The 71,458-nt window shown below is 41.1% G+C and overlaps 3 protein-coding genes across 7 annotated transcripts; 1 reads left to right on the top strand and 2 right to left on the bottom strand.

Annotated features, from left to right (window-relative positions):
• The first annotated feature begins 4,243 nt into the window (after positions 1-4,243).
• On the top strand, positions 4,244-13,090 carry GNPDA1 (glucosamine-6-phosphate deaminase 1). Of its 3 annotated transcripts, none has more exons than XM_054038364.1 (7): positions 4,244-4,350; positions 5,425-5,576; positions 6,500-6,601; positions 7,951-8,133; positions 9,248-9,432; positions 10,343-10,517; positions 11,763-13,090. In XM_054038364.1, the coding sequence occupies exons 1-7, from the start codon at positions 4,259-4,261 to the stop codon at positions 11,858-11,860; spliced, it is 987 nt and encodes a 328-aa protein (XP_053894339.1). In that variant the 5' UTR covers positions 4,244-4,258; the 3' UTR covers positions 11,861-13,090. The 3 variants fall into 3 exon arrangements, with proteins under 3 accessions (XP_053894339.1, XP_053894340.1, XP_053894341.1); XM_054038365.1 differs by having other exon boundaries at positions 4,261-4,350; positions 5,439-5,576; XM_054038366.1 differs by lacking the exon at positions 4,244-4,350 and adding an exon at positions 4,657-4,738 and having other exon boundaries at positions 5,439-5,576.
• Positions 13,091-13,441: 351 nt separating this feature from the next.
• Positions 13,442-32,568, bottom strand: RNF14 (ring finger protein 14). Of its 3 annotated transcripts, XM_054038362.1 has the most exons (10): positions 32,383-32,568; positions 29,284-29,494; positions 28,828-28,970; positions 28,535-28,697; positions 26,930-27,081; positions 22,520-23,047; positions 21,757-21,985; positions 20,138-20,310; positions 18,528-18,658; positions 13,442-15,806 (listed from the first exon to the last, which is right to left on the bottom strand). In XM_054038362.1, the coding sequence occupies exons 4-10, from the start codon at positions 28,686-28,688 to the stop codon at positions 15,749-15,751; spliced, it is 1,425 nt and encodes a 474-aa protein (XP_053894337.1). In that variant the 5' UTR covers positions 28,689-28,697; positions 28,828-28,970; positions 29,284-29,494; positions 32,383-32,568; the 3' UTR covers positions 13,442-15,748. The 3 variants fall into 3 exon arrangements, with proteins under 3 accessions (XP_053894337.1, XP_053894336.1, XP_053894338.1); XM_054038361.1 differs by lacking the exon at positions 28,828-28,970 and having other exon boundaries at positions 32,383-32,567; XM_054038363.1 differs by lacking the exons at positions 28,828-28,970; positions 29,284-29,494; positions 32,383-32,568 and having other exon boundaries at positions 28,542-28,630.
• Positions 32,569-35,990: 3,422 nt separating this feature from the next.
• On the bottom strand, positions 35,991-71,258 carry HSPA4 (heat shock protein family A (Hsp70) member 4). The gene is made up of 19 exons (XM_054037027.1): positions 70,914-71,258; positions 63,674-63,731; positions 61,210-61,350; positions 59,770-59,892; positions 59,114-59,213; positions 58,534-58,667; positions 54,688-54,932; positions 53,068-53,144; positions 52,531-52,682; positions 51,180-51,286; positions 50,645-50,778; positions 49,883-50,064; positions 45,206-45,295; positions 43,798-43,950; positions 41,507-41,632; positions 39,803-39,910; positions 38,413-38,532; positions 37,677-37,838; positions 35,991-37,376 (listed from the first exon to the last, which is right to left on the bottom strand). The coding sequence occupies exons 1-19, from the start codon at positions 71,018-71,020 to the stop codon at positions 37,170-37,172; spliced, it is 2,526 nt and encodes an 841-aa protein (XP_053893002.1). The 5' UTR covers positions 71,021-71,258; the 3' UTR covers positions 35,991-37,169.
• Between the last annotated feature and the right edge of the window lie 200 nt (positions 71,259-71,458).

Raw genomic sequence — 71,458 nt, 5'->3', positions numbered from 1 at the left:
CTAACAGTATCATAGCATCATAGCACAAGGCAGCATAGCTTTGGCATACCGCTAGCAACTATTCTTACGATGTGTCATGTCAACCTTGGCATAGTCATTTATATCACTGGTATAATCTTCTCCTGAATACAAAATAGAGAAGACTATTAAACGTGAAACAGAGATCAGAATTAAGGTGCTTTTTCACACATAGTCAAGACAACACACCTTCTTACCCAGCAGCTCACTGTCTCACATATACACCTACAAACTAATTGAACTATTTATCATACAAACTAGGAAGGAAGAACTAAAAGGAAAAAGTTACTGTTATATCTATTTTTAAATACATCGGAGGTATTCAGATACTACCATGGCCTCTGCAGTCCACCTTGCAAGATTGGGGTCCATACTAGGGTGACCAGACGTCCTGATATCTGCCGACAGCACTGTGGGTTTTTTTTTTTTTTTTTTGCTCTTTCCCTTATCTGGTCATCCTAGTCCATAAACATACCTACTTAGATTAGCTATTTTATAAAATAGTGTCATTGTGGTTTTAGTTTACACAGTATTCTCAACCCTAACCCATTCAAATCATGAGTCAGGACCCCCAAAATCATGAGACTGGCTTTAAAAATAATGTGGTTAAAAATAAAAATAAAGGTTGGGTTCTATTTATTTGTTGTCTAGTTTCTGAGCTTTAGAATGCACTTGGGTCACATTTTCAAGCTTTTATCTGCAACCATGAGGGCTAGAACATTATTATTTTTTAAACAAAAGGTGTGGTTTACACAAATCATATGAATCTAGGAGCTGGGGCTTTAAGAAATAACCAAATATGGCAGGATTTAAGATATAATCCAGATTATTGACAATGTTTTACTTTATCAGCTCTTTTCTAAGAGATCCTTACATTTCTGACAACATAGGAACAGCCATATTGGGTCAGACCAATGGTCCAGCTAGGCCAATGTCCTGTCTTCAATGCCAGATGCTTCAAAGGGAAAGAACAGAATAGGGCAATCATCAAGTGATCTATCCCCTGATATCAAGTCCCAGCATCTGGCAGTCAGGGATTTAGGGACACCCAGAGCATGGGGCTGCATCCCTGACCATCTTGGCTAATAATCATTGATGAACTATCCTCCATGAATGTATCTAATTCTTTTTTGAATCCAGTTATATTTTTTGTCTTCACATTTCCTGGCAAAGAGATCCACAGGTTGACTGTGCATTGTGTGAAGAAGTACTTACTTTTGTTTGCTTTAAACCTGCACCCTATTAATTTCATTGGGTAACTCCTAGTTCTTGTGTTATGTGAAGGAGTAAATAACACGTCCTTATTCACTATCTCCACACCATTCATGATTTTATAGACCTCTATCATAACTCCCCTTCGTTGTCTCTTTTCCAAGATGAATAATCCCAGTCTTTTTAATCTCTCTTCATATAGAAGCTGTTCCATTCCCTTAATCATTTTTGTTGCCCTTCTCTGTACTTATTCAGTTTCTAACATATATTTTTTGAGATGATGTGACCAGAACTGCACACAGTATTCAAGGTGTGAGTGTACATGGATTTATATAGTGACATTTACTGTCTGTGACAATCTGTATCCCTATGCTCGCCCTTTTTACAAGACTATGATAAATTTTGTACAAAGTATGCCTTGTAAGGTAGTATTTGAAAACTCACAATTTACTGATCATTCTTGTCCTGATAAAATATGTGTGGCAACATTGTATGTAAAGTTATAAAATTCTACTGTATAAGACATGTTCTAAGGCTTGGTCTACACTAAACCCCCAAATCCAACTAAGGTACACAACTTCAGCTACGTGAATAATGTAGCTGAAGTTCGAAGTACCTTAGTTCGAACTTACCTCGGTCCACACGCGGCAGGCAGGCTCCCCCGTCGACTCCGCGGTACTCCTCTCGTCTAGCTGGAGTACCGCAGTCGACGGTGAGCACTTCCTGGTTCGACTTATCGCGTCCAGACAAGACGCGATAAGTCGAACCCAGAACTTCGATTGCCAGCCGCCGAATTAGCGGCTGGGTGTAGACATACCCTAAGTCTAGGGAAACAGCTTCAAACCAGTTCCCCAGAGACAAAAGGCTAGCTAACACCTCATCCCAGTGTCAACATAATCAAATGGACTATCACCTGGTTAAGTGGCCATTCTTTGGCAGGAAAAAGGGTGTGAGTGAGAAATTTACATATTGGCAATGGAACAGCTGGAAGTTCCTGACCAAACAAACTTTCCGTCTCCTGAATCTCAGCTGATGATTTTCAAAAAGGAAAATAAGAAGTGAGAACAGAGGACACAAATTATCTCTCCCTTCATATGTAATCACGCACAGCACTGACAATACTTGAAAGACAAAGCAAGCATCAGTCAACTGGGGAGGGATCCTGGCTGAAAGATCCAGTCAATAAGACTGCTAGAACATGTGGTGAGAAAGATCCTTTTGCTTTAAGTTCACTTAGCTTGTTAAATTAGGTATTAGTTTGCATTTCACCTTTTATTTCTTTGTAACCAATTCTGACTTTTATGCCTTATTCCTTGTAATCATTTAAAATCTATTTTTTTTGTAGTTAATAAACTTGTTTTATTGTTTTATCTAAATCTGTGAGTGTTTGGAGTGATGTGTTTGGGAACTTCGATTGGGATAACAAGATTTGTGCATATCATTTTCTATTAATGGATTTTATATGAACTTGAATTGTCCAGGAAGATGCACATTACTGGGGGAAAATTTGGGACTGGGAGTTTGCTGCTGTTGTCCTGCTGGTGTAATTCATGGGTGGATAGCTAAGCACACATACAGTATAGCTGGGAGTGATTTATATGCTGGAGGCTGTGGGTAGGCAGACCAGGCATAGTTGCTCTCACAGCAAAGCAGTGAAAAAGGCACCTCAGGGTGGAAAATTGAGGGGACATAGCTATCCATCAGTCCAGACGGTACCCTGGGAAATATCACACTGTCTCATTATCTATCATTGTCCTAATGGTTCCTAACCTTGTTAGCTTTTTTGATTGCTGCTGCACATTGAGCAGATGTTTTCAGAGAACTATCCACAGTGACCCCAAGATCTCTTTCTTGAATGGTAACAGCTAATTTAGACCCCATTATTTTGTATGTATCTTTAAGATTGTTTTTCAAAATGCATTACTTTGCATTCCTTCAACATTGAATTTCATCTGCCATTTTGTTGTCCAGTATAGGAGCAGAAGTGCCCTAAAAGTGGGGGGACCACAGGTGCCGGAATCATGCCTCCCTGCCCCTTTTCCCCAAGCCCCAGCACTGCCCATTCCTACAAGGCCCCGCCCTCGCACTGCTCCTTCCCCCCGAAGTCCCCACCCTCGCACCACACCTTGCCCAAGACCCCACTCCTGCACTGCCTCTCCCCCCCCAAGACCTATCCTCGCACCACTTCTTCCCCCGAGATCCCACTCCTGTGCCACCTCAAACCCCAAGAGTCTGCCCCCACTTGTTCCTCTCTGCCCCCTCCCCTGCTCACCCTTATGGCCAGTAAAAAGTGGGAGGGGCTATGTTCCTCTGGTCCCCCATTCCGGAGCCCTTGACCCAGTCACCCAGTTTTGTAAATCCCTTTGTAACTTCACAGTCTGCTTTGTACTTCAATATTTTAAGTAATTTTGTATCATCTGCAAACTTTGCCACCTCACTGTTTATCCCTTTTCCCAGCTTATTTATGAGTATGTCGAACAGCACTGGTCCCGCTACAGCTCGCTGGGGGACATGCCTATTTACCTCTCTCCATTCTGAAACCTTTTCTTTCCTACCCTGGGTTCCCTATTTTTTAAGCAGTTACTGATCCATGAGAGGACCTTCCCCTCTTGTCTCATCCCATGACAGCTTGCTTTGCATAAGAGCCTTTGGTCAGGGAACACTATAGCCCCTGGCTCACGCTGGTCCACATGTTGGTTGACCCCTCTCAAAGAATTCTAATAAATTCTGTCCGGAGATTGTTGTTTTGCTACTTTAAAAATGAAGCGTTAAGAACACAGCTGCTGGTTGGTTAATAAATACGGTATTTCAGACTCTGCATGGAAGCAACCCAGGATTGTGTTGCCCAAGCACAAAGCAGCCCAAACCGGGGTAGGAGCGTTCAGGGCGAACCGGCTTCGGAAGCGAAGCGTGAGCGGCGCTCAGGCGGTTGCAGGAGCCCTACACGCCTCTGGCCGGCCGGAGCAGGGGAAGTGCTCGGTAGGGGGAGGATGCCTGGAGTCCGCGCTGCTGAGTCAGCTCCTCCAACATGACCCGCCCCCAGTCATATGACGAGGGGCCGCGGCTTGGGGCGAAGCTGAGTGGGGGGCGGGCGCAGCAGGGTGCGGCGCGCCTGGACAGGTAAGTGAGCCGCGGCGGCGCGGCTCCGCCCGTGCGCTCCTTGCGGAGGGGCTGCGCCGGAGAGGCGGCGGCGGCGGCAGGAGGCGCTAGAGCGCGCGGTGCGGGTGTGGCTGCTGCGGGGCGCTGCACCGGGGCCCCGCGGGGAGAGTTGGGGCAAGAGTTCGAGTCCCAGCCTCTCACTCGGGGTTAAAATGGCGCCTGCGGGACGCGGCTGGCTTCCCTTTGTTGGAAGGGCTTTAAATTCCCGCTCCCGCCTGCCGTGCGAGCCCCGCTGCCCGCGACCTGTAACGGCACCTGGGTAGGGGCGTTTTGCCTGCCGTACAGCGCCGGGGGCTCCGGAGTGCTGGGTCCACGATCAGCCGCAGCCTCCCGGAGTGACCGTGGGCAGGTGCTCGCTGATTGGCTGATCTATGTTCATAGGATTTGGGGTGGGGAAGAGACCGGGTCCTGCGGAGGAAGCTGTATACCCCTCAAACCCCAAACTACTAGGGTAGGGTAAGCTAATGCTGATCTGGTCAACGTTAACTTGCCCCTTTCTTTCCCTTTGTAAGTGGTAACCCTATTTGGGCAGGTTCTGGGTCACTGGCTTGCAGAGAACCCCTTGTAGTATGGCTTCTGCCAAGCTATACCGCCAAGAGCCAGAGACCGCTGGGAAGGAGAGTCCGCGTGAAGGCATGGGTTCTGTCAGATTACCCTGTGCCTCCTCTGATTTGAGGAGGGATATCCTTAGGAATCTACGTCCAGTTTCTTCCAGATCCAAAATGCCACACCATTTCAAGAAACTGGATGCTCAGTAAACCCAAGCTCTTTTCCTGGCCCTATATGGGAATAACTTGTCTAGGGAGCAATCTAATCCTTAGTGGCTAATTCTTCTTGGTAGTATCTGCTATTGGCTAACAGTGTTCCTTTCACAGGGCCAAAGTAACTTGGTTATTGCTTCATGAATGCACTCAGATATTGTATGTACCTCTTGCAGTGAGAGGTGGAGGGAGAATGTAACTGTACAGAAAAATTGGTAGCGATATGAGTTCCCAATATTTATTTCAATGTAGAAAATGAACTCCTTTGTTGAAGCTTCTTTATTTTAGATGTGCAGGAGACAATGAAACTCATCATTCTTGAGAACTATGTGCAAGCCAGTGAGTGGGCTGCAAAATACATTAGGAATCGAATTATCCAGTTTAACCCTGGCCCAGACAAATACTTCACTCTTGGACTTCCCACAGGTAGGTTTTGAAAGAGGATTCATTAAGATGCTGATGGTACCTTCTGTTTAAGCAACTGTAAAGCATCCTGACTATTTCACCAGTTGGAGCATTTAAGTGGCAGAGTATTCCCCTAATGTGAAGGGAGTGTCTCCTTATGCAACATATAGATGGATGGTTCTGTTATTTGGGGAGCAACAGTCTATATAATTTACTTAGCTTAAGAAACCTTTCTCTGTTTTTAAAGTAAATAAATTATATAATGATGCCTCCCAAATAACAATAATATAGAAGCTGATGCATTGCATGACAAAATACCCCTTCACATAAGTGGAATAGTCAGTGATGCTTTGGAGAACTGTGCGCTTCCCCAATGTGTAAAATAGAGACAGCATTCATCTACTTACAAGATTAGACCCTTATTACTTGAATTAAAAGAGAATCTCCAATATTAGCTACACAGGGCTGACACACAGTTGAGCAGTTCTGATTCTGTCCAGTTGAGGGTAGCGTAGCACACACTCAGCTGGATTATTACAACTGGGCAGAATTGGAACTGCTCAATTGTGTGTCATAGCCCCTTTATGGCTAATCATGGAGATTCTCCTTTAGTTCAAGTAGTAAGGGTCTGTAATCTTGGAGCAACAGGAGCTGGACTCTATACTATTGAAGCTGAAAGTTGATGTAGATTTGTTTCCATATTATTTTTTTAATATTAGGGTTGTGATCCAACCACATTCTTGTTTTTGGGGAGGCAGCATCAGAAGTGCAACCCACTGGGCTGCCCTTCCCACCACACCATGGTGTTTGCTAGTTTGCTATATTATAATCACTAATATAATTAATGATGTATATAGCTCTTACGCAGCTCAGTGTTTCACAGTGCTGCGCATACACTAATTCCACTAACTGTTTTTTTTAATTTTTCCCTGTATCTCTCTTAGGAAGCACTCCTTTAGGATGTTACAAAAAGTTGATTGAGTATTACAAGAATGGAGACTTGTCCTTCAAATATGTGAAAACCTTTAATATGGATGAATATGTAGGTGAGTCATCTTATTTCATGAAATGTTGTGGTAAGGACACAATCAAGCTTTTTTTTTTCTTTTTTTGGTCCCAAACTTTATTCTGGTGAGTAAAATCAAATATTTATGTTAATTCAAAATCACTTTGTATAGAACCCAATGTAAAATGATCCCAGAACCAGATGGGGAGGAGAAAGAGAGGAGTTTGGAATGCTGTGTAATACAAATTAACAAGCTGCAACTTTTCCCTCCAATTAGAGAGATCACATTAGCTATAACTCTCTTAAAAGCTGAGTGATATACTACCTGAGTATATAATTAAAGAAGTCCCACTGAAGATGCTGTTAGTAGATTGTGTGTAACATCTTTGAAGTTCCCATTTTAGCTCAGCTTTCTTCTAATCAGGGAAACTGCTACTTGGCTGGTTTGGATGGAATGCTGCAGCCCTGTCTTTAATTAATAACCGAGACAGGCAGTGCTCCAGCAAGACTGCACTTTAGACTTACTGATATGTGGTCCTATTATGTTAGATTAGGATTGCCTTGTTTGTAAAGTTGTGATGTAATATTCCCTTCTCAGAGCTGGTTCAGAGAGAAAAGTGAACAAATCCTCTGGTTATCAAGGTACCAAACATACATGCTTAATATGTGTATAAGTTTGCTCTTTGGCCCTAGTGCTATTGCATTCTCTTCCTAATTTGAGTGGACAGATTTTTTTTCTGTGAATAATCATAGTCTGAGAGCTTCGGGTTAGGGTTAGACAGTTCTATAAAGGATGACTCTATAACAATCAGGGAGTTCTTGGAAGAATTCCCTGATTGTTAATCAGACTAAAATTGCTTTTCTGGTTTTGGCATAGTGTTAACAAGCTTGGACTAACAATAATTCTGCAGAATGTTGTAAAGATAAGAAAAATTAGACCTGCTGTGTATCTGCTCTTTTGGAGAACCTGCTCCATAATATTAATGCACCTTATCCATGTAACTAGGATGATCTGCCTCTCCGTAACACTGTGATCTTACTGGAGCTATTGTGACTATTTTTTAAACTCACGGAAGTTAAGGAAGCCCAGCTTGAAGGGCAGATGGGGATACTGGTATTGATTTGTAATCAAAACCCCTGATGTCTATGCAAATATATGTAAAAGTTTTTATATAGGGTACTGTATCCCTCTCAAATCTCTCATTTGAGGCCTCAGTCCTGAAAGCTGTAGCAATCAGAGTGTGAAAGTCAATGGGGCCTTGGATTGTAAGCATTTGAAGCAGGGATTGTGTTTGTACAATGTCCAGCACCATGGGTCCTGTGTCCTGAAGGGGTCTGCAGGTGTGACTGGAATATAAACATGAAATAATAAATGTTCCTGGTCAACAGGTCTCCCAAGGGATCACCTGGAAAGTTATCACTCCTTCATGTGGAATAACTTTTTCAAGCACATTGACATCTCTCCAGAAAACACCCATATTCTGGATGGAAATGCAGCTGACCTACAGGCGGAGTGTGATGCTTTTGAGGGGAAAATCAAAGCAGCTGGTGGAATCGAACTCTTTGTTGGAGGTGAAAATCTGAAGGAATAACAGACTCTGAGAGAACACAGCCTTGTTTTTGCCATAATTCTAGCTAACTTTGGGGAATTCCTTTTTTCATTTTGTTTTGTTTCTTGAGCCACTTATTAGATTTGCAGTCAGTAAAGCCACATGTGCATCCCATTTCCAATTAGTGTATGCGCACCTATCAAGTGTCGCCTCTATCCATTCCCTTCTATGGCATCGATGGGGACAAATGCTATGCATAGGTGACTCACTTGTGGTGTATGTGTGTTTGGGGTTTTTTTTTCTGTCTCAATGAGATGTTCAGATTGTCCTAGTAGCTATTCCATCCCTGGTCAAGCCTTACGGCCATACTAGGTCAGTGGAATGTGCCTCCTGGTCAAGTAGATGGGTCTCAAAATGTGAAGAATAGACTGGCTCCAAAGTCTCAGGCTACAGGGGTAGGGGATGATGGCAGAGTGGTTTTGATCCACTTGGCAGTGGATGACATCCTTAGTGAGTGCTCTTTACATGCTTAATTTTAAAGTTCAGCTATTTTTGAGGTATATTTGGCCAGAAGGGGGCAGGAGTGTAACTTTTTTTCACGGAAGTCAAATAGCTAAAGATGTTGTTCAAATTTGATTTGTTTTAAATTGACATTTCATCTAAGATCTAGATTTGAAAATTTCAGTCCAATAGGTGAATTCTTTAGAAAAGTAGTAAAAATTTGGGGGTGGGGGAGAAAGGTGTGCTAACCAAAACTGTGTTGCAACCTTTCCAATAGCAAGTTCTACCAGGTAACTGCTGTAATCAGCTATAACCCCTCTGAGACAGTGGTATCTTCTAACCTGAGGCTTTTGGGTGCTAACATTCAAGTTACTTGAGTTATTACGTCCCAAAATGCAAAGGAACAGTGTCTCTGCTCTTATTGACTTCAGTGGGAAATTTGCCATTCACTTCAAGGGAAGCAGGATCTTGGAGCTTGAGCAAAGCTGCAAGTTCTTGTATGAAAGTAATGTGCTTCACCTGTTCTGTAGCTATTCTTAGGAGCCTATAGCATCCTTACAGTAAGAATGATGTTGGCTTTGCTTCCTATGATGTGTTAAGGTAGTGACATAGTTCTTAAACTGTCTCCAACACAGGTATTGGCCCAGATGGTCATATTGCCTTCAACGAGCCCGGCTCAAGTCTGGTGTCCAGAACTAGAGTGAAGACATTGGCTATGGACACCATATTGGCTAATGCTAGATTCTTTGATGGCGACCTCTCCAAAGTTCCCACAATGGCTCTCACAGTTGGAGTAGGCACAGTCATGGATGCTAGAGAGGTTAGAATTAAAATACAGTGACTTAATAGCATGCTCCATGGAGCATCAAACAGTTGTCTAGTCTTCAAGCAGTGGTACTTTCTGCAGCCCAGCCCCAGGCATTATAACTGGGCTTCCAGAGCGTAGTTTGCTCAGCTAAACAAACAACCCAGCTACCTTCTTGAACCCTGCACAACTACCTCATAGCTTTTTTTCCCTGGGGCTTTGATTGCAAAGATCAAATTAGCCATGATCAAATTAGCCACAAATTGAAGGGCTTATAAATGCAGCATGATGGCTGAGATTTGGTCCTAATAAAAGTAAAGCCATACCTGCAGGGAGAAGAAAAGAAGGGTTGGCTCACCAAACAGTCATATGCATTACATCAAAATGAGCTTATTCATGTGGCTTCCATTATCCTACTTTAACATTTTTCATGTAACTATGCAATACAGTTGTATTTAGCCTGGGGGGGCTGGGTAAGGGAGGTTTCCAGGGGACAATCTCACAAGGTAAATGTGAGAACCACTGACTTACTCAGAGGTATACCAGCAAATTGAGAGTCACAAGGTGGTGTGTGGTTGAATTTATTTTTACACCTGTAGTTCATAACCGTTAATCACCTCCTCTAGCTGTCTAAAGTGCTCTAGTCTACTCTTGCATAAACACTAAAGGGAGAGCTCACAGTAACAAGTGGATAAACTTTAAAATGGCCAGGCAAGCCATAATTTTACTACCTAAAACAATACAGCCAAAGTGAACAGTACCCAGTCAATGAAGTGAAATACTGCTGGGGAGGACTAAAATAGTTTTCTTCTTTGGATGACTTACTCATCTACTGCTTCAAATCACACTTGGGTGTGTTCCCTTTAAATGTACATCACAAAACCTAACAATGTTATTCCTGTGTTTTGTTTTTTGTTTAATTCAGGTTATGATTCTAATCACAGGAGCCCATAAAGCGTTTGCTTTGTACAAAGCCATTGAGGAAGGGGTGAACCACATGTGGACAGTGTCTGCCTTTCAGCAGCATCCCAGCACTGTCTTTGTGTGTGATGAGGATGCCACCCTAGAACTCAAAGTTAAAACAGTGAAATACTTTAAAGGTAAGTATTTGGCCAGATCAGGCCACTTTTTCAGTTAGCTGGGGGGGGATAGCTCAGTGGTTTGAGCATTGGCCTGCTAAACCCAGGGTTGAGTTCAATCCTTCAGGGGGCCACTTAGGGATCTGGGGCAAAATCAGTACTTGGTCCTGCTAGTGAAGGCAGGGGGCTGGACTCGATGACCTTTCAGGGTCCCTTCCAGTTTTGAGATAAAGTATAGAAAAAAAAAAAAAAAGGAGATATACCTCAGGCAGGGGTGGGCAAACTTTTTGGCCTGAGGGCCACATTGGGGTTGCAAAATTGTATGGAGGACTGGGTAGGGGAAGGCTGTGCCTCCCCAAACAGCCTGGCCCCCTCCCACTTCTCGCCCCGACTACCCACCTCAGAACTCCCGACCCATCCTGCTCCCTGTCCCGACTGCCCCCCCCCCCCCCAAGAACCTCCAACCCATCCAACTGCCCCCGTGACCCCCTGCCCCTTATCCAACCCCCTCCCTACCCCCTTACCATGCTGCTCAGAGCAGCAGAAGCTCACAGCCCTGCCGCCCGGCTCCACGCTGCCCGCGTGGTGGCATTGTGATGGAACAGCAGGGGGCTAGCCTCCCCCACGCGAGCTCAGGGGCCGGGCCAGATGTGGCCTGCAGGCCATAGTTTGCCCACCTCTGCTTTAAGGGCTACCATTTAATTTAGCAAATCTTTCCTGTCAGAAAAATTGTGTTTGAAGGAAGTGCTGTCAAATAATTCTCAACCCTAAAGGTTTTAAAAAAAAAAAAAAAAAAAAAAAAAAAAAAAATACAAAATCTCCACTGACTAGAAATCTATTCAGGGTAACATTTAAATGTAAATTATTTATTTAAATGTTCCCCTATAGTGTTACTAACCCTATGTTGAGTTAGTAACTCAAAACTAGAAATGGCTATTGCTTAGAAGCCATAAATGAAGAGTGAGGCTAGCTTAATTCTCCAAGCTGAGTGAAGTATGTCCCTCTTTCTGTACATAATGGAATGTTAAAGTAGATTTAATAAATTGTTAGTCTGTAGTGGTGGTAAATGACTAAGGAGTTTTTAAAATTAATTATGCTGACACTCCCTCTAATATCAAGCTTACAGCAATGGGGTGAAAAATACTTTGAGGGTTGTGTGGGAAGGTGGAAATAAGGATATTACTAGTGGCTATAATTAAAAGCAAAAGTCCTCCATTTATTGCACTTACTACCTCTACTTAACCTTTCCTTTTCCCCCTGCACCAGGTTTAATGCTTGTTCATAACAAGCTTGTGGAACCCTTATACAGTATGAAGGAAACAGGAGCAGAAAGAAGACAGTCTAAGAAGCCGTACAGTGACTAGTTTCTTGGGGGCTGGTATGATGCTAAGCAGGCTCTTCTCTTGGAAATCAGCACTGGAGGGGAAGAATCCCTACAGATTCTTCTTGTTCATAAATAAGCAGAGATGTGCTCATTTATTGTGTCCATCTTTTAAAAGAGATGAATGTTGAGTAGATTGGGTTTAATAAATTAGATGAGGATGAGACCTTATGTACTATGTTCTAGCAACCTCGCAACTACTCACTTGCTACTGGTGAAGCCAATTGAAATGAGGTGTGTAATCTATAAAGCAAGTAAATGAGAACAGGAAATAGATATCCCTCAACTCAAAGGTGAGGAATATGAAAGGAAGTAAAATCAAATGGGTAATTGTAGAATGTATTAACCCACACACATTTAGGTTTCTCTCTCTTCTCTCCCCCCCCTTCCCCCCATGCACTTATTAATCTCAACTGCACTAGCATCATGAAATTGAAGTACTAGCACTAACTAGAGTTAGCCATTAAATAAACTTCCTCAAAGCTCCCCTGCATTAATTTGTACTATTTTAGTTTTGGGGCTTTCTTGAGGAGATGCTACCAACTTCAGTGTTCATTGATGTATATATGCTATGCACCCTCCACTTCAGCAAAATCAAACGCACCTACCCTGGCTCTTGAGTGTTCTCAGCTTAATGAAATAGCTGCCACCAAATGGTTAAACAGCAATTGTTCCTTATCCATCTGTGTAACTCTGGCTGCTATTTCACTTCATGGTCAGAATTCTAAAAATTCAAACATTATGTGAATGCCACTGTATGTCAAGACTAAGGCACTGTCATTACAATCAAGTCTAAATATTTAGTCCCCCATCCCCTGCAATGCCATCAAGTGTTCTGTTAGTTGTAGCACTATAGGGCCAACTGCCCTCCCCCAAATCTTCTAGCCAGTTCCCCTCTTGCCTTTCCTCATAAATCATGGTGGTACATGCAGGGAGACCTGTCATAATTCAGCTGTCCATGAACTTAGCCCATATATTTAACCACCTAAATCTACTTTGTGATGAATGAAATACTCTACTGCTCTTGACCATGCTACTTCCAAAACTCTATTGGCTTTACCTTTATTACTACCAAAAGGGCTTACATCAGACTACTGAAGTGTAAGTCACTGGTGCTGTTTAAGTGGGGGAATATGTATTTGTTTACATGGAAATCCTACAAACTATTCATAATGTAACTTTCTACATTAAATGCAGTATTTTTTAATCCAAATAAACTGAGTCATGTTGACTGTCTTTACCCATTAACTCTAAGTTTTATTAGGAATTAAAACATCCTGCAAGGCCAGACAGAAATAATTGTAGGGGAAAGAGATGCTGGTGTATCAGAAAGATCGTTAGCAGGTAAAGCTTGATGGTAAGGATTGTCACTGCCCACTGAAAAGGGCTCCTGTGGAAAGAGGAAGAGATGGAAGTAGACGTGGCTTTTAGCTGTCAGACTGTACCATATACTACGGTACTGAGCATCACAAATTATCCACAGAAGGAAATGGGAAGTTAATGTCAAGGATGTGAAATTAGCAGCAAAAGCACTGAGCCTAGATGCAAATAAGAGCAAATAATCTACATTTTTAAATAATTTATTCATCTCCATTTTACATTCATCATGGTAATATAGATTTACATCCTTTTTACAAAAAGGAGGGAACAAGGCTCATTTGAACCATTAAAACATTATTTTAAAGGATAAAAATTTACCAGCCTCTTTACTGCATAACATCTCATGGTTATTTCTGCAAATAATGCTTTGCAAACTAACACAGGTAGATTGAGAGAGATTAGGAGGCAGACACTTTATCCAGTCTATATGCATAATCCTTCCCTGCAAATACTTGATATGCCATATGAGTTTTTTAAAAAAAAAACATTTTGAATTGGAAACAAGCACATTCCAGAAACAGTGCTTAAATAGGAAACCTCCACCTGAATTAACTTTAGGGTTTGAATTCTTGATCATTGTATTTAAACAGAGCAAAAGAATACAGAGCTAGCAAACACTTTGCCTGGTATGCACCAGGGCTAGGCACTACCATTTTAATATACATGATTACTACAAAAAGCAAAGCTAATTTACCAGCTGAAATGATCATCACAGCTGCTGTCCAGAAGCAGAATAATAATATATTCCATAGAGTGACTATGTGCTGATATACATCCCATAATTAATACAACTGTGAAGACAATTGAGTTTACTTTTATAAAGGTGAAGTTAGTGCATGTGAAAGGTGCTGGAATGCAAATTAAACAATCCACACACAGGAGTAGTCAAGCTTCCCCTACCCACCTCAACCAAGATTAAGGTGGACCAATTCCAGGCAAGGGGAATCTGGCTCCATGCGTATTCTATCTTTGATCTCTCAGGCTACCATGCATGATAGTGAGTTGTGTAACAGGACTCTTTGTCCCTTCCAGAAATGGCCTCAAACTATTTACTAAATTCACCTAAACAGATATTTGAGTAAAGATTTATTTACTAACAACCAAAGCTGCATATGAAGAGTTGACCTTGACTCTCTGTATCATTACCTAGTTCCTGAAACAGTCAGGCCCTGCTGTCTTATTTTGAACAAGGTATATTTCTCATTAAAAAGTCAAAGCAGCTGTTTTCTAGCCCATCTTATAGATGAAAAGTATTTCTAAAATGTAATCCAAGCCCTGTTCTCATATTTGAGACTGTTTGTAAAACTACAGGGAGGGAGATTTGTTTTTCCAATAACTTCTTATTTTGAAGTATGATGTCAGTGTGAATGAGTGAGCTAGTTCAGCTGGAAGGCCGCACATTAGTCCCGGCCATTTATCGAGAGGTCTTTGGCCAAAGGACTTAATTTCACAAAAAAATTTTTAACAACTAGAACTTGGGAAGGAAAAATATGCAGTTAGGGGATTCAAGTCACAATTGACTGTGTACCTGTAAAATTTCAGTTCAGTGTCTGAGGTCGCTTTTTTTTTTTTTTTTTTTTTTTATTTAAGCACCTCATTAATATCTGAGTCAAGAAACACTGCACAGAATTTCACAGATTGGGCACAGACTGTTTTAATATCCATCATTATGAAAATAATCACCAGACCATATAAATTCCTTCCCTGTTAAGATATGATAGCAACATGGAAATTAATTACTGAAACTGAATAAAAAAAAGGTGAGAGTTATGAAAACAGGAAATGTTTGTCAGTAATTGTCTACACAGGACCCAGGCATTAGATCTACTCTGTGGTGGTGGAAGGACAGGAGGAGAAGGAATGGAGGGCAAAAATTCTGCAATTTATAAACCTCTACCACCCCAGTGAAGTGTGTCAGGGTTAGAGCAGTGAGCCACCACAGAAATCAGTTTGGATCCAGGTCAGGAAATGCTATGAAAGCAACTGGCTCAGCCTCAGAGAGGGGAGAAATTCTTATGCTAGGTTTAATGAGTCTTCCTGCAATGGACACAAGAAGCTTCACCAAAGGGCTCCAGGGAGAGCACATCTAGCCCACCTCAGCGATAGGAAAGATTACTGCAAAGTATGCAGGATGGAATCCAGAGATCCTTGCAAGGCCAAACTTCCTGGAGAAATTCCCAAACAGAAATTTCTAGGATGTGTTTCAGAAAAAGGGGCACATTATGGTATTTAGAGTTTTCTCAACTATTTTTTAAGCCTTCGGATGACAGTTTGTTCCTTCTATTTAGCACTGGACATGTACATGAGGGACCTAAACCACTAGAAGAGGAGGGAAATTGTCTCTTCTGTTTGTGGCAATACCATCCAAATGGTTGTGTGAGCAGCCTGCAGTGTGAAGTGTTACCACTCATCATATGAAAGCAAACAAACTTGACGTAAGCAGAAGAGATTCATTTCTGGTTTCTTCAGCTTTAGGTGATACAGAACATAACTAGTCTTCATCTTCAGCATCCCTGAAGTCACCATCAACATTCATAGCTTGAAACAACCTGTGAGACAGGCAAGAATCTGTATTAGGAATCACTGAACAGCAACTTGAAATTGAAACTAGGATTTGAACTTTGCAGCGTCTTTATTTTTGTCATTTCATTGAAAAGCATGCATTGCAACAGCCCAAAGTTGACTCAAACAACAGTGCCTAGCACAATGGTGTCCTGGTCCATGATTAGGGCTCCTAGGCACTATGGTAATAAAAATAAATGATAATGATAATTAAGCCTCTAAAGATCCCAGAGAGTATTATTATTAATCATTTTTATTATGGTAGTGCCTAAGACCAAACGGGAAGAGAGCCCCATTGTGCTGGGCACTGTCCAAACACAGTAGTAGAGAGTACCTTGTCCTGAAGAGTTTACAATCTAAGTGGACAAGGATAGGAGAACGGGGTGTAACACACAAGCAGAGTGAAAAATGTGATGCAGCAAACACATCAAATTAGTTCAATGATTAATCTATTTTTTGGGGTGTGGGTTTAAATTAGGAGGGAATAAGCTAAATGGAAAGAAAAGAGAAGGGAGACGGAACTTTGAAGGGAAGGTGGGTAAGAGGGGTGGGGCAGGGAAGGAGAGAAGGGTAGTTGTGGAGTGAAACTGAAGAGAGGAGAGGAGAAGAGAGTGTGGGGGAGGAACAGGGAGGGTTGGAGCAGACAGCCAACCAGCATAAGCCAGTCATGAACAATTCTCTGAACATAGATCCTTTCCCCATTTTACAAGCAGGCAAATTGAGGCACAGAAAGTAGCTGACTTTTGCTACCGACTTTCATTTATTAGAGAACAAGGAATAGAACTCAGAAGTCCTGACTCCTATTCCCTCCCATGGAAGCATCAATACAATGTCTAATATAAGAGACTCAATGTCCTAGTGCTAATCTTTAAAGCCCTCAATGGTTGGAAGCCTGGCTACGATAAGACATTGGTTTCCTTTGCTAAAATCTGCTATGATCAAAGGTTTTGTTGAGGCTGATGAAGCCCAGAGCTACAGCCAACGCCCTGTTGCTGGGAAGTTCCTACCACCAGAGGTTAGGAAGAGTTCACGTCTTGCTGCCTTTACAGCATAATGCATGACACTCCTCTTTGCACAGCATTTACTTCAAAAATGGCTGCACAATGACCAGCAACATTTCCTCTGGAGATAAATATTACTTAGGGTTACCATATTTTGTGCCTCCAAAAGGAGGACACTCCACAGGGCCCTGGCCCCGCCCCCAGCCCCGCCCCAACTCCGCCCCCTCCCCAAAGTCTCCGCCCCCTCCCCTGCTTCCCGCGAACATTTAATTCGCGGGAAGCCTGGGCAGGTAAGGGGGGGTGTGGGGGGAGGAGGTGCGGCCCAGGCTGGCCCCCCCGGCGGCTCCAGCCTGGGTCGGCTCGGGCCCTCGGGTGCCGGCCCTGGCCCCCGGCCGACCACCCCCGGCCCGCCCAGCACTGCCGGCCCCCGGCGGCCCAGCGCACCCTCCGGCTCCCGGCCCCGGCGGCCCAGCGCACCCCCCGGCTCCCGGCCCCGGCGGCCCAGCGCACCCCCCGGCTCCCGGCCCCAGTGGCCCAGCGCACCCCCCCGGCGGCCCGACCCCGCGGCCCAGCGCACCACCCCGGCGGCCCAGCTCCCGGCCCGACCCCCCGGCTCCCGGCCCCGCAGCCCAACGCACCCCCCCGGCGGCCCGGCTCCCGGCCCGACCCCGCTGCCCAGCGCACCCCCCCCGGCAGCCCGACCCCGCTGCCCAGCGCACCCCCCCCAGCGGCCCGGCTCCCGGCCCGACCCCCCGGCTCCCGGCCCCGCGCACCCCCCCGGCGGCCCGGCTCCCGGCCCGACCCCCCGGCTCCCGGCCCGGCGCACCCCCCCGGCGGCCCGGCTCCCGGCCCGACCCCCCGGCTCCCAGCCCCGCGGCCCAGCGCACCCCCTCGGCGGCCCGACCCCGCGGCCCCGGCCCGGCTCCCGGCCCGGCTCCCGACCCGGCACCGCGCGCCCGGCCCAGCCCTCCCTCCCGATTTTCCCGGACATGCCCGGCTTTTGGGGGATTTCCCCCCGGACGGGGATTTGAGCCCCCAAAAGCCAGACATGTCCGGGAAAATCCGGACGTATGGTAACCCTATATTACTGAACACATCCACTTAAGAAAGCAGAATAAGCAATGGAGGGATGAAAAATGTGGTCTTAGTATTCATTTGATATGACACCTACATACCACAGTGAGGGGTACATTATACATGCACAGAAAGATCTAGGAATGAAATATAATTGCAAAGAATTCTTCGATCCTGCTTGATTAGCAAGACACACAATGCAAGTCAGTGAACCAAGCTTTCATGCTATTATACCTCTCATCCACTTCCCCTACCATCTACCCAAGTAGCAATGATCTCTTCTATTCTTCCTCACAATCCCAATGCTGATGGCGTTAGCCTCCAGTTCTGCAATTCCTTTATTGCTGCCTTCCTACATATTTATACCAGACTCACCACTGTGATATCTGAGCACCTATATATGAAAATGAACAGGGGGGAAAAAAATCCCTCAAAGGCATACCATATTTCAAATCATATCTGAAAACATTTTATTCTTTTGCCTACATCTCAAAATTTCTCTCATTTGTATTTTAACTTTGTAACTAGCTATATAATTAAGTGAAAAAATAATTGGGGGGAGGGGCTTGCAAGAAAAATGCTATACATATGGAGCTTGTATTGTGTTTGAGGGCATATATCGTGAATACGTACCGGTTAAAGCATGGGGAGGATGCATCATTGAAGTGCTTATATGGGTTCGCCCTAGACAGAGAACCCATACAAAGCCAGCAAAAGTACTGCCTGCAGCCAGTGCATGTCATCTTGTTACAACCATCTAGTTTCTGGTGGGGGAACAAACAGGGAATAGCAGTAAGAATCAACCATATCTCATGTCACTTCTAAGCCTTCAAACCTGCCTTTGTGCAACATCAGCAATCAGTATGCGACAAACGATAGAAATGTGTATTTTCAGAAATGGAACATCTGTACAGTATTTTACTACATGTCACACCATCTTTGACAGACTACAAAAATTTTAAACTATAAAAGATTTTATAGGCTGTTTACCCACTGTATGAATAAACGAACAATTTTATTCAAAAGAAATAACTTTTCATCACCAGTTATTTCATTCAACAATAAGGTCACCAGCTGGGCCTGAGCACTGGATCTTCAGATCCCCAGCACAGATCTCTGCCTACTTGAATTATAGGAGTAATTATCCTCCATGTGGACTAGCCACTAAAGGGGGGAGCTAAGTTACCTAAGACAATTATGCCAAACAGGTACACAGCTATTTGTTAGACAGCAGCATAATACTACATCAGGATTTCTGGGTTTTATCTCTGACTCTGGAAAGGGACTGGCACGTACTGGTTAGATAGGATAATCAAAATACCTAGTTTTGGCATATTAGCCTGAAAAGCAATGTTGCATAGTGGATAAAACTTGATTGTGCTATATTACAGACCTCTGTTTTCTTCCCAATTCTCCTTGAAGTGACTTTGGATAATCTGTTAATTTATTTGCACAATGGGAGATGAATACTTGACTGCCTTCTAGGGTTGGGATACAAGGCCATGGTCAATAACAGTATTTCCATTCATTTCAGATTTTAACAGCAATCAGGAGAGGTGAGGTTTGAAATTATGATCTTTTGGCTCCCAGCTCAGTACACTTTTGCCTAGTTTACGGAATATTTGGTAGCAAGAGAATCTCCCTGGTGTCTGCGGAATACTGCCTGCCTTGTGGTAGAGGGAGCCTGATTCAACCAAAACAGAAAACAGACCATAAAATCTAGTATCCTTGTGAGGTCTGTTGCATGTCCTCACTTCAATCTGGTTTCAGGAGATGTGTACCCACAGGAGGAGTTTCTTCTTACTGTAATGCCAACTGCTTCTGCTGGCTGCAGAAGTGAGGACAAGCTCTATTACAAGTGTAAGTCTACAATATTGGTGAATGTCGTTTCCTGTTTGTGAACCAGTAGCCTGTGTCACAGAAGCTTTATTTTGCTGCATTACTAAACACACTGGAAACCTCACTTTTTCCTGAACTGTTTGCTGGCAATTACCCAGCACCTGGGGAACTACTGATGAATACCTTTAAAAACTGAAAATACCTACTTTTTATTAAATGTAACACTCAAAAGTAAGACTAGAGTAGCCAGCAGCAGGGATGAGGCACAAATGGAATCATACGGACCCTACAAATGAAAGTCCTAATTCCCTGGCACTGGTCCCCATAGTGAATCGCATTAGCAACATAGGACAGTAACAATTAAGAACAAATGTGATTCTCCAAGTTTGGCCCAATACACTCACCTCTATATGAGTGCCACAACAAGGGCAGGCCTTTGAGTTCTTTTCTAGCCATTCTTTACTTTCCATCTCCTCAAGCACTTTCTTAATCACTCCTTTGCCATGGCGCTGCTCCAAAAATATTTTAGTGGCCTCATCTGCTTCTTGGTACTCATTACACAAATCCATTAGCTTTTCTAAGGAGTGAAATAAAGACACAGAAAAACACATTAACCTTACATACCACACTGCATATGGAAGTCACACTCTTAGCTAAGCCAACGAGCCAAACTCATTGTAAACATAATTCAGGAGATTCCAAAGATTGCAAGGGTCAAGAGGATTCCAATAACTTTGATAGGAGAATGAGGCAGCAACAGCCACCCAGAAGTTCAACCCAGCTGCTGATACTAGTATAATCTACCACCTCTCAGCTGTGGAAACTCCAGGACCACAAAACAGAACACACCAGGGACAAGTACTTTATACTTTTTAAAAAAACATGTTATGTTTGAGATTCTCAAACATAGTACAAGGAACATCTTGTTATTTCATAAATATCTGCTCAATATGCAGCTTCAGTTAAAAAAGCAACAAAATGGTAGGATGCATGAGGAACAGAATGAAAGTTTATATTGAAAATATTGCAATTCCATCATATGAATCACCTTCGCTGGGAATGCTGTGTTCTAGTCACCCTACCTCAAAAAACTTAAAGTGGAAATAAAAGGTTTGTGACCAAAACAATTACAGGCACGGAGGGAAAAAAATCATACGACATGAGACTGAAAAGATTCGGATTGTTTAGTTCAGAGGGGAGAAAAATAAGAGTGTACACGATAAAGGTATACAGAATGAACAGTAGAAAGAAGGTAGATTGGACACTTGTATTTACCCTCTCTTGTAATAAGGACTGTCAAAATTGAAATAGGTAGCATATTAAAAATTGATGCAAGGAAATATTTTTTGCTAACACCATACATTTAGTGGAACTCTATCACAAGACATCAAGGCCAAATGCTCAACAAGATTTAAAAAAAGGAATGGACATTTATATAGCTAATATCTTGAGTTACATTAGTATGGATTTTAAAATGTCTGGAATATAAACCCTCATGCTTCATGGCATATGGGTAAACTCCTCAAAGGCTGGAAGAAACTTCCTGTGGACATGTTATTCCATAAATGTCCACTTTAGGGTTTCTTGCACCTACCCTCAAGCATCTGCTACCAGTCACTGTGGGAAACCGGAATGTATCCTGTGTATCATATTTCCCTCTAAGTTATCAATAATAATTTTGTTTTTAAAAACCGCAAGATATACAAATGGGTATAGTGAGCAACTACAATGCCATAACCATTGTCCTTCTTAACTGTGTCATTTGTTCATCTAACTTGTTGCAGCATGTCTAGACATTCAACTGTAAACTCTTCAGGGCAGAGGCCAGCTCTTCAACTACATTTAACCTCTCATCCTCATTACACAGAGTCCCACCACACAGACGGAGGTGTCAACTCACTTACCCCTTACTATAGCAGATACTCAGAAACATTTCTACTTCTGTATCTACTTAATGTCACCGTATTCTACAATGAAAGCTGCAATTCACTTTGTGTTCCATTTCCAAAACAGTGCAACTCACCTGCAGTGACTTTACATGGAGAGACTCCATGATAAGTCATTTTACAGAGGGTACAGAAAGCATAGTTGCAACTGGAACATATGCCCATGGTGCAACCTGGCTCTTGCATCACTGGAGTCTGACAGCATGGACGAGGACAATATACCACGTCTGCCATCAAGTCCAAGCTGGACTGCAGAAGTAGGCGGTCATAACGTGCAAACAACTCCTCTCCAACCAGTTCCTTAACCTAAACAAAGATCAAACAACATTATATTTGCTGGATTCAGATGTTCAATCTATTAGCTCTGGTAGAAAAAACTTTAAGACACGAGTACCAACAACTAGTTTGAATTTGCTTTAGCACATTTTAAACATGACTCTCATTCTGATCAGGAGATTACTGCAACAATCAGAGAGAAAGTATACAAGCTATTGATGATACTCTCATTAAATCTGCAGCTTCTTTGCATGGTCATCTTAAATATTCTGAAGAACAGATTCACTAGCAATTCAAATCCTTGGCACTGACAGTTTAGAGTCCCATAGTGAAAACAATTAGCACAGTAAGTGGGATCATATTAATTCAAATCGGTGTTCAAGACATCTGAAACTAATAGTGGGCAAAAAATTTTAACTCAGGAGCATGTAAGTGGCCTCTGGGTAGCATGAAAAAACTCTGTGCTTTAATTACTATGGTTTGAGCAAAAATCAATTATATACAATTCAGCTTTATTAGTAAGCTAGAGGTGTGCATGCATTGATTATATACTTCTGCTATTACCTGGCCAGGAGTAGCAACAGAAGAACACTTTGGTTCTGGACAGCTGAGGCAGTGGACCTGACCATCCCTGATCTGAATTTCGAAGTAGTCCTTTAAACAGGATTTGCAGTATATATGCCTGCACTCCATGAAGTACATACAGTCACTACCCAGCTTCTCAGAAAAACAGATGCTGCACAAGAACATCTTACTGTTAAAGCATTTTTTCTGCTGAGCCTGATCAAAATCCAAGATTTCCCTTATCAGACTTGACAGAGACTCCACATCCTGTATAGCTCTTTCATCAAGGATTTTTTCTTGTGCTGTTGCAGCACCTGCTGCGCCACAACCATCCAGCTCAGAGTTCAGAGGAAACAGAGATGTCCTGCTCTGCCCATTTTCTTGATGGCACATTTTTAGTTCATACGGGGAGGTGATGTTCAGGTAAGCTAGTGTTTCTTCCTTAAGAAACTGCATCCAGGCAAACAAGACCACACAGCCTCGGTTCTCTTCCCACAAGTTGTCTAAGTGCTTGCAAAGTGCAGTAAGCTAGAAAAGAAAAGTTTGAGCTTAGAACCCAAAAAGAACAGCTCCATCTTCCAGCAACTCCTGACTCATCTTAGAACAATTTCCCTCTAATATGGTAGCTTCAGATTTCAAATTTAGGCCATGAACTAATTTAGTTGAACAGGGTCTTTGTTGTTTGTACACATTGGGAAATAATAAGAGAGCATCACTTTACATTCTCACCTGATCACTTGCTAACCTCCAAAGCATAAATCCTCAGTCTACACCTTTCGCTATACAGAAAAACTCAACTCCATTTCAAAATATTAGAAAGTATTGCAAGTAATTGTTAAGAAATGTAGATTTAGAAATAAAAATCATATGATGTGATAAGTAACTTAGATAACACAGTTCTATATGCTTTACTGTAAAGATTAAATAACATTTGCTTCAAGGTGACCTGGCTAAAATATTTTTAAAATATATGTCTGGTGCCCGGCCTTTTTATGTTTAAAGAAAGCCTGAATAGTTTGTTTTCAAGTCTCTCTCCTGCTGCATTTTCCCTCAGAAATATCAAAATGTCAGGTCTTGTCTTCCCTATTTTTAATTGAGGACTCAACTATACATTGGGCAGGATTTCTGTTTTTTTTTTTTTTTTTGAATCCTTAGTTGTCAGGGTGCTCAATCTTAAATATACCTTTCCTTCCAATTGCTCCCTGCATGTCTGAATTAAATACGTACATAGAACAGAAGTTTTAAACAGTCAGTTAAAATCACTCCCCTTCTTAAATCAATTTTCACTTGCTTGATAATCTGATATCCAAATTTTCCATTGGTCCACAGAATCTTCCAGGAAAGATGGGGTAGGACAAGGCCTCAATTTCAAAAGTAAAACACATACAGGAAAAACTAATTTTGAATAATATCTTGCCTTCTTCATAAATCATAAGGCAGAAAAAATGGACACCTAATTTCCCACCAGCTTTGCAGTTACGTTTAAACTTATAAATTAAAAGCCACCTGTAGCATAATCAGAACTCATTTCCTTTCAAGTGAATAGGTAAGAACACTAATTACTGCCAGACCTACATACTGATCTAGATATTTTGGGTTACAGGAGGAAGTTATTTTTAGTGAACAACAAAAACAAAGTAACTATGATGCATATTTACAATCTCAACTTTGAAGTTCTGAGGTTAATGAAAGAAGTCAGCCTCGTTATTCTGACTGGACTAAATGTAGCACATTTGGAAGTCAATTCAAGATTCAGCCAACTACTCACCTCTGGTTTACGTATAATGCTTTAAGTGTTTTATCATCTGATGTACTTTAATTGTGTTATTTAAAACATTAAAATCTGTATATACAATAGATATTACATGCCTGCACTAATTCATAGAGCATTTGCCTTTGGGGCTTTCATTATCAAACACTGAACACATTCTAATGTTGTGTACTGGAATAGACATCTGCTTTGTACCAGAGACTTCCCCCTCTTCTACTTTTGCCTGACTTGCAGTGAACTTTTAGTATTCCCATTTTATATAATTACCTTAGTAATTTAAACATAGTTAGGATACGAGTATTCTGCTTATCTTGCAACTAGCTTTATTTGTTTTGAGTGTTAGTTCACTAGCAGCAGTGCACTTTGAAGACAGTCTGAATTCTTGGCCAATTAGCACGTTCCCATTCATAACCTTTAGTTTGTCTCTTCCAAATTATACTAACCAATCACTGCTCATGCATTGAAACAGCTCATGCTACAATTACTGCATATTAATTCAGACAATGATTATTGCTGTTTCAGTAAAAAAGTCAAGTTAACTCAAATGTGATCACCTCACCTGAGTGCACATTTCCCAAAGACTAAAAGCCGGACATGTTAGTTGGATGATATTTTCTCTGAAAAAGCCTAATCTATGGAAAGAAACTGATTCTCTAGCTTCCTCCCTTATCTCTTATACAGGAGGCTATCGGAGGAAAATAAATGTTAACTTTAATAACTCAAAGTATAATTTACGAAGGGACACCCCTCCACATACCAAGGTTTGTGTTGCTCTTACTAAATTCTCCACTGCTCAGCAATGAACTCTAGGTGCTCAGTCTATTAGTTGTATGATCAGGCACAATGTTTTGATCACAATATTCACTGGAATTATTTGTACACTGACTACCACAATGGAGCTGGCCTGTAGATACTACTGTAATACAATAATAGCATACAAGAAATAAAGGCCTATGCAACTGAAATTTTAGTTCATTTATGGGAAAAAAATCTAGATGACATGCTTCTTTCATATAAACTCACTGCTTCACAGCAAAGAATGTAACAGATATAGCTGCATGTTAGACAATTTTTATTCAAGGAATACCAGCTATTTTGCAAATACACAGCAACATTAGAAATAGCTAATGCAATAATAAAGAGTTCAATTGGAAGTATCCAGATGTGTTATACCCACTGTACCCAAACATAATGGATGCATTCTTCCACCTATGAAATGATATGGGTTGTTGTCCTCTATAATCTCACTACCTAATGCAGGTTTTTGGTTTGTGTAATTTTTTAAAAAAATGTATACACCTCCTACACAGTTAGTTCTGATAATGTGTTTTTGAATAAGCAAATTTAAAATGCTTTAAAGTTACATTATTTTTATAATCCAATTGCTCTCTTTCTTACAAGTTTGAAATTGAAGTGTCCTCAGTGAATACTGCTCTCTATCCACACATGCATCCTGGATTGTTATTTTTGGATTGCTCGCAAATGCTGGGTTAATAGCATCCCATGTTTACTAACATCAGAAAAGGCAGGTTAAATTCTGGGGCTATCAATCCTAACAGCATCTCTTTAATCTAATATTGCCTTTATCAGCCTTTGGATCTCAAGATCTTTAGCTGCTATTGACAGAGCTATGTCTCTCTCCAGAGATTTTAAAAATACAATATACTTATGTGTTCTTTCACTAAAAATTTTTGTTCTTCAAGAAAATATTTTACAGTATCTTACTCTTAAATAGTAAAAAAAAAGTATTTCAAGAAGAATGAGTATACATTAATACCTGCCCTTCTTAAATGGCGGAAGGCACCTGAGTCTCATGACACACAATACAAAAGATTTTCAGATATAGGCTGTATTTGCACAGCACAGTATATACATATTCACATGTACCTACTCTATAATGCACAGGATATAAGCAGAGATGAAACAGGACATCGAATCGCTATGATTGGGATTTTCAAAAGTGCCTAAAGGCCAGATTTCCAAATAGGTGCCAATAGACGCAAATAAGCACCCAGTAAGATTTACAAAAGCACCTAAAGCAAGTTAGGTGCCTAATACCCATTGAAATCAATGGGAGTTAATCACCTAGGCACTTCTTAAAATACCACTATGCATCTCTCTGCATCTTTAGTACCTTTAAAATTCTGGCCATAAGTGACTTAGGAACAGTCACATTTTCAAAAATGACTTCAGCACTTAAGAGCCTATGTTTCTTTGACAGTCAATGGGACTTAGGCTCCTAAGTCACTTAAACGCTTTTAAAAATTTTACCCTAAATTTTACCCAAATAGAATTTAGCAGCCTAAATTCTATTGATTTTCTATGAGACTTGTGCACCTAAGTAATTAAGATACTTTTGAAAATCCCATCCTTTATCCTTAAGAATCTTGCAGCATGAAGAGAAAAAGACTGTTGGCAAAGGGCGCCAATAAAAACTACTTCTTATACAATTCATTAGAAGTATGTATTACACTTCATGACGCTAATTGTTTCCTCCAACAACCTGGATGTTAAAAGCGAAGTTCTATGCAACTATTCCTTCACCTGCTGCATTTACAACTATTAGAGTATTAATTATAAAGAATTTTTTTTATGTTCCTGAAAGGTACAAGAAGTGTCAAAAAGATTTTAAACCAAACCTGGGTCTGGGAGAGCCACTTGCTGCTGAGTGTGAACACAGGCGAAGAGGCTGATGGGTAATCTGGTGGGAGTTCAAAATTCAATACAAGTGGAGGCAGAAAGCAAATTGTGTATTCAAATCCACTGTTCTGAAGACACTCTGTGGGACTTCCTGAACCAAAGACAATTGATTGATACAAGTTGAGAGAAAGATCAATAGAACTATGATTATAGGTGTTGCAGCCTAATGAAGTTTAACTGCAAGATAAAGTTTCCAAGCAACCTCTTTTCATTTGATAAGTCTGAGTAAACCAGTTAAACTAAAAATTTAAGTAAACAATGTGCCTTTTTAGTGCTATAACATTTCATAAACAGTTGTGTGCTGGAGGCTGAATCAGTGAATATTGACTTTGCTAGTACTATGATCTGTCAGATAAATCACAAACCAGATAGTCTGGAAAGGCAAATCCTCAAGAATAAGGGTAAATATACTTTGTTGTTCTAAGAACAAGAAAAGGAACAAGCCTCTCTAATTCTGATAATTTATCATTGATAGTTTTCCTTAGAGAAAAAGCAAATTCATATTTCAGGGGTCTTTCCAGAGAAGGGAGTGTCTAGTGGACAGAGCACAGCATTGTGGATCTGTCACTGTTTCAATGTACCATCTTGGGCAAACAACAGTTAATAGGTAAACTGAACCAGAGGCATCTCTGATGGAGTTAATAACCACTTCACAGATTGGGAAGCTTAAAAGGACACAATTAATTTGAAAAATAGTCAAATTAAAAACAGAGTTAAAGGTAATTTCAAGTTCCTCTGCCAAATGTTTAAAAGTGTGGGTTTGTTATTTGTTACTTGTGTTGCTGAGTTTGACCCATACAAACAAGAGAAACTGAATGATTGCATATGGGAACCAAGGAAGACAGCTACACATGCACAATGGTGTCAGATAAACAAATTAAATCACCTGAACAAATACAAAATAATATTTTCTTGAAACTGACAGTTATAGTAATGCTCGGTGTTACCTGTAACAGTATGCAATTTTTTTTTTCCAAAGAGAAGTATCATTTTTAAATTGACAGTGTTCTTTACCTAATATTTCAAAACACAGTCTCAGATGAAAGGCACTACAGAAATGCAAAAGCACACCAGATGGACAGGAAAATAACACTTAAAGACGTAGACTTGTTTGCTCCAAGGGTCCCCGATGGTCTAATGAATGCTCAATTCACACAAAAATATTCCAACTTTAATTTAAAATATTTTAGGAAAAAAAGTATTTTGAAACACTACAGATGAATTCTCCTTAGCAAGTAATTTGAACAAACCATTAAAAATTCCATTCTAGGAAGCTACTATATTTGAAATTTAAAAGTCCACCCTCTTTAGTTTTGATCTTTAAGAATGATATGCAAATACTTAAAGCAAGAATAACATTGTGAAGTTATAGGTATGAGTGATACCCATCCCAGCTGTAATTTGTTATAAATTGTTCATGACTCAAAGTTCTAAGAAGAGAAAATGAAGAATGTTTGGGTAACCACCTTTGGAACATGTGTAGGAAAATACAGACTATTTTAATAAAACCTAATTTCAAGATAATGCAAAACATCTGGACTCACCACTCACAAATATTTTGAAGTTTTGGGGCAACTCCAGACAAATTCTTGTTTCTCCTCCTTGGGCAGAGTCTGCCCTCTTAAATTCATCTTCATCATAAATACTAGCTAGAGCCAGCAGCTCATCCTCCTGAGCTTCCTTATCTTCTGAAGACATTTAACTTCTCTGCAGAATCAAGAAAACCAACCAACAATTCAGTTAGGACTAAACAGAAAAGTCAAATGGTCTGTTAATGTATATATTTAATGTTATTGGAATCAAATTTAGAAGAAACAATAAAACATGAAAACACTACCAAACATAAGTACTCTTTCTTCAGGTTAAAGATCCTGCACGTGGTCTATCATTTGTTGGCAATTTTAAAGTTATAAAAAATGGTTCTCTTCAAAACGTTGATAATGAGAGACCAACCCTTAGAAAGTCAGAGGCTGAAGAACACTGTAGAATGAAATGTGCAATGGAGTGTTAATAGTATCAAGATGACACTTTGTTAATGCTTGAGATGGAAACCACAGACCAAAGAAGGGACAAAGACAGGAGTGGGAAAGGAAGTAGTAACAGTGTAGCTCTCTTTCAGTACACTGACTATCACCTACCAGGTACATCTAAAAATATAGTTTGATTACAATTATTTCAAATGACAAGCAAGAACACATGGACCTCAAACAGACATCATGTTGGTGCATTTCTATACCGTTTCAGTAAACAATTTAAAGGAGCTCTTTTAAAAAAATCTTTGCAATTTCATTACCTTTTCAGTTACAATTGCAAAACAGTAGCAACTAGAGTTGCAGGTACTGTTAGTGACCCTGCACAGCCACGTTAGTAAGGCCAGGGCACAGACACTGCTCATTCTTCAGAAGGAACTGGGAGTCACAAGTTTTTTCTGTGGGAAAGCAAGAAGACTGTAGGTTCTGTTGCCAGGGCAGGCATGGTGATGAAGCTCAGTATTTGTCTGCTGCCTATAACAAAAAATTAGAGGGATTAAAATCCTCTCAGCATTTCCATTATGAGCTGCTATCATCAACTGTTTCACTCAAGTGAGCCTTGGCATGCACACTCAATGACATAGAGGTTTTTTGTTTGTTTGTTTTTAAAGTTTCCATAGTACACATCTCAATGATGTATGTTAGCCCTGATCTTGCAATTGGATCTATTAGTGCAGACCCCTGGGCTGAGCACAGTCCTACTGAAGTCAATGGGGTTCCATGCTAGTGGATCCAATTGCAGGATTGGGGGCTTACCTTATTACAGCTCAGAAAAACTGCTCACTGGTAAATAGTGATGGGTTGGAGGAGATCTGTTTCAAACCATTTGAAGTTATCCATGAGATTCAAATGAGTAAATAATACTTTCGAAAAAAGTCCATTCTTATACACTTCTATTTTTGTAAATATAACCAAGAAAGGTGCATTTAAAAAACAAACAAAAAAAAACAGAGAGATACAAGTCCAATTCAAACCCTTACACACTAGGAAACTCAGTTTTAATTATGTAAATCTGAAATCACTCCTTTCCTTTAACATATCACTGTGCCTAGCATATAAAGAACTCTGCTAACTCTCACTCGGCTAATGCAACAGAATGACAATTCTCCGAAGGACCTGCATGCTTCCCTCTCACCATGCTTCCAAACAAAACAAATAATACATAGTTTAAGCTACAACTCTCAAAAGTGATGATTAAAGTACATTTTGTGATACAATGCCCTTGATTTCACGACTTGTTTACTTATTAATTTGCAAAGGAGCTTTCAATCATCAGTACAAATTAGTGAAGTTCAGCTGTAAAAGACTGACTGTGTCTTTCTAGTCTCATGCTATGCCTACATTGCAACCAGAGGCATAATTTACATCTTGTGTAGACGTATCCAGGCTAGCTTTAATCTAACTATCTTACTTAAGAAAGTAGCAAAGACGTAGTGGTCTGGGCTGTTGAAGCCCACTGTGGTCTCCAGGCTATATACTTGCACTAGTAGCCCACACTGACATGTCTCTGCTGCTATGTTACACAAGCCGAAAATTACACCTTGGTTGCAGTGTAGATATAATCTCAGGCCTGGTTTACACAAAAACATTAGATCAACCTAGCTACAGTGCTGTGCTGCAAGAAGTTACATATTCTGAGGACTATGGCTATGTTAACTGAAGAATTCTTCTGTTGACCTAGCTATAACCTCTGAGTGGGAATTAACTACACCAACAAAAAAATTCAATTGTAGGAAGCGTCTACACTAGAGTGGCGCAGCGGCAGCACTGTAGCTGTGCCACTGTAAAGCAAACATGGCCTCCAGCTCCTGCAACACTTAGGCCTTGGCTACACTTGTGAGTTACAGCACAATAAAGCAGCCCCGGGTGCCCTAGCTCACTCTCCGTTCCCACTGGCAAGGCACATAGAGCACTCTGACTCGGCAGCTACAGCACTACTGGTACTCCACCTCGGCGAGTGAAATAACATTTGCTGTGCCACCAGAGTGCCGCGGCACCAGTGTGAACGAGGTGTTGCATTACTGCGCTGTGATCAGCCTCCGGAAACATCCCATTCTTAAGTCAAGTGGTCACTCTTGTCATTGTTGTGAAATCGGCTGCAAGAATGCAGAAATGCCCTTTCAAAGCTCCTTTTCAGAGAAGCCGGCTGCTTATAAGCTCTGGGAAAAAGCAAACATTTATTGTTTGCTTTGAGTATGTGTGTGTGTGTGTGGGGGGGGGGTGGCTGAACTTACAAGACAGCACCCTCACACACACTCAGCACCCCAAAACCCCCCCAAACACACAACACACTCCCGGTCACACTCCACTCCACCCCCCACATTTGAAAAGCACATTGCAGTCACTTGCATGCTGGGATGGCTGCACATAATGCACCACTCCCAATGTCGCTGCAAATGCCGCAAATGTGGCCACGCCAGTGTGCTTGAAGCTGTCAGTGTGGAGAGACTGCAGCGCTTTCCCTACTGTGCTCTACCAAGGCGGGTTTAACTCACAGCGTTCTACATCTGCAAGTGTAGCCATGCCCTTAGTGCTTGTCTTTGTTGCAGCTGTTATAACTCAAGTGCTGCCCCTAACACAACACCTGTCCACGCACACAGACCTTAACTCAAGTGCAGTGACACTTTTAAATCAAGTTGGCTGGCCTGTAAGGAGATACAGCTCAACTCAAACAACCTCTCAGCTGCTCACGCAATCACACTGTGCAGCTCAAGTAGTATTTCCAACTCCCAGTGTGGTTGCTCTTGCTGGAGCCGTTAACTCTAGCGTAGACAAGTCGAGTTAACGCCACGGAGGCCACAAACTCCAGAGCAGTGTCAGACATAGAACACGCATCACCCAGGGTAAGGACGACTCTCACAGGCAAGGTGAAAGGGTTGTGAGATAACGAGAAGGAACAGAGAGTATTTGAAAGGAGACTTTTGGCCTGGGAAGTGCGCCCCTAGCAGGTAACCCCAATAGGACTTAGGATAGAGGAGTCAAGCCCTTGATTCTTAGCCAGTTTTCCCAACCCTTTCCCCAGCCAGCCCCTCTCCCTGCCCCTCACTGTCCCCCCCCCCGTCAGTCTCTCTCCCCGCCCCGTTCCCCATCGTCCCCCAGGCCAGCCCCTCTCCTCGCCCCGATCCCCACCGTCCCCCCCCAGCCAGCCCCTCTCCCCCCCGTTCCCTCCCGTCCAGCCCCTCCACCCTTCCCTTAGCCAGCCCCTCAGCACTTCCCACCCTTTCCCCAACCCCCCCCCTTGCCCCTCACCGCTGCCCCCCAGCCCTTGCTCCAGGCCGCCCCACATCGCCCCCCACCTCCTCAGTCCCACCCCGCCCCGCCGTCACAGCACCCCCATATCCCGGCCTCTCGCTCGCTCCCACCTCTGCGCTCCTCGGCCCGCACGCTCCGCTCCCAGCGCCGGCCCCTGGGCCCCAGCCGAGGCGCAGAAAGCGGCTGGATCTACTCCGCGCGACTCCCTGTCCCCGGCTCTCAGCTGGGCCGCGGGCGGCCTCCACCCTGCCCGCCCCTCACCGCGCAGCCGGGCCCTAGAGCGGCCCGGGCTGAGCGCTAAGCAGCGTGGCTCGGAGCCAGCGCCCCCTAGAGGAGGGAGGCGGGAGGCAGGCCCTGCGGAGCCGGTGACCCAAGGGCAGGGGGAAGCCGCCGGTCGGCGACACACGTTGAGGGGAAGATCCGAGCGGCCCTCGGCTGTGCCCCGCCCGCGCGGGCTTGCGGAGGCGTGCGGGACCCGAGCTTGGCTTTTCCGTAGCTGCGAGTCTGGAGAGCAGGGGCAGAAAGGCGCTCCCGCGGCAGGTTGCTAGGTGATCGGCTAGGCAGCGCGCAGCCTGGCCTTGCCGGCCTGTGTGTTGCCCCGGCCTGGCAGCGCCTGGGCCCGGCTGCACACGTCCCGACGGAGCGCTCAGGATTAAGCGGGCCCGGGGAGCAAGAACGGCTCCGAACAGAAGCAACTCCGCGCAGCAAGAGCCCGTCTGCAGCCGTCGGCGTGACTTCAGTCCAAACGGTGTTGCATAGAGCTCAGCCTGGGAGTCTCTGAGCGAGCCCCGCAGCCTTGGGACATGCGTTTAAACAGGCTCCCCTCGGAGCGCCTCAGCTGACTCCCCTCAGGCCGCTGTTGGGGACCCACTTCTCCAGTGGTGCCCAGGGGTGAGGGGTACAGCAGATCCCCCCTCTTAGAGCAGCAGGTCACAGGCCAGCCGCCCTCACAACAGGCATTTGGGGTCATTGTCAAACTAATCGAAAATGCTATTGCAACATTAAATTAAAACAGATAATGAACTGAATTATAAATGCCTCTAATGGTAGGATCTCTTCATTTCGCAGAATTACCAAAGGTAAAAAAGGAATCCCACCAGATATTTTGTAAACTCAAACGCTTGTTTCGCTCACTCAAGGGAGTTAGTAATATCTTTTGTTGGACCTCACCCAGCTTCTCTCTTATAGCCTGAAACAAAAAACTCTGCTTAAATTCTCTCACTGTAAGCAATTGTGTTTTAATGTTAGGTTACTTTAAAAAAAAATCAGCAATTTTAACCTATTAACACACAGGCCCAAACGCTCAGAGACCATATTTAGGCCCTTCAGTGCATAATTTTCAAGGTGAAGGTGATTTAGACATGTAGTCCCACTGACTTCAAAACAAACACTGATGGAATAGGTTTCAGAGTAACAGCCATGTTAGTCTGTATCCGCAAAAAGAACAGGAGTACTTGTGGCACCTTAGAGACTAACAAATTTATTAGAGCATAAGCTTTCATGGGCATACAGCATATGCATCTGAAGAAGTGGGCTGTAGCCCACGAAAGCTTATGCTCTAATAAATTTGTTAGTCTCTAAGGTGCCACAAGTACTCCTGTTCTTTTTACTGACAGAATACAAGTTAGTAGTTGAAGCATTTCATTTTTGTGTAAATTTGATATAACAGAAAGGGATGGTGATTGCAAGTAAAGGCTTTATTTACTAACTTTGAATCTAATACAGAAACTGCTGTACATCTAGGTTTACTCATAACTTGAGCAGTGCTGTTTTCCTTGTAATCTTGGTTCTCCCAATGCAGTTCCTTATGTAATCTTGTCCTTAGACCTAAGCTCTTCAGGGCAAGGACCTGATTTACTCATGATTTACATATCTAACATAATAAAGGTGCTAATTGTGGCCTCTGCCTACACTATGAAAATACTTTTTGTATTGGTTAAAATACTAATCTTATGGGTGACATTGCCTGTTACCTTTGATGGGTGGGGGGAAAAAAAAAAAATCAAATGAACATGATTCTGTAGGTTGGTTTTCCTCTTCAGAGTATACAAATGCTTTTCAGAAGTCCCAGATTTCAGCCACAGCTAGCATTTACAATTTACTTCAAATTTTGAGTCAAATTATGCTGCCTTTTCAAAAACTTAGAGCATGTTCCCAAAAATAAGACAACCCTAATCCCACCTCTACAGAAGATGGAAGGAACTCTGAACTCTCTGGAGGAGGCAAGCCAACTATAGCCTGAAAAAGATTACAGAACTAGCCAGCCTTTGCACAAGATATGTCATGTTTGATCATGTTGTGGTTCTGATCCAATTTAACTAATTAGTATAGGCCAGTTCTTTGCTAAAGGACTGCACAATTTCATTGTTATAATACAGCTAAAACCTTATGACTTTACTTCTGAAGTGATTTGCCATGCTGGCTATCATGAACTGGTTCATCACGTATACACAGCTTGAGTCACCTACCTCACAATTTAGGTACAGCACAAAACTCATTTTCCTATTACTTTAAAATTAATGTTTTAAAAGTTTTTTATGTAGAGGGCTGCCAAAATATGATTCATATTTCATGTAAACAAGCTCAGTCTTAGGTCTGTTTGCAGGATCAAATGGTGCAATAAGATTCCCAATAATGAAATTTAGTTGTTGGCTGTCTGGCATTCAAAACATGCTCATAAACGTTAAGCTACATTGGTCTGGGCATCTCATTTGTACAGCAGACTCAAGAATAACCAAGGCCATATTTTATGGTCAGATAAATCAAGGCACCTATTCTCCTGCTGGCCAGCATCAACAATATAAAGACACCCTGAAGTCAAACCTGAATTCAGATGAGGTTGACTCCAGCACCTGGGAAGCAACAACCCATGATATTGCCAGATAACAGCATATGTCATGTTGCTGTTAACTTTGAAGCAAGGCGCAATATGTAATAGGAACAATGCAAAGCAAGGATACAACAGCCTGTGATCTTGTGTCTTGCAGATAACTGGTTGCAGTTCTTAAAAAAAATTAAAATTGGTGGAACTGGAGGATGGAAGGAGGAGAGATGTGTGATACTGCTGGTTTCCAGTACTGTCACTGAAAGATGAGTGGAAATATTACAGGAGTGTAGTGAGAGTATTAATGGAACTAGTATTAATGGCACTAGCACTGAAGTGATTCAAGCTGAACTGATGAGTGCTGATGCAGTTCTAAGGTTTGCTCAAAGACAGTGCATTTGGAGTAGTACTTGTACTGTTTCACAAACATTCTAATTTTGAGTGTACAGCACTTAAAAAAAGTGTTTCCAGTACTTGAAATGAGTGTTGTAAATACTATCAACAGGATAAGCCCCAAGGTAATTCTTAATAGCCACTCTACAGGAAATATTGCACATGTGGTAGTATCATTTAACAGCAAGTTCATTAGTCACAATCCTTTACCTTAAGATATTAAGATGTATACTATTTCTGAAGCCCCATAAAATGGATTTAAGTGAGCCAGTGTAGAAGCATGCAATGTTCTAATTTATTTTTTTTATTAAAGGAACACCATTCAATTCTTGCATTTGTCTGAAAAGAGCAAATGGAGCAGATTGTACACACTGCAACTTCTTGTTCCTTCAAAAACATCACTGTGGCAAATAAAATTGAGGCTGATGTCACTTATCAATTCATCCCCAACCCAAGTTGCAACTGTTGCCTTGACTATAACTGACAATTTAAAAAAAGTAATCCAGTACAATCCAGTGCATTTATTTCTTGTAATGTGTGGATGTTTCAACTTTTGATTTAACACACATACAAATTAACGTTTTCAGGTTTATATGACAATTATCAATACTAGAAGCCAAGTCATGGGTAGAGGAGCTCATGAAAAAAAAAAACGAATTTTTCTCTTGCTGGAAGATAATTAAACCAAGCATTTCAAATGCAGGTCTCATGGAAGCAAGTATCTCTCTTTCAATGGTTAGCAACTAATCAAAATCATCCATCAGTGCAAGCAGCCAGGAGTATAAACCCTCAATCTCTCTACAAGCAGCTAATATAACTAGGGACAAAAGTTTTGTACAATATTTAGATGGCTGGGGGGTGGAGGGGTTACCATGAACATACACACTTGCATATCTAATAGCAGGTTCAGATAGTCTGAAATATAGATGTATACAATTGCTACTCTGCATATCAGATATATGAATTTGATTTTATACTCTGTATTAATACTCTATCCATAATGGAGAATGGACGCCAGCTGAGGAAGAATCTTAGAGCTCAGTTCTTAGGAACATAATACCACAGGTATACAGGTCACCTCACCCATGGCTCCATACCTTTCATAGCTATCAACTGCACAAGTGCAAACATGAAATTAGTGGAATTCACACACCCTGGAACATGTCCGTATTGTGTCTGTTAATGAGAAATAAGAACTAGATTCAAATGGTATTTCATTTAGCTTATGTTCCTCTGTGCTCTGGAAAAGAGCTAAAAACCTCACTGCCATCTCCATGTAGTCTTTGAAATATTAATGGACACTTACAACATAGCTGCTGAAAACCACAATAGAAACTTAGTGGTAAGTTAGAAGTTTCAAGTTCTGCCATCTTACTTCTTTAAAACAAGACTCTGCATGAACATAATAAAAAACCAGGATCAGTTGATGGCTGTTTCAGTAAATCTATTAAGAATTACTAGGGACTTCTAAATACACTCATTATGGCAAGAGATACAATATACTTGACTAAGTAGTAGTTAGCTACTTAAGTATTCTGACTCTCAATACATTGACCAATCCTCTCCAAACATTGCTGTGATAAAGTTGTAGTATTCACTTGCTCCAATTTATATTCAGAACATACAAAGTTGACAATTTAAAGCTTTATTGTAGTTTGTAATATAAACAAGTGCTGACATTCAGTCAATGTCCATTTCTGGGAGTTTCTTTTCTGTAGCTGTTGGAGCAGTTGTATTAGTGCCCTGTTCAGCAGGCTGGGACCCTGTGTTGGCATCTCCCTGGCCTTCTACTGGTCCATTCTGTTCAGCTGGATTTTGCTCCTCTTTAGGGATTTCTGCCTTGGGTTTTGGTTTTGTGACTATAGGATTGCAGATCCCTGTCAATTCCTAAAATAAGAGTTGAGAGAATTTAAGTTAGAGCGCACATTAAGGCTTATACCTACAGTCATCGCCTAAAGCAGCTTACGACAACACTAGTTGAGTGTTCCCAGCTGAAGGCAGAAGTGCCACTACATAGTTCTGGGAGGTTTTGTTGAAAATAGTACTACTCTTTTATTTCCCACCTTCCCTCCTCCTCAGAGTCTCTCTGAGCATAAAGAAATACTGGTAACTATAACAATAACTGATACCACTTATGCAAAATGAAATTGGTTTCATATTTCTCTGCAAAGTCAAACAAGATCTTACTTTAGTTTTAGCTTGGATGTCCTTAGTCTTTATAACGGGGTCCAAAGTAAGACTTCTCTTGTTCTGAAGATTAAGCTTATTGTTCATCCATTCCATAGCTTCACTTACACTCTTCTCCACTTTTACCATATCTGCTGCATCTAAATGGTCATACTGTTCATCCTAAAGTATGAAAAAATTACACAGCACATTTTACATTACATTTCATTTGCACAGTAAGGACACTACTATTTTAAACATCTAGGCAACATATTTGTTTTGCTTCTCCATCAAATCTTATCCTCCAATTTCAGAATGGATTGTCAGCTGGAATTTGCCCAAAGGGAAACTTTATTTTACACTTAGCTGGGCAAACAAGTTTGCTGAGCAGCCCATTGTACCATTCTGAGTATGGTCAAATGGAAGAGAGCTGGCAGCCACAGAACTTCATAATGCTCTGTGATTTCCCCCAGTGGAGGGAACTTGTCTGGGAGAAAGTTGTTTTACAAGTGTCACTAGCAGTCATCATTCCAATTATATAAACATACAAGAGTGCTAGTTTTATTCGTAAGAAAAAGTCAACATTAAGTATTGAGAAGTTAATTCCTGCCACTGCTCCCCAAACCAGGAGACTGCATTATTTGTTGGCCATTCCCACCACATCTTATACTGAAAAAAGGTGGAAAGAAGAAATCCAAGATAGCTTTTCAACACTTCCTTATAATCATCAGCAAAACATTTGAAAAACTGAAGATACCTTTGCTTTGAATGCATGAATAACTTTCATATACTGTTGTATTTGCTTCCCCAGATCCTCAAATGCTTTTGGTCTTTCCTCTGATTCTTGAAACCGTGCCTGAATAGGCTGACCCAGAGACTGAAATAAAGGACAGAACAGTTTACTGAAATTTTAAACACAGCACTGTATTGGACCTACAGTGACTTTTTAATACATGGCAGTGTTTCCCAACTTTTGAAAGCTGAGTCCCCTTCTCCCATTTTAGGAAAATGAAATTGGTCTCACACGCTCCCTCCAACCCTGCCATGTGTCGTTGAAGGCATATCCATATTGTAGCTCTTCATAAGATGCTGCTTCCTCCCCTTTCTTACATGCTTTGATGGGAAGTGAAAGTTCTATTGACATTTAGATTATCACTGGCATTCTAGTTAGCACAAAGTGAAGTGTAGGAGGCAATTCATGTCTCTGAACTATTGTTTCATGCTCTCTGCCAACTCAAAGCTTGTGTACACAAAGCAGCAATGTGCACTAAAGGGGTGTGATTTCTATAGCATACTAACATGTTGCACATTATTTGATCTGTGTAGATCCCGCCGGCATGCACTGAAAGTTCCCTAGTCCGCTTTAATGTCCACCTCATGGGGCATGTCCCACATTTTGTCAAATACTGGTATTGTGTGCATTTCATCACTATTGTCAAGTGAAAGTATAGGGCTCTACTTATTCACATATTAAAATATTTTATCAATCAAAACAAAAGCCACACTGGGGAAGCTTTGCCAAGACTAATTACAAGTTTATCTTATTCAAAAACATTAAAATAGTTCATTATACCTTTTCATAATAAATTACAGAATGATTTCAAATTCACTAGTATTCCAGCTAAAGACATTACAGCATCTTCTCCCCTGCTGCCAATACAGAATATAGCTATCTTTTTACTTCCCATTTACTTTAGATAAACTGCACAGGAGATTAAGCTTGACTAACATTAGGATTAAATCATATGGCAAGGTAGTTTTCTTCTACCCTCCAAAATTAGTCTTCCATAACTTTAAAGCTCATTTGTATAAAAACGTTTTCCTGTTATAGGTCACCTGCGTTGCCTTTTAAGAGCAAGTAGCAATTCTCACATCTACCTTTCCTTCCCTCTCCAAAGAGATTCAGGAGAAAGATAAAAGCCTACACAATGCAGCACTTGCATCACTAGCATTTCCTTTCACTTTAGGCTCAATTAAAAGCTTCCCCTTCTATGCTCTTAAAATATTTTCTTCATGTTTGCAAGCACCACCACCTCCCAACTCATTTAAATAATTTATTGTTCATTAGGGCCTGATTTATAGCTTAACTTGGGCTAAATTCAATTGAGACTTGAAGATGACAGTTACAGTGCTGAAGTGCCACTTACCTGGAGTTCAGTTAGTTTATCAATGTAAACTTGTTTGGGTTGGTCTTCACCATCTTCATACAGCCAATTTTCAGTGTCTTCCAGCTTCAAAGTGAAACTATTTCTATCCTGAGACCAGAAACAACCAATAGGAATTGAATACTGAATTTAGAGATCATCTCCCATAAAACAAAAGTGATAAACATCTGGTGTCATTTGGATACTCTTTCCTGAAACATGACGGACATTTTGTCTGGTCTGTTAGAATTTTGCTCTGATGAATAGAATTCAATGTAGTTTGCTGCAGAACTAAAACAAAACTCAAAACACAATGCCACCTCTGAGTTTAAGAAACCAATACATCTCTAATCCCCAAATAAAAACTCATTTGAATAAACCAGGTACTGTTGCAGACTTAGAACTATTAGCCAATAATATTTACATTAAATTGGACCACACCATTTGCAGCGCACTCTCATCTTCACCCTTTTCTCGTTTTTGAACTTTTGAATACTTCACTTGTGATCTGAAACACATTCTGATACAGATTTTCATTTTCTTCCCCTTTTAGTGTGTCAAATCTTTAAACTGTTATCTAATAGCTTGAAATGTGTACGTGAGATTTATCAGTACCTTCAGATGTGCATGCACTTCAAAGCTTATGTGTGTGCGTACCTTTTTATTGTGTATATGTATATCTTCTAGATCGCCAATGCATAGTCTTACTTTAACAGGCAGCTTTGCATATACACACAGACTAATGTATTATCGTATACATGTATCTCATGCAATGTATTGTATTTTCCTAATAAAACAAGTTATTTTTTTATATATTTGAATGATACAAAAGTAGAGTGAAATTGGCAAAAACAAATATTTTTTTGTAAAACCTGGGATTTTTTCAGCAAAAATCAATTTAAACTGAAAACGAAGGGGCTTAATTACAGTCTATTAAATATTTGTTCTCCATGTAGATATTTATAATGGGCTCTTCAATCTATCAGAAAAAGCTATAACATAATCCAATGGCTGAAAGTTGAAGCCAGACAAATTCAGACAGGAAATAAGGTGTACATTTTTAATGGTGAGAGTAATTAACCATTAGAACAGTTTATCAAGGGTTGTGGTTGATTCTCCATCACTGAATTTTTTCTAAAAGATATACTCTAGGAATTATTTTGGGGGAAGTTCTAAATGATCACAATTGTCCTTTCTGGCCTTGGAATCTTTGAATTCACAGCAGAACTTGTGGGAGATCTGCATTGAGATCAAGGGTAAAAAAACAACAGTGGTCCTAAAAATGAGATTATTTTATCCACCAAGTGAGGCTGATCATGACAATAAAGTACTCCCCATTCCCATTTCACCTGGGAATGATCACTAATTAATGCAAATATTAACTTTTTAAAGTGTTATCATTTGGGTTCTAGAATTAACGTTCCCCTGAGATTAATGTTGGGCAGAGGAGTTGACACTTGAGTTCTTATCTCAGGTAGTTTGCAAACTAAGAAAGGCATTATCAGTTTACACTTGGTCTCATGTTTGGAATGTTTATTCTCATAACCATGAGGACTAGAAAGTTACTTTATTTCTGAATGTAACATGCAGGCCACAAACACATCCAGGGTGTTTGACACCCTTGGTTTAAAGACTGTTAATAGAAGAGACCTGAAATTTTAGACCACAAAGAACAAAAAAGGTATTAGTCAGATTGGCGATACTTACATCTTCACTAACAAATTTCTCATACAAGCCACAGAGCTTGTCTCTCATATCATACACATATTCCTCCACTGCATTCTTGGCATCATTCCGCTCTTTCTCCAGTTTATCCTGCATGATCATTTTACCCTGCAGGAAAGAAATTAGTTCAATCTTACTCAAGAATTAGAACTCAATTAAAATTTTTATAATAGCATTAGAGACAACATACTGAGGAGCAAGTATAAACAAATGCATGGATGCATCTGACTTGAATGAAGCCATCAGGATAGAGACAATTTCAATTGAGTATTTTTGTGGGGAAATGCATTTTTAAGCTCATCTGCCCACACTACAACAGCCACTGAGAAGCAGATTGATGTCAGCCTTTAGGGTATCTGTGCCATCTAAGCCTAAATTTTAATTGATGAATGATTTTATTCTCCTGCTTGTTGGTTCCTTGAAAAGAAACTTGCTTTCCATAAGGACTGCTGTATTTTTAGTTAGAGATGCCTATGTAAAGGCATGTAACCCAGACTTTAGGAACCAAATCCAATTCTGGGCACTTTCATTCTGCTTTGATATCTCCAAGGGAGAGATGCAGAGAACACAATTCTCCTATGGTTTGGAAAGGAAATACTTTTTGGTGATCAGAGTGCTATCATCCTGCTCTGTTTCCTCTGCTGAGGGAGGATGAGTACCAAGTGTAAGTAGGATTTGTATCCTGAAAGGGAGAAAGGAAACGTTTCAGGTGGCGGGGACTAACCCCTCCCAGAAGCCAGTAGACTCCAGAAATTCTCCCCCATTCTCCAACCCTTTGCAAGGTCAACACTTCCTGAGCCAGTGAAAAAACTAGCACAGCAGCACGTGCGTCTGCCAACCCAGTGTCCTTAGATTTCAGCAGCAAGCCAACACATTGCTTGTTGCGCATAGAACAACTCACTTCAAGCACTCAGACTATCAAGCAAGATCACAGGCAAATCAGGAAGAGGATAAAGAGGCAGCTACATAAGAAACATTGCCATATGGACTTGTATTTCAATGAGATAGTTTTACAACTTTGCTGCAACTGTGAAAGATGGAAGGTGGTGGTGAACAAATTCCATATCGGACATCTCGCTTAAGACGACAATGACACCTACAGGCTAGGCTGTATTATTTGTATTACAGTGGAATGTAGAGTCCCCAGTCAGAATTGAGAACACATTGTGTTGCTTGCTGTGGTGACAATCCCTGGCTTAAAAAAAATTGACAGTCTCAGAGAGCTGAAAAAAATTACTTTTAAACACAGAATTCAACTTAAGCGGCATACTGATCCAACTGAAAATTTGCTACCCTAGTTTTCCAGTTTTAAGACTGACTAACATAGCAAGAATTCCCAGGCCAATACAATCTGAATTGCCCAGGTAGTTGGAGGACAAGTGCTCTAGCTATGGCCATCTGAAGAGATACCAATGATTTAGTAGCAGACATTCAGGGAACCAGATGGATTGACTTTGATTGGAGCAGGTGACAAGAGCTTCAGAACAAACAACAAGCCTATAAAGCAATCCAGTACTACTGAAATAAAGAACAATCAATACGAATCAGAAAAATTTAGCTGCTGTAAACAGTGTGCACAGGATTTTTTTATCACATGTTGTAAAGAAAAAGGAGCTACTGGCTACCTCATACTGTGGTGTTTTTATCATTTAAGAAGGTCTCAGATGTACTTTGAAGTCTTGTGATTTGAAGTGAGCAGCCTTCATTAACTGACCTATTAGCAGCTCTCCAAATACCGTTTCTGGTGGCAAAAAATGCACTGCAAGCTTTTCTTTTGGAGTTTGTATTATATAATTAAATTGTCCCATTCCTGCCAACATTAAATGCATTTTTTATACCTTTAACATTTTTCCACTGAAAACACTAACTTGCAAGACATTAGATAGGTGCTCAGAAACTAACGTGATAAGTGCAGTAATAAATACCTAGGTTATGGGTTCAGAAACTTAGTGTCAGTTCACAAAGCAATTTTTCTAAAATGTAGCCATATTCCCTATTTGCAATTGTAGAATATCCCTGCAGCAAGTTATAGCAGATGTTCATTAGGATAAGGTGTGTATTTTTAGCTGTCTCTAGTGCAGTTAGTTTTGCCCTTCTTGGAGAAAGTTAGCCATACTGTCTCCTTTTGCTGTTCATAATGTCTCACCCTCTCCTCTGCCTTTCTCCAGCTGGAAATGAGGAGAGTCAGCATGTCGTGACCAGCAGTCTCTGTGCAGACCATGTTTGTAAGACTATGGCCAGATAGAGGTAAAAGTACCATTCAGTTATTTTACCTCATTCTCAATGAATAAGTTCAGCATATCCTTCCCTATCTGCCACACCAACTGATTCTCAATGGGAAGGTCCACTGTACTAGTCTTTACTTTAGCCTTCTTGGCTTGAGGAGGTTGATCCATTTTCTTGTCTTTTGATCCAGCCTGAGATGTCTGCATTAAATAAAAACCAACATTCAGAGCGCAATAGTCACTAAAGCGGGGGGGGGGGGGGGAACTATGGTCGGGGGGGGGGGAGGGGAGGAGAGACACACATCTGACCCTTCAGATGTTTTAATCTGATCCTTGAGCTCCCGTCAGGGAACAGGGTCAGGAGCTTGTTCCGCTCAGCACATGCCGTGGCTCCGCACAGCTCCCAGCAGCAGTGGCGGCATGTCCCCCCTCCGTCTCTTATGCGTAGGGGCATCCAGGAGGCTGTGCATGCTGCCCCAAGTGCTGCCTCTGCAGCTCCCGTTGGCCGGCAACCATGGCCACTGGGAGCTGCAGGGGCAGCGCCTGCGGACAGGGCAGCACAGAGAGCTGCCTGGCTGCGCCTCCACGTAGGAGGGACATGCCGCTGCTTCCGGGAGCTGCTTGAGGTAAGAGCTGCCCGGAGCCTGAACCCGACCCCCTCCAGTGCCCCAACCCCAGCCCTGATCCCCCTCCTGCCCTCCAAACCCCTTGGTCCCACCCTCCTGCACCCCAGGGCTCGCACCACCAGCTGGAGCCCCCCGCCCCACACCTGCACAACCCCCTGCTCCAGCCCTCTCATTTCTGGCTCCACCTCAGGGCTGGCCCCCCAACCCCCAATTTCGTGAGCATTCATGGCCCCCATACAATTTCCATGCCCACATATGGCCCTTGTGCTATTTATTTTAAAATTGAATTTAGTTTTATGCTGCTCCAAATTTTCTGTTTTAAACATGTCACATATTTCTGTATCGAAGGCAAAACTACCTGGTACAAATTATTCAGGGAAATTTGTGATTTTGGCAGCTGAGTAGCAGACAGTGGGAGCATTTGGTACTAGGAGTGTAGCTTGAGACTGGGCTAAGCACATTTTTGCTTAAATGATCACCACTCAGAGTTAACATTGACATTTAAATAGTCAGTTTAGTGTTTGGTGTGAACAATCCTTTCAGATGAATGGGGCAGTTCACAAATCCCAGAGCTACTGTTTCAAGTTATCTGCAGTCTCCGGGAGACAGCATTGCATCAATGTATGCTCTGTTTGTATTTTTAAGGCACTAGTCACAGCTAGGAGAACTAGAAATACTTTTAAGTGAAAGCTTAGTTTCCAGAGCCTAGTTCTGTGGCAAGGGGTGGAGAATGGGTCCTGATTATACATTACAGAGCAAACATTCCAGAAGGCAAAATGGTCCAACCAGGTGAGCTAATTGGACAATAAGACATCAAACACACTTAGTACCTCCATTTCTTCAGACTCTGCCTTACTGTCAGCTTGTGCTTGCTGCTGCTCTTCGTTCTTTTGTTGCTCCTCCTGGTCTACTTGCATCTTCTGAAATTAGAAGAAAACACTTAAATGTAGAGCTACGTCTCAAATACTTAGTTTTCTATGACCCAGTGTAAATCAATTTAAACTTCTGGACTGGTCACTATGATTGTATAGTTAGTACGCTTCAGGTCCTGCAGTGAAAATCTAAATTTAGTTAAAGTGAAGCTAGAAACTATGTAACAGCGTTAATTAAGCCTTTGCAGCTAACCTTTATTGATAAATATTTGCCATACTGAGATTCATAATACATATTAGCACAACTGTTTTGTACTTGTTTTTAAAAACAATGGTTATTTACCCTACAGTAACTGCAATTCAAGATGTGCTGTCCACACAAATGCCACGCTCTGTACACATGCACATGAGACTGGATTGTTTTGGCCAAGAGTGACCTTGAGGCCAGGTCTGCCCTGGAACTCCCCCACTCAAGGGCTTAAAGGCAGGGGGCCCAACTGTCTCTTAGTTCCTTCACCAATACTTACTCCCCTAGGAATAGGATTGTGTAGTCAAGGGGAAGGAAGGAAGGAAGGCTGTGGAATCTGTGATAACACATCTCAAGAACTACAGTTACTGTAGATAAATAACTGTTCTTTCTTCAAGCGACTGTCCACACAGATTCCACTCTTGGTGACTACTAAGAAGTTGTCTAACTGCTTGGAAGTGGGAAACAGGAATTCTACTTAAATAATGACTACCACCAGTTTTAATCGGGCTGTGCTGCATTCAGCCTGGAAGCCTCTACTAAGGAATAGCATTTTTGGTGTGACTTAGGCTGCATATAGCTGCTCTACAAATTTGCTACAGGAATGTTCCTCAGCCATAGGCTGCCTGAGCTCTAGTGGAATGAGCTCCAATTGGCTAAGTAGATCTATCTTGGCTAACATATCTCCTTTTACTCGGAGACCCACTAGGACAATTGTTCTCAAACTGTGGGTCGGGACCCCATTTTAATGGGGTCACCAGGGCTGGCTTAGACTTGCTGGGACCTGGGACCAAAGCACTCAAGTTTCAGGCTCCCTGCCTGGGGCTGAAGCCCTTTGGCTTACTCCCCCCCCAACCAGGGGCCCAGGCTGGCTCAGGCTTCAGTCCCCCCTCCTGGGGTCGCATAGTAATTTTTACTGTCCAAAGGGGGTCATGGTGCAATGATGTTTGAGAACCCCTGCATTAGGTATATAGGATAACCTCCAGGGGGACAGAGAACATAGCATAAACTACAAATAGTCAGTATGTTCCTGGATTATTCTTCAGTGCTCTTACTACATTAAGCATGTGAAGCCTACATTCTTCTGGGGATTGAGAGGTTTAGGAACGAAAAACTATAAATGCTTTATATGGAACTCTAAGACAATCTTTAGTAAAAGCTAGGGTGGAGGTCTAAGAGTAATCCTGTCCTTATGAAATACTGTATATTGAGAATTCAAGTCTCCCCTGCCCTCCTAAGCTCATACAATGGTTACCAAAAAGACAACCTCCATTGAGAGGTGGTATAGGGAACAGGTTGCTAAGGGATCAAAGAAGGCATTCATCAATTCTGCTAAAAATGTATTAAAGTCCAAAGAAGGAATGACTCCCAAACTAGGGGGAAAACAAGCAGGATGCCCTTCAGGAATCTTGCTGCTGTAGGATGGGGAAAATCCAGTGTGGCCCTGGATCAGGGGGCATTGTGCAGATATTGTTGCTAAAAGGACCCTTATGGAAGGGACAGAAAATCCAGATGGTTTGCTAGCCCTGAAACAGTCCAGGATCACTGAGATTTGAACTTCAGCACCACCTTTCTTCCTCATTTCCAAATAGAAAACCTCTTTCATTTAGCTTTGTAAGTCATCCTGGTTATGGATTTCTTGCTTTGGAGCACACCATCGTGAACAGCCTCTTTCAGTGCATGTACCAAGGCTGTCAGGTACAATGATGCTGGGTTTAAGTGCAGGACCTGGCAGTTGTTCTGGGAGACTATCAGTCAAAACAGCTAAGGTTTTTGGGGAGCTGCATTGAAAGATTCATCAGATCCTAATACCAGAACTGCTTAACTCATGCTGGGTCTTTCAGTCCTGTGCCCTTCATCCTCTGTTTTCTCAAGACCCTCAGGATCATGGGGATCAGTCGAAAGGTATACATCAACTCCAGTGTTCAAGGGATGAGGAAGGCATCTGTTAGAAATCCTGAGCTTGCACACCCACCGGAATAGAATATCTGACACTTGTTCTTATCTGTTGTAAGTGGGTTTACTTTTGGAAATCCCCATTTGCAAAAGATGCTCTATATGCCTGAGTCTTATAGATAACTCATGGTCATAGACATGCCCACTAAGCTGGTTTGCCAAGATGTTCTGAAGGCCAGGAAGGTGCAGAGCCACTGCTGTGATTTGGTTCAGAATGCACTGATTCCACAGATGTATGGTTTCCTGACAGAGTATGGAAAACATACATCTGGCTGCTCCTCCTTGACTGTTGATGTGCATTGCTGCGATTGTCTGTCCCCACTTGTACCATGAAAAAGAGGCAGGAACGCTTTGCATGACAGACTGATGGCCCTGAGCTCTAGGATGTTTATGTGGAGAAGAGCTTCCTGAGGAGACCACAGGCCTTGAATCTGAAGGCCATCTAAATGAGTGGATGCATCCATCAGAGCCTTGGTAGGAAAGTGTAGAGGAGGATTTTCTGTTGCATACTTGAAGAGTGTCTTTCCACGGTTTAATTTGGAGAGGATTTCTTGTGGTACCACGACCCTGTTCATCTGGTGTCTCTGGGTAGGATGTACTGATTTCAATCATCCTTTCGTGGAGCATAGGTGAAGTCTGGCATGCTGTGTGACATAACTGCATGAGGCCTTAAAACTTTTACAGGTTTTATGAAGGGGGTGAGAACAAAAAATTTCTGTTGGTCCTATTAGGCTCTTGACATTTGCATCAAACCTGCTACCTAATGGAAGTCCCAGATTGTAGGGTGGCAGGAAGAAGTGGCAGAGGGTAGTCACTAGGGGAATTTGTTTCTTCCTCACCAGCTATAAGGATCTCTGTAGCTGACTAACACTGGACAGAAGAGCACCGTCTAAAAAGATGATTTATCATGTCTGCTTCCTCCTTGAGGTCAGGAAATAAGAGTCCCAAAGAGCACAGTCATCCTTGAATCTTTTAGGGAGTGGAAGGCTTCCTCTGTCCTGCCACTAGCCTGATGCATCAGTGCCTCCAACACTGGTAGTTTGGCAGGCACCTCAGTTTCTTGAGTAGAAGTGACTGTGGTACCAGGTCCACCAATAAGTAACTTGACACTATATGAAGTTTCAGTGCAGAGATGGAAGGCAGTCAGCACTGAGGTGGAAAGTACTGGGGCTACTGTGAGTGACACTCAGTGCCCAGGCTTTGAGTACCAAGGCACCAGGTGCTAGGGTCAGTGCCAAGGGATCAGTACCAACAGCAGTGTGGTCTGCTGATTTGGAGGGTATTATGTGTGTTGCCTTGGAAGTCAGAACCACCCTATCGTACTCCCAATACATTGTTTCGCTGTCTGTCCTTTAGACTAAGTACCTCTAGACAAGTTCACTTACGTACAAGTGCCAAGCACACTGTTGTATGCACTGTTGTTGTGGCCATGTCAGTCCAAGGATATTAAGAGAGAAAAGGTGGGTGAGGGAATATCTTTTATTGGACCAACCACCCCTATATGCCAACCTCTTCACAGGCCACCTTGAAGAAGAATTTCTGGACAAATGCATCAAGAATCCAGTGATACACCGGATACATCAATGATATTTTCATAACAGAAGTTGGTCCAACAAAAGATTCCCTGACCAACTTTGTCTCTCTAAGCACACTGTTGGCATTTACCAAATACATGTTTACTTTTTGCCCTTCATTCATTTTCAATTATTCTCAGACAAGTGTTTGAGTGACAAAAACTGCAGGAGAACATTTAAATCAAAACAAAAAACCTTGGGGAAAAACACAAAAACAAAAAAAACTTGGAAGTTTACATTTACAAAACAAGTTTTGCCTGTAAGCTACCAAATACTGTTCCTTAAACTAAAGACATTAGTTTTGTCTTTTTTGTTTGTTTGTTTGTTCACTAACTCATCTGAAATTGCGTTGTGCAAGGCTGGTATTCCCAAAATACAGATCTATTAAGTATGAAATAAAGGTACAGCCCTGTATTATCTTCCCTATATATTTAGCAACATTCTTAAATCTACAGCTGTGTCACCAACCCAGTCCTTTAGTCATGGGCTTTCCCTGGGCAGAGACTGACAAATGAGTGGTGATTTTTGTGATGTACACAAATTGGGAAAGAACTATCCACTTGTGACTTGCCTATAATTTGGCCCCACTTTCAGGAAAAGTCAGGCCTAATGCATTACATTTGAATACTTGCATCATAATCTAGATTAATTAAGCAACATTCATACACTGTTCAAATCCATCTGATGCGTAAGCAGCAATGTGGGTGGAAAGGTTACAATTGTTACTTAAACTAGTTTAGAGGGTTAATGCTCTAGTCCTGGCTTTTTTCTGAAACTGAGACCAAATTATGAGCAATCCGTTTGTTCTCAGTCCCAAGTTCTTTCCTAGATGACCTCCATACCAACAAAATGCATTACCTCTTCCTCTTTCGCATGCTGGTCTGTTTCCATGGGCTCTTCATTCTCATCAGATTTGTGAACCTCTACTAAAGATGCACTGGAAACACTGAAAATACCATGGATGTTTACTCTGACTTTGACTTTCACTTTTGAACTGGATCCATCTGTTTGTGGCATGACCTTTTGAACCAAAAATTGAGCTAAACATTCCAGAAGAGAAAAAAAGGATATATTTACTTAAGATAAATAATCAAGTGTGAACATTTAGCAGATCCTGACTATTGCTGATAACAGACTGCAATTAAATCCAGTTGTGGAAGTCATTTGCCAAAAATAACTGAACCAAATTATTTATTTTATTCGATTAGTCATAGTAACATTACTCTGCTTTGCAGTTTGTCCCTTATTTCCTGGATACACTTAAAGTTTGGAAATGTGGCATTTGGAAAAATGGCTGTGGGTACTTTTAGGAAACCTTTAGCTTTTCCCAAATATGAAACACTTTTTCCATTTGGCATATGTTTCTCCTCCACCAATTAATGTTGCTTGGGAGTTTAGGATTTTCTTTTCCACTCACATGGATTTAAAACCCAATCCAAATCATACTAAAAATGTATCCCAAAGATACTAATGTGCTAACACACCATCGGTACCGTAATAAGTGGGATGGGAAAGTCCAACCTACAAGATCAGAAAGTTGACAACACTCCACCCCCACCCAATGTTCTTTTCTAACTATATGGAATTAGTTCTTATTTCTTTTTCCCCTTTGTTAAATACCTATAGCAGGATCTGGGTAAGGCAACTCCTTGGGAGAAGTATAGTAGGCCTCAAGAGTGAAAGGCTCCCTTCTGAAGAATGAGAGGACTTTGGAGAATGGAGCTGCATGATTCTTGGGGAAAACTTCACAGTTACTGTGGAAGGGAAAGATGTAAGAAAGTAGGTAGCTGTTATAACATCTAGTGGGAAATATTCAGCAAGACCTAACAGAAGCACTAAAATGCCTGATAGAGGTGGATACAGAGGTGACAATTTAAGTTTACTGGACAACATATGGCTTTACATTGACCACCATTTTACCATAGGCTCATTAGGAATGAGCCAAATTAAAGCATGGGTGTATTTAAAAAGCTGAAGCATTTAACTAGACAAAAGCTAAAAAGATTGCTTTTTACTGTTACCACCACCAGAGTGTTTTGGCATTTAGGCTTTAAAAACTTTCACAATAAGTGAGTCCATCTGGTTTAAGTTTCGGGAGCTTCTGTTTTGAGCCTTTTATAGGCATGCTAAAGTTTTGGTAGTGTTAAATTCTTACCTTAACCCTTCCTCTGCTGGTGAATTCCATCTTAAAGAAATAGGGTATGGTACCAAATCTGTGATAGAAAATTCTCTCACTTTGAAAGCCGGGGACAAAATAGCACACTATAAGAAACAGCAGAACGGTAAGTCCAATTGTGCAGAATGAAAGTATAGGTAAGCAGTAATGCCAGGCCTTTAATTTGTTTAATTACTATTACAAATATGTTAACTCCAAGTTAAAGACATCTAAATTTTTAAAATATCCTATTTCTGTTCTGATGGAATCATGTGCTTTTGCTATAGTTTAGCGCACAGTTATCAGACAACTTCAGGGACAGTCATGTTTTGTTTGTATTCATTCTAAGGGAATCAAATTTCTCCTCCGGTTCATTCAAGACCATCTGGTGGCAAGTTTTCTGGTTCTGAATATTTTAATGGCTCCAATAGAATGTTTTTAGTGCTAACAGATGATGTAGGAGTCAAAACCTTACATTAACAGGGATTTGTAAGGGGCATATCACCATGGTATTCAAGTGCCATACAACAATTAAAGCAAAGGCCCTTTCTTGAGAATAGCTAGAACTAGAAACAGACGTTTTACACTATACTAATGACTGAAAAGGCAGTTGTCAAAAATGACATAATTAGTGAGCACTTGAAACAATACAGTATTTGCTTCTAGCTCAGGTAATACGCAAGATATTGGACCTTTAAACTTGTCACTTTACGAATGACTTTAGCACTGTTCCAGGATTGGCTATAGCAAGCGTCACACCAATGTAATCTTTATTTGCAAGAATTTAAGTCAAGCCATGTCATCTTATTCTTTACTTGAACTATGTTTCACTTCTATAAAAAAATATGCAATACATTGAACTAAGCAACAATGCAATGTAATCTTGCTTTGCCTAATTTCATGATTACTTTTAATGTCAACCTGTTCTCACTGTTAGCTAAATTCTTCTGTAGAACTATCTGCCAAAATACCAGTAAAAGTCTTGCAATGGAAAAAATAATTTAATATTTTACATATTTATATAGCATCTATTGTTTCCAGTCATAACTGGAATATATACCCAACTCTAGAGGACCACACCAAGTTGTTGGTTGTGCTGTCTGCCCCAGCCAGACATCTCAGTTGATCAGCCAACATAAACAGTCTATGCAGTGAGCCAATCTCACCTGTCCACTGCTTACTTCTTAATGTTCAATCAAATCACTTCTACAACACATATGTACTTCAAAAGGTGAAATAAGTTTCACAATGCCTGATACTCTAGCAAGACATGCCCTTGGGCTTAAATGCTCATTGACTTCAACAACAAAGACTCAGGAGACCCCTAGCATACAGGGGTATTGTTGTTTACCTGCAATGCACAGCCTCGTGCAACGGCCTCATCTGCGTTCAAAGTTGTACTGACTTCTTTACCGAAAAATTTACTGATCCTCTCCTTTACAGCAGGGATTCTTGTAGTACCACCAACTATTTCTACTGCATAAATATCCTCCTTCTTTAACTCTTTAAAAAAAAAAGTAGACATACATTAGCAACTTTGTGTTATGGAAATTCCTACACTAAATTAGCAGCAATTAGTTCCTCTTAACAAGGAACAAGATATTGCACTTGATTACAATAAAATCTCTAGAAATTTTATTTAAAGTTATTCTAGCCACCATTAAAAGTTTTGTACTCTCACATATATCAAAATATCTTATTTTACACAGGGATTATTTTTTAAGGAAATTTTTATGCAACTTGCAATTAGATCGCTACATAACACTAAGTGTGCAAAATTTAATTTAAGATTTGGCAAACGTCTAAGGAAAGCTAAAACCAGGGATATATTTTTCTCCTGTATGTATACCATTAAGCATTGTAGTCAAGAGAATGCATGTACACTTACTAGCTTGTTCCAGAACACTGCGAAGAGGTGGTTCTACTCTAGCTAAGAGACCATCACACATCTCTAAAAATTTGCCCCTGTTGGAAAAAGCCACATGTCAAGTTAGACTCCCATGAACAAAAATTTAAATTTCAAAATACAACTGTATGCAGCTGAAATTGAAAGACAATTTTAAGTTTGCAAAGTGTAAATTTTCTATTTCTCCATCCAGAATCCTTCAGTATTTTATAAAGTTCTATGTTCCACTTAAGCGATTTTTTGTATAAGAAAACAAGGCTGAATACTCAATACAAGTGTGTGAGATTTACAACATCCCTACACCCATTCCAAAAAGAAAACCCATCAAGAGTAAGATACTTTGGTATATACTTTTGGAGAGAGTCCCATGTACAAATGATACCTATTCTGCCATGATCCCTCCAACTCTAGCCACCTTTTATAGTCCCTGTCCTGAAGAACTTACACTATCATTTTTATAGCTATTACATGCATTAATTACAACAAACAACAAAAAATAACAATCGAATGCTAAACTGAATATGTCGCTCTTCCCTTGCACTTGAAGGTCCCTAGATTTGGGTTCTGACAGGCCAAGGAGCATGAAGTCTGAAGATAAGTGCTCACTACTGCTTATGAACAGGGTTCAAACTTAGGTTCTACCCTAAGGGTACGTCTACACTTACCGGAGGGTCCGGCGGCAGGCAATCGATGTTCTGGGATCGATCCCGGAAGTGCTCACCGTCAACGCCAGTACTCCAGCTCGGCGAGAGGAGTACGCGGCATCGACGGGGGGAGCCTCCCTGCCGCGTCTGGACCCACGGTAAGTTCGGACTAAGGTACTTCGAATTCAGCTATATTATTAACGTAGCTGAATTTGCGTACCTTAGTCTGAAGTGGGGGGTTAGTGGGGACCAGGCCTAAGTGCTTACAAGCTGTTCTTAACTTGTTACAGAATATAGGGCAAGAGATGGTGAAACTTGCTAACTCAAAAGTAGTGACAATCTCTATGAAAGAGTGTATACTAGTCATTTCCCCTCTTCTCCTGCTCATTGTCTAAACTATTGCTATTTATAAGCTATGCTGCTATGTACCAGTTTGTTGTTCCTTAAGTGAGAGCTTCAGTTTCCTATTACCGGTTAAATGCCAACATGAAATCCTTCTTTTAACTAGTTTCAGTGATCTAGAAAGTGCCACATTAACAGTTCAGTAATTCAAATGGTCAAATCCCCTAGTGATCACATGTACAACATACAAAGAGTGAATGTATATTTCTCCCATATTTCCCCAGAAATGTTTGTGAATGTTGCTCTGGAGGTATCACTGTACTAGTTCTAATACTAGAAAACAGATGAACATGACACCTGTAAGAGCAAGATGGTTCAGTCCTCATTCCCATTCACACTGTGACCTTTGGTCAGACTGATTGGGACACTAGTAACTCAGACTGCCTGCTTTAATTCATGTAGGCTACTAAAGAGTCATTGTTCAGTACTCTGTTGATACTAACTCAAGTTAGAACCAGTGACCTAAATGTACCAAAGATGATCGAAACATTTGTATTTACCTATTTTTGCAGTTTTTAAATCAACTCAGACTTTATGCTAAGCAATCTGAAGATACCTGTTCATAGTTCCAGAAACATCAATATCATTCATGAAGCATTCTATGTTCATTGGGAGATCAGAGGCATTAGCACTCATCAGCTTCTTCAGTTTCTCACACTCCTGAAATAGTCTCAGCAATGGACGAATCTTTGATTTGATGTCCAATTTATATTTTTTCCCAAATTCTTCACAAAAATAGTTAACTAACATTTCATCAAACTTCCTGCCACCAAGTGTGGTGTCAAATGCTGTAGCAAGAACCTAAAAACGAGACAAGGAGTAAAATATTTCAGTAAGAAAATGGTTCTATTTACTGATTACTCACTAAAACTTGATAGTAACCAATACATGTTAAGCAATTTCTTTGTCTGAACACACAGTTCCAGTAATTTATATTTGACATCGTAATCCCATCTAGGAGAACAACACCTGGCCGCTCCAATACAGATCTTCTGCTATGGCAGAAATAATCCGATATATTGCTCAGCTTTATTCCTCTACTGCCACCATCGTTAGGTAGATGCTTTGTGTTGGAGCAGCCTGGTAACCGCTTTCTGCTACTAGTAAAAAAAAAACCACCCAATTATTAACCTTTTATTTCCCTCCTCAGTGCCTCCACTTGATTCATTCCCTACCAGCAATAAAGTGTCAGTCCCATGCCACTCTGGCATATTTCACTTCACCAGGACTGCTGGCAGAAGTAGTTATTTCACTCTGATGCTCCTACTTGTGCCACTGTAAAAGTGCCTTGTGTATGGGCAGCAAGAGTGCAATCCTGACAGAGCTGATCTTTCCCCTAGGCTAGCATTGTAGAGACAGTTTTAAGATTAGATGATGCTTCTGGTTACCAAGTTCATAGCTTGTCAAGGATAGTATGTCATACACTGTATCTGTCTACACCAGTTACAGGTGACATGGATTATACAACATACCAAAATGGAACAGAGCAAGAAAACTCATGTTTTGACTGTCCCAGACTATTTTTCAGCAGCTGTACCAAGAAGACGTTACTCACCTTGTGCAGTAACTTTGGTTCTTCAAGATGTGTTTCTCTAAGGGGCTCTATTCTAAGTGTATTCGTGTCTCTGCACCTCAGATTGGAGATTTTAGGTTGCAGTGTCCGTTCGGTCTGCATGTGTGCTCTCCCTATCTCATGCTTTGCCTCGCTGCTATATAGTGCTGTGCAGACAAACCACCCTCAGTTCCTTCTCTATCGCACAGCTCATTGATAAGAGCTCCAAAACAGAGGGGAGGAAGGCAGATAGTGGAGCACCCATAGGGGGATACATCTTGAAGAACCAGTTACTGCACAAGGTGAGCTCTTCTTAAAGTAGCGTCCCTATGGGTGCATCACCGTAGGTGACTACAGCAGTGCCCCTAATGGAGTGGTGGGGCTTCGGAGCAGAGTCCAATACTGAAGACAGTACAGCCGAGCCAAATACAGCAGCAAATGCTGAGTCACGGGTGACTGCAAAGTGTTCAGCAAATGTACAAGCAGATGCCCAAGTCACTGCTCTTCTATTTCTGTGATCGGAACGTTATTGAGGAAGGATGTGGAAGTACAGACAGATCTTGCAGAGTGAGTTTGCACTCCAGAAGGAGAATAAAGGTCCTGTGTGCAATAGCAGTAGATAATACAGTCTGATATCCCTCTAAAAAGTTTTTGCTTAGAGATTGGGGATCTCTTAGATCTGTTGATTAATATGATTTCAATCCAAATAAATCCAGTCTTTTCCCGTCCTTGTCATATGGTGTCATTTTAGCATGGTGCTGTCTGCCACATTTGTTAACAGCGTTGACAACCAGGGAATTGGGGAGGGGTGAGAAAATAAAATGTTCATGTCTTTAGAGGGCACACAATTTTTTTTGTCCACCCATTTGCACGTAAGGGATATTGTGGCTAGTGCCTGCCATATAGTTTTCACCAGATTGAGCAGGGCCTCATTGATGGGGCACGCAATTCTATCTGAGAACGATCTCAATTCTATCAGAGCCTGAGACGGAGAGCGTATGTGCAGGCAGAATAGACACTGCTACCTAAAATCTCCAATCTGAGGCGCAGGGATGCGAATACACTTCGAGTAGAGCACCCATAGGGACACTACTTGAACAGTAAGTTCGTTCACTTCAAATTTCTAGTGCCTGCAGGAGTTTCAAGCCTTTATACAGATACAGTCCTGAGCTCTGGCGCACACAAAAAATCAATATCCCCAAATATTAAAAGACAACTACATGTCATATATGCATTAATATGGTGATATTGGAGATTACAGTAGCAATTATGTGGTTCCCCTGCCTTAAATTGTCATAACCTTTGTTCTGCATAACACCTGGCACCAATCTATTTTCTAGACACCTGGGTCTAGTGATAGCACTAGGGTAGCCAGGACTCGCACTGCTACAGGAAGACTTTTCAGTTAAGTATACCAACACGGAACCTTTCTTACACTACTGCCACAGTTTGAGTCATATCCCAGTTTAATGTATGATGCCTAAAAGGGTACTGCCTGTATATCCACACCAGGCTAAAAATAAACTCATTTGTTTTCTTCATGTTTAACTCCTGCAGATGAGTGCTCATTCATTCATCTGTTAATTCACGTCTTTAAGATGACAACTCCCTTCTCTACTGCCTCTCCAATTTGCCTGAATTCCAGATAGTTTTGAAATGCATGTACCACTTGCACATGCACACATCACCCCAATCTCAAAAGGCCTCCTCATCTACCATTACTAGAAAATGGCTTCTGAGATTAGTTCCTTCACTCCCACTTCTAAACTCATTCTGGTCTTAGAACCACATTCTAAGATTGATCTTTTCCTGATGCATCATTTTACCTCCATCTCACTGATTTCTCAATCTCTTTTTCAGAATATGCTGAATTCACAATTCCACACCCCCTAAAAGTGCCGTTAACCCGTTCTGCACACCAGTGCTTATTAACACTTCACCTATCTCCTTCAATATGTACCATTCCTATTGTTTCAGTGTGTTGACTTTATATAAAGTTTCCATACAATTAATTTGTTCTTGGACCCATCAGAGCACATTGTAGCCTTCTGCTTCAGAACATTATCTCAGCTATATTCCATTTAAACTAGCATTCTGTAAGATTTTAGCCTACTTTTCATTTCTCTTGAGGCACTACTCTCCTAACTATCTGAGCACTTATCACAGCACATTTACTTGTTCCTTCAACCGAAGCAGCAATATAGGATTATTGGATTTCAGAATATGTTTTTGGCTATAATGCTAACATTACTGAAGATTTTTATCTCACAGAAAAAAGAAATTTTAATACCTAATAGAAACAAGAAACAAGTGTTAAGGCAATTGTGCTTCAAAGTAAGACCCAATCTAATCACCTGCTCAAGTTGAGAACATTCTAAGAAATTTAATTAACTGTTGACACTTCACACCTATAATATTTCCTATAGTGCTCACATCACAGGTTTCAAGGTCAACAAGTCAGACCTTCATAACAATAAATTAATTCAGTAATTCCTGCTTTAAGACATGAATTTGTGGTTGAATTAGAGCACCTTTTTGAAAAAGACATCCTGTCTCCTAAGTTGTACTATTACTATAGAGTAGTTAGTTCAATTTATTTTTTAATTCTCACACTATACCAAAAAGTAACTGAAGAAAACACGTTTGTTTCAACAAGCGTAGCAATGAAAACTTAAGCAGACAGTCTCCCCAGTTCTCTAACATAGGACAAAGTTGAACCTTTGGAAAGTATAAATTGCATTGCCTGCATACACTGCCATATTAAGGCAGTCAACCAAGCCTATTGTAGGCCATAAACGTAACAGTGAATGTTTTTACAGGTAATTAAAATGGATGCGTAAGATTGTTTACTTTCAGTTTTCCTTTGTTGAATGCGCATACTGAAACTTGATATGAAGAATGTCCCATATCAACAAAAACAACATTTCTTGGCTTCTCTTCTAGGGCAGGCAGGTCTTGTTTATAGATTCCATATGCAAGAGCAACTACAAAAAAAAAGACAAATCAATATAGTAAACAAAATGGCAGTCATTCAACTCCATTTTTGGTGTTGCTTTCCTAAACAGTACTTGTTAAAGAATGACTATACTGTCAAGATTTAATGCTACTTTTCAAAGTTATAAAGTTTGCATCTGGTTAAATAATGGACCAGATACAAAAGCCATGGCATGGAAGACTAACTACAAAAACAGTTAGTTCCTCTTATCTCTTGCATTTATTTCTTGGATGTCTATTTCTAAGCATCTTTAAAGAAGAAAGTCTGGAGCTGTATTATTATAGAAAACTCAGATTCTAGGAACCTTGGAGAGCAACCAAAGTCAGATTAGTGTATAGAACTGGTAATTCTAGATGGAAGGGGTCCTGTGACAGACATAGGGAAAGAAGTTTTATAATTCCAATCCTATATACATTTTAAAGAGAATAAGATTACCTGAAGTAGTTTCATTTATTAGTCGCAAGCAGTTGAGGCCAGCAATCTGTGTAGCATCCATCACAGATCTCCTCTCTGCATCTGTATAGAAACAAGGAACCTGCAAGAAATGCACAGCAGTGAGATACATATTTAGAAGGGCAATCCTCAACAAATCACCAAAAAAATATTGCTCAGAGGATTGGTGCACAAGCCAACCCCCCACCCCCTTTATTTATTTTTAAGTATTCCTGCAATTTTAAGATTTATTTTTATTTTGAGTGTTGCAAGCAAGGAAAAGTGAGTAGCTACATGGGGAAGAGAATGGTTTGATTTAATTACTTACATAATTTTCTCATGCCTTTCCACTTGATCTCACCTTTAGTGAAAACTGAGCAAAACCAGCTACAAATAGTATTATTGTATTGATTAAATCTATAAAATATATTTTACAATGTTAGCGTGATAAGCTAAACATCAGTTTTCAGGGAGAGATCTGAGTAAAAAAAGGCACAAGGTTTACTAAAAACAAGCAGGGACACTGTTTTACGTGAACCTGGTTTATGAATCTGGTTTATAAATTGCAATACAACTCCATTACCACCATGATTCTTCAATTTATGCAGATGCAGTATGTAGCCAAGTTAATGTAACCAAGTTTACCATCACCTACTTACAGAAACAACACAGTCAACTACAGGCTTCTTAAGGGCATTCTCAGCAGTTTCTTTTAGTTTGGTGAGGAGCATTCCTGTCACCTGCTCAATGGTGAAGTTTCGTTCTTCTTCCATATACATAACCTTTAGTGAAAAGCTTGTATAAGTACGGTAAATGACAAAAACAAACAACATGCTCAAGTGATATTAAGGAGTTGACCTAAACCTGCAAAAACAAAATTTTTAAGTGGTCCTTAAAACCAAGCCTAGGGCCTGCAGCATACTTGTATAATTGCCCCCACTTCACTGCCTGAGCCATGTAGGGAAGGCACCACAGGATAAGATGACAGTTTCTCATTTTATTCATATTTACATTTGAGAATTCAAGAGATTATAAGAGAGGCAAGTTGAAAAGGACATACACCTCCACCCCGATATAATGCTGTCCTTGGGAGCAAAACAAAAAAAATCTTACCATGTTATAGGTAAAACCACGTTATATCGAATTTGCTTTGATCCGCCAAGTGCGCAGCCCCACCCGCCCCGGAGCACTGCTTTACCGCATTATATCCGAATTCGCGTTACATCAGGGTAGAGGTGTATATACAAACGCAAGTTTCCTGGGTTCTGAATGCAAGAATGTATGCAGTTGACTCTTTACTGGGCCTTTAATAACACCCTGTTCCATTAGATACCACTAGACTATTTTTAAGTTAAGGAAATTCCTCCCATTGTTGAACAGGTTTTGCAACTAAAATATAAATATATTTATTGAAAACTGGTCTAAAATATTCTGCTTTTCTCCTCTAGCCTTGCAGTATATCTGAAGCATTAGTACTGAATACTATTCTGGTATTTTCTTCATCTCCCAAACTCACTATGGAGTGCAAAAGACTGTTCACACAGCAAAGAGGTTTTTTAATTTAAAGCAGACCTTGATAAACAATGGCATTCTAATAACTGAATTCAAATCCTGGATTAGCTAAATCACAAGTGAAAAGCAATCTGAGTCTTAATCCTTACTTGTGCACATCAGTGACCACTGTTTGTTACAATTGGGAATGTCTAATCAAGATGCTCAGGATTCAAAAGGGCATTACTATTCAGGCCTCAGCCATATGAAAAAGTTCGCATAGATCCTTCCCACACTACATACAATGCTAGCCAATTAAGTTCTCTACCATCTGAAATCACTTAGTTTATTTAAAGAAATAGCCAAGATAGTCTATTTCCCAATGCGGTTCTAAGCCTCCTTCATAAAATAAGAAGATTTTACTAGCTTGAATTTTAGCCTACACTACAGATCTCCCTACATTTATTAATCCAGCAACAAAGATTTTTCTAATGGAAAGTGCATTTGTAAAGAGAGAGGCCTCAGTGCAAAAGGGTTCAAAGCTAAACAGACATATGAATTGTCACTGAGTTTTCCCTATGGTTCTCTTCCAAGTATGTCTGACTCACCTTGATGCCAGCTGAGCCTGTTGGCAGCTGGACAAGTTCATATGCCAGGTTATCTTTTTCAGCTTGAACAAAGGGATCTGAGAATGCACGGCCATGAAATCTTTTAAAACCTTGTACAGTATTCTTTGCATTTGATATAACCTAAAGGGAGAAAAATACATTAGTCTGAGATGGCAGGGGAGCTTCTGAATTTCAGAGAAAATAAGCCAATAGCAAGTTTGTTTATGCTTTTCTAATTACAAATTTTGATTTGGCAAATCTATATTTTCCACCAATATAAGGTGTCTACTAAAATACGCAAAGCCAAAATCTTCCCCTTTCATCTCCCAAATGATACTTGCAGGAATTTGTTTAGATTTTTTAAAATTCTATTTTAAAACCTTGAGCAAACGTTCATGAAAATCCATGTAAACACAGTTCACTTTTAAAAGGTGTTCTGCAAATAGCTGTAAAATTCCATCCTTAGCAATATACCTCTCTTCACTGGATTCCTCTTTCCCCTACCTTTCTCCCCACTTTGACCACCTTCCCCAACTGCCACCAACTAAGCTAGGAAGGACATTGAGCACATTAAATGTCACTTTCAGGTCCATCATCTTGTCTTGCTCTGGCCAGCCAACTCCATGAGACATTCCTGCATGATACTACTACCTACTTTGGAACCTTCCTACCTAAAAAACTTCAAGCGTTGTCATGAACCCATTTAAAATCCAAATGGGGACTTAAAAGGAGAGTCAACTTGAAGTAGTGAAAATTGTCTATATACTCTCGTTCTAAGTAACGCCTCTGATTAATTTAAACCAAGGATTAGAAGGAAAGTATCTGCTTTAATTTCTTTATATTGTGTATGACAGCACTTTGTGCATAGCCATTTTTCTGTATACTAAGTTTTCCATTATATTTACATGATTCTTTCACTAGCAACAAGGGAGAGGAAAATACAAGGGAAAGCTAAGGGCTCGTCTACACTTAAAATGCTACAAGCAGCACAGCTGCACTGCGGCAGCTACACCACTGTAGCACTTGAATGTAGTCACTCACTACCTATGCTGACGAGAGGGATTCTCCCATCAGCATAAATAATCCACCTCCCCGAGAGGCAGTAGCTAGGTCAACAGAAGAATTCTTCTGTCGATCTAGTGCTGCCTACACAGGGACTTTGGTTGGCTTAACTACACCGCTCAGGGGTATGGATTTTTCACACCCCTGACCAGTGTAGTTAAACAGATATAATTTTCTACTGTAGACCAGGCCTTAGCCAAAAATTGGTATGGGAGCTCAAGGGCATGTGTAGGATCAGACACTATATTTAAAAGAAGTAAAGATATGTAACTAGATTTTAAATTGACTGTCCCTTTAAAAAGCAACTTGCTCTTAGAATTTCCAAAATTCCAGTTATTACAGTTCAAACTGCATATCAACTAAATCCCTGCACCAATGTGTATCTCCAGGCCGCAAACAGCTTAGTGCAACATCAGACTAAGCACACGTGGGAAGTAATTCTGCATTTGACAAGATATTTACATTTAACTCTAGCAAAAACACACACACTGAACATGTGGGGGGGGGGGTCACAATTATAGTATGCTTGCTGTATATGTTCAAGCATCTCAGGGATTCTGGAAATTATTTCCTAATATCTAAAGATATTTGTTCTTGAGAAAAGTTGACCGTGTTTGAAGAGTCACTTTCTGCAGGTGACTAACAATAGATCTGGCATGAAACATCTTTTACAAAAATAAAAATTGGCGACAATCTGACTGGTAGATAGGAAGAGTCATAAGTCAGCTAAGTCTTGCCTTACTCCCTGATTAATATTTACATAACGACTCTACTTGGCTATACAAAAAACTATTAGCAGACAGTATTATTTAGGTTGTAAAGTCAGGCACTCAGAAGTTAATGACATTTATAGTTGCATGGGCAACCATACATCTGCCCCTTTTGCCTCCAGCCTGTGCAATGAATGAGGCAAGGATCCTGTGGAAAGAACAGTACACAATCTTGCAGTTAAAGCCTATCCTAATGCATATGCACAAGAGGGATGAACTAATGTTTCATGAGAAAATGGTATTTACTTTTTGAGTGCTGATTATGCAATCCAAACAACATTAACAAGTTTTTTAGTATGTAGTTTCTCAGGCTTCTTAAAAAAAAGGGAAAATTCTATTATGCACAACAACAAGTAGTACACTCTTACGTAACCCTTAAGTCCCAATCCAGAAGAATGACAGAATAACAAAGAGTAACAAACTGAACAGCTTAATAAAGCTCAAATGCTTCTTAAGACATTTATTAAAGATTTAATTTAGAAGCAAAAATCTACTTCAACATGGATATTTGTAGTCTCTCCATAAATGAGAAAATACTGTAAAAAAAACTTTTTTTTTTTTTCTCCTCTCACTACTGTGTTAGTAGTTTTGCTTTGGCTTATAAGCAGTTCTTGAACATACGAAATCCTTACTTGGCTTTTAGCTGCAGCTCCAATTGAACGATTCTTGGGTCCAAAGGCTATACATGACCTATAAAGAGAAGAAACATTTCTGATATAAGTCAAATTTAGAAATAAAGACTATTTCTAACAAGCAGAAACTGAGTGATTTAAAAAAAAATGTATTTAAAGATTAAGCCTAAGACTAGATAAAACTGTCAGTTGTACAGAACAAGATTACTGTAATAATTTTAAAACTGCTATTTTCCCCAAGCTCTTCCCACTGTTAACCACTAACAGTCAATATATTAAAATGTAGGACCTCCTCAGCCATTATAGCTCTAGAATAATATTTGAAGAGCATAACACTCATTATGGAGTAGTTTTCTAACAAATAGTAAACTTATGAGCAGTGAAACCTATTAATAGTCAAAGGGATTCCCTAATTTTAGTACATTAAAATTGGTAGTCATTCACTATGGTACGATAAAAGCAAACAACACACTTACACGCTTCTCTAAGTTTCATAATAAAAGTAACATTTGTCCACCCTTAATTTTAATTTAAATATTTACATTCTTCACTTTAGAAGCAAATTCATAATTTAAAGCAACTTCTGTTTCTGGCCACTTTTGAAGGTTTGTTTGCAAAACAAGTTATACAGCTGGGTAGAAATCTGACAGGAAGATGCTTGTTCACTGAGTAAATATTACAGGCTAATTTTGTCATCCATTAATGCAGGTGATCATGGGTACCCAATTTCACTATCATATTTGTGAAAATAAAAGTTATACCAGGGAAAAACTCATTTCTATAGTTCTAAATAGCTGTATAGTTGACTAATTTTTAGTTCCCATTTTTTCTAATTTAAAGTTAACTCTTTGGCTCCAACAACAAGGAAGACTGGATAGAATAAGCACAAGGCAAAAAGCATACAAATACCAAATTAATCATTAGGGTTTGAATCATGGAAAGCCAAATCGACATACACAAATTCTTTTGAATAAAGTGTGTTGCTTTTTGATGCCTACCAGTTCTTTGCGATAAAAAGTCCTCATCTTTTTAAAGAATAAGAGTTACTACTGCTGGTCAAGCCTCCTTACCTGAGTATTTTAAAACTGTTACGTTAAACTGTAGGAGCCCTTACAAAATCTGAATACACTCAAAAATAAAATCAAGCAGATTTCCCACATGGTTCCTCTAGGCCAGTGGCTCTCAAACTAGGGCTGCCGCTTGTTCAGGCAAAGCCTCTGGCGGGCCAGGCTGGTTTGTTTACCTGCCGCGTCTGCAGGTTCGACCAATTGCAGCTCCCAGGGCCGCGGTTTGCCGCTCCAGGCCAATGGGAGCTGCAGGAAGCGATGCGACCCTCGTTTGAGAACCACTGCTCTAGGCCAAGTTATCTACAATGTTGCTTGCTAATAAAGGGATTATTTCAACCAGTTTTTTTACTACTAACAAGCACATTTTAATAGGCATAATTATTACATTGATCCCAATGCAGCAGACAAGAGAGTTGCTCTACAGAACTCTACAGGTTGCCCCATGGGAAACGAAAGAAACAGTGCTTCTGGAATATCCTGCTATGTTGAATTAGCTTAACATATTGAATAAACAGACACCACCAGCATGGAAATTTGTCGTGGTATGATTGTGTTGATTGTTTTATAGCCATTGTTGGTGCACTATCTAGTTAACAAATGAAAGCCAGTCATGCACTTATAAGAGTACACTGTAATGAACTTAAGGAGGACATATTTAGAAACATGTCTTGTGCTTAATAACATGATTCAATGGCTTAGCCAATAAAAAGCTACCAAGTTCTGTTTTATGGAAACATTAAGGCAATAATAAAAGTAATACTGTGGACTTGTCTACACTACAAAGTTAGGTCAGCTTAATGGCATAGCACAGGGCTGTGAAAAATTTAATGCGCTTTGTGATGCAAGTAAGCCAACTTAAGCCCCAGTGTAGACATTGCTAGGTCAATGGAAGAATTCTTCCGTCAGCCTAGCTATGGAGTCTGAAAGGTAGATTTATTACAGCAATGGAAAAATCCCTTTAAATCACTGTAATAAGTGTCTACAGCGGTGCAGCTTCAGTGCTGCAGCTATGCCACTGTAACGTTTTTAGTGTAGACATAACTATACATCTTGAGGCTTCAGGCTAAACACTTCACAAGAAATCAGATTTATTAATTCAATTTGGCCCTTCAGAAGAAATTAATATAGAAGCATTAATTGAAGGTTCTACTTCTCTCCTATGCGCATAAAACATATTTAGCTAATTAACTGCAAAATGCATGAGTCATTCTGAATTCACAGAAAATCACTACGTTTGGTTTAGTTATTAATGTAGTGCTTCTACAGAGCTCCAGATTAACAGTTCTGAGACTAGAATCCTCTCTCTAGCCACAGAAAAGAGTGCTACATGGGCAGCAGCAGTAAAGGCTTTCCTACACTGCCTCATATTTGTTCTATTAAGATCCCAATAGGGATCAATTTTTTTTTTTAAACTGTTCTATGTAAGATTATCTTAAGAAGCCTTTATTTATATTTGGCTTTAGCTAACATTTATGTTCTAAACTGCTGCCTCATGTATGTTTTGCAGATTTCAAAAAAATCCTCAGAAGTGCTAAGGAAGAAGTTTATCAGGGATTTCTGTCTCTGGATGATGGAAGAGGAATGTTGGGAAGCTTTCCAATACTTTAGTTTTGTATTTGGAACCTATGTGGCCCATACCGGCATTACTGGTCAGATCTTAGTTAGAATTTTCTGTGTATTTTAAGACACTAGGATTGTTTTCTTAAGCAACACATGACACTTAAGTTATAATTTCAAACAACATTATAGGATAAGCACACAAATTGGTGAAAATTTAGTTTAATAAACACCAATACATTTTAAATAGAAGCAGATGCAATTACAAAGACAGACATGGGAAGCTTAGTGAAATCTTGTCAAGATAGGATTTCAGAAAAATTAAAACTCTGAACTATCATATTAATGAGTTAGAACAAAGTAACATGTGGGTGCTGCGCATATATCACTTTAGTCTCCACGCTCTGGATTACACTTATCCTTTGTCTCCATGCACTACCTTGGAAGATGCATGCATCCCGTCTGTCATACAAGACAGCAGTCCAGTCAACACAGAAATTGCAGTGATTTTGCTAAATCAATTTCTTAATCTGTTTTAGTTAAATCAGCACATCTTCCTTGTGTGGACACTCAAATTGGCTTAAAGGTGCCTTAGCTTAGATATCTGCTATTCAAACCATTTAAGAGTGCTCATCCAAGCTGCACTGATTTAACTAAATCAGTTTAGAAAGATTTAGGCCTGGTCTACATTTAAAGTGTAGGCCAACCTAGCTGTCACTCGGGGTGAAAAATCAACACCTCTGAGCAACATAGCTATTGCCAACCTAACCCACAGCATAGACACAGTTAAGTCAATAGAGGAAGGATTCCATCAACATAGCTACTATCATTCAGGGAGGTGGTGTTCCTCCACTACTGGAAAAACCCCTTCCGTCAGTGTAGGTTGTGTCTATGCTACAGGATTATGCCAGCATAGCGATGGCACAGAAGCGATGCTGGTATAGTTCCCAGAGTGTAGACATGGCCTTTGATAAATTGGTGCAATTTCTGCATGTAGCTCAGCCCCAAGCTTCTGTTTGATGGCAACTTTAATTTTCACAATTGAGAATTCGTTTTCTCCAGGTAATTTGTTGTGTTCATTTTTGTGTCATAATATGAGCACTTCAAGAAATATCCCTTTTAGATTTCTCCATCTCAGTTACAACTGAAGTGAGCAATCTCAACACAAAAACGTTCGAGCCAGTGATTGTTCAGAGGGTTTGTGCACAATAGGTCTAGTCAACATATAAACAAACACCAGAGGGGCAAGGGAAGGCATATGGGAGACTCCATATATTCAAAGTTGAATGAACACTGAGCAAATATGCTTAGGGTCAAGTTCTGCCTTGGGATGACAATCTGTAGATCCCACCAAACTTAATAAGAACCTAGCAAGCATGGATCCAAGGGTAGAATTCAAACACACAACTCATTCTCTTTAAACTACTGTACAAACAACTGTGATTAGTTGTGCAAAGTGATTTTGCTAAGGTTACAATATTTCAATATATATTGGTTACAGCAAGTCACACATCCTGACCCTGTCTTAGGTTTAAAATCTTGTTATGTAAACCAGAATCAACCACATTATTTTACTCTGCCTCCACATTGGTTCCCCACTCTCCCCCCGCCCCCCCGAAAGTGCTGGATCTGTGGAACCAGGTAGTATCAAGTACATCATAGAGGAAGTTCAAGCATCACTTTGAGCTAATTTTAGATTACACATTGGGCCCAAAAGTTTCAAGAGTGACTAATGATTTTGGATGCCTTATTTTTCTGAGTACACAACTTGTGACACCTTTAAAAAGCTTAATTAACAGAAATTGCTAAGCATCCAATCCTCTGAGAGCCAGGCCCTCTTCTCTCTCTCAAGCAGGGCATTAAGTAATTTTACCTTTGTACATTTATGTTTCAGCCTTTGGTTAAAGCGTATTTAAATTTTGTTTCTAGGATTTTAAATGTATTTAGTGTTATTAAAATGACATGGGAATTGTTTGTAGACATTCCATGATAATTAGCATTTTACTCAGAGATGCTGGAGAACCTTAAGTTTTTAATCCTCTAGTACCCTTAGTACAAATCCAGCATGGGTTTATTTTTGAACATCTACTAGCTGTTGTGGCAAAACTGCACTGTATATATTGAAATGGAAAGACTCACACCCACCTAGTGTTTCAAAACTAAAAAGCAGTAATTTCCTGAAACCTGGGAAAGATTTCTGAAATTAACCAACATCTTGTATCTGTTATTCTCTAATTGTATTAGACACTGGTTTTCAAGACTGTTCAAATACATGTTTAAGAAACAAGTCTTGACAGTAGTACTTTGTATAGAACTAGTAATGGTATAATGAATTAACATATTAGTCATACAGCTCTTCTCCATTCCTTCCTTAAAGGCAGCCACAGTTATGGCATTACTTACAAGGAAGCAAGGTGAGGCCATACTGCTGGCCATCCATCACTGTTGCCAAGGCAAGATGAGAGAAAACTGAGAAATGGAGTTACTAATGAATAATTTTACCTTGCCTAGGTAGTTTGTTGAACACAATGTGGTAGGAACTGATAGTGTTTTACAAGTGAATGGACATTTTACTCTGAAATATCACACTACTATTATACACTGGAACATTATACAAGTCAACACTTAAAAAAACCACCTTATGAAGAAGACCTGAGAGTCAGGGACCCTCAAGTTCTAATTTCAGCTATACTACTGACAATAAGTCACTTTACCTCAGTTTACCTTCTCTTGCTATTTTATTTAGTGAGTTATTTATGACCAGAAAGGAAGCCATCTTCCTCTACATTGGTACAGCATGAAGCTCACTATTAGCATTGTTGAGAACACAGTTACAGAGATGGCTCACAACAAGCTTAAAATAGTTCAGTCTTAAAGTATAGAGGACTCTAGCTGTATTTCAACTGCCATTTTTGTTTCTAAAATAAAAGCATGTGTGGCCCTTTACAGTCATGATGAAAAAGTCCCTGCCCCAATACTCCTGGGGAAATTCTACACCAAAAAAATTAATTTTTTGCATATTTTATTTATCAAAACAACACAAAATCACACCAGTTTCAATTATTTTGGTAATTTCAAAATACCTGTTAGCTAGTATGTCTAACAATCCAGACAAAGAGAAATTCAAGTAGAGTGTTAAAGAAACCCCTACAATAATCCAGTTCCTGTTTCTATGATTTTGTTGGATCCCTCAGTCTGGGTATGTCATAGGTGCCAGCTACGTATTTCTTGGAGAAAAACTGTCCCTCCAGTCTTAGTCAATTCTCATTTTTTTCACTCTTCCCTGTAAGGTTACCATAATTCAAGCTCCTAAACAGAGGACACTGCCAGGGGAGAGGCAGCTGGAGGGGTATACAGTTGAGGGAGTTGTGTATTGGGTGGGGCTTTTGGGGGGCCCAGATGCTCACAAACCACTCCCCCCAGAGCCCAGCTGAAGGGCACCTCCCGGCCCAGATGCCTGCACCTCTCTGTCTCCAGAACCCAGCCACAGGCTCCGCTCAGCTTCATTACTGTGCCACCATAGGATACAGTGAGACCCCACCCTGACTCATTCTTTGAGAGAGCCAGCACAGCTAGGTTTCCTGGGCCCACTCCAGGTCCCGGGTGGATGAGGCCCAGCAGCCAGACTGCACAGAGACTCAGGTCGTCCATCCGCACCAGGTTGGGCACTCCCTCCACTAGTGGGGGCCACAGCCCACATGCCACCTTCTTTGTTCAGGGCATGCTGGGAACCACAGCCCATCTACACCTCTTGCGTAGGCACACTGAAGTGGGGAGCCAGACTGCTGGATCCAGTGGCCTCTAGCAGCGGCCAGCCACTCTGCAGTGTCAATTCTGCCTGGAAAAGTGAAATTCTGCACAGAAAATTAATTCTGCACAAATTCTGCATTGTGCAGTTGTCCAGAATTCCCCAGGGAAGTACTCTTAAGAGCAGACAGACAAAATATTCATAACATACAAAGGTGGAGCACGGAGGACAGGTTGACACATATAAGCACAGTGATAAAGGAGCATTTTTTGCACAATCTCAGTTCCATTTTTTTAATGTATCGGTCATAAATGTGACCCAAATAAGCTTGCACGCGCTTCCTGCTTGAAAACGTTTGATTTTTATTTATTTTTTTAAGTTACATTCCCCTCTTCCCCACCTTCTCACTTCAGTGGAAGTGGCCAGGCCTGGCGGCCCCTAGTCCCTTTCCCGGAAACACATGTCCCAAGCCCTGCTCGCAGAGCTGCACTGTGGCCCGCCCGCACAGCCCTCATGCACGCTACAAGATGGGAACAGTATTTAACCCGCGTTGGTACCAAGAGGGGAGCGCCCCGGCCTGCAGCACAAAGATCCCGCCGGGCACCGCTCAGGAGAGCCCACACCCGCTTCCCAGGGCCGCGCGTTACTCATCTACTCCCTGCGCAGCACTCGGATTTGGGGAGGCTTTTGCACGCTCCGCAGAGTCACCAGCGTTCCCCCACCAAGGGAGGGGGAGAGAAGGGGCCGAGCCGCTTTCCACCAGGCCCCAGGCACAGGCCTAACAGGGGCCGGCCGGGATCCATCAGCTCCCCGGCGCGCCTCTCCCCCCGCCCTTCCCGGCGCGCCTCCCCCCCTCCCCTTTACTCACGGGGTGCTGCGGTCGCTGTACTCGTTGGCGACGGTCTCGATGCCTCCCGCTCGGGCCACGGCTACATAGCAGCTCTGGAAGCCCAGATCGATGCCCACCACCGACATGCTGCGGCCGGAGATGGGCTGAGGGGGGATCCGGGAGACGAGCCGAGGGGGCCGGGCAAAGCCGAACGGCTGAGGAGCACGGGAAGGGGGGCTGAAGCGTCTGGCTCGGTCCCGCCCGGCGCCTGTGCCTCACTAGTGCGGACGCAGCCGACTCAGCCCGTTTAAATGAGCAGCGGCTCCTGCAGCCTCCACTCGGGGGAGGGGGAGAGATCTCGAAAGATCCCGTCCTGTCGGAGGAGGAGGGGAGCGTGGAGGTGGAGGGAAAGCCTCTCGCGAGATTCCCTCGGGGCGCTCGCTCTCTTTCCCCGCCCCCACCGTCAGGATACGGGGGCGAGACCGACCGTTGGGATGTCCTGAGCGACTCTACGCCAAACAGCTAGTACGCATGCTCAGAGAATATCTCCCCCCCCCCCAGCTGCATAAGGGAGGGGCAGCTGA

This window comes from Malaclemys terrapin, chromosome 8 (genome assembly GCF_027887155.1).
Source record: "Malaclemys terrapin pileata isolate rMalTer1 chromosome 8, rMalTer1.hap1, whole genome shotgun sequence".
Taxonomy (NCBI): domain Eukaryota; kingdom Metazoa; phylum Chordata; order Testudines; family Emydidae; genus Malaclemys; species Malaclemys terrapin.
The sequence above is the reverse complement of the archived record's forward strand: the minus strand, read 5'-3'. Positions and strand labels throughout refer to the sequence as shown.

Bases quoted from the DNA above. Each gene is read 5' to 3' on its own strand.
- RNF14 (XM_054038362.1), bottom strand. From the start codon at position 28,688: ATGTCTTCAGAAGATAAGGAAGCTCAGGAGGATGAGCTGCTGGCTCTA. The intron at 23,048-26,929 runs GTTTGGTTTAAA...TTTCTTTTCTAG, and splicing joins AGTGGCTCTCCCAGACCCAG to CTTACTGCACTTTGCAAGCA. The intron at 15,807-18,527 runs GTACGTATTCAC...CCTGTCTCACAG, and splicing joins TCCTCCCCATGCTTTAACCG to GTTGTTTCAAGCTATGAATG.
- GNPDA1 (XM_054038364.1), top strand. From the start codon at position 4,259: ATGACCCGCCCCCAGTCATATGACGAGGGGCCGCGGCTTGGGGCGAAG. The intron at 4,351-5,424 runs GTAAGTGAGCCG...CCTTTGTTGAAG, and splicing joins GGTGCGGCGCGCCTGGACAG to CTTCTTTATTTTAGATGTGC. The intron at 6,602-7,950 runs GTGAGTCATCTT...CCTGGTCAACAG, and splicing joins TAATATGGATGAATATGTAG to GTCTCCCAAGGGATCACCTG.
- HSPA4 (XM_054037027.1), bottom strand. From the start codon at position 71,020: ATGTCGGTGGTGGGCATCGATCTGGGCTTCCAGAGCTGCTATGTAGCC. The intron at 53,145-54,687 runs GTATCTTCAGAT...TTTTTCCAACAG, and splicing joins GTTTCTGGAACTATGAACAG to GGGCAAATTTTTAGAGATGT. The intron at 43,951-45,205 runs GTACTAAGTGTG...TATTTAATGCAG, and splicing joins CAGAGTCTGAAGAAATGGAG to ACATCTCAGGCTGGATCAAA.